The sequence below is a fragment of the Amphibalanus amphitrite genome, unplaced genomic scaffold (genome assembly GCF_019059575.1).
Source record: "Amphibalanus amphitrite isolate SeventyFive unplaced genomic scaffold, NRLGWU_Aamphi_draft 000425F_arrow, whole genome shotgun sequence".
NCBI lineage: Eukaryota > Metazoa > Arthropoda > Thecostraca > Balanomorpha > Balanidae > Amphibalanus > Amphibalanus amphitrite.
Genome location: NW_024881919.1, coordinates 295,666 through 367,478, shown reverse-complemented (window position 1 = coordinate 367,478; position 71,813 = coordinate 295,666). Strand labels below are relative to the sequence as shown.

At 50.6% G+C, this 71,813-nt stretch overlaps 2 protein-coding genes and 1 long non-coding RNA gene across 3 annotated transcripts; all 3 read left to right on the top strand.

Annotated features, from left to right (window-relative positions):
• The first annotated feature begins 13,925 nt into the window (after positions 1–13,925).
• LOC122391187 lies at positions 13,926–41,820 on the top strand. The gene is made up of 5 exons (XM_043384864.1): positions 13,926–14,116; positions 20,643–20,971; positions 26,076–26,335; positions 39,237–39,374; positions 41,573–41,820. Exons 2-5 carry the CDS (start codon positions 20,643–20,645, stop codon positions 41,818–41,820), a joined length of 975 nt encoding a protein of 324 aa, XP_043240799.1. The 5' UTR covers positions 13,926–14,116.
• A 586-nt stretch (positions 41,821–42,406) lies between these two features.
• Positions 42,407–44,057, top strand: LOC122391180. Its single transcript, XR_006258301.1, has 3 exons — positions 42,407–42,456; positions 42,873–43,010; positions 44,005–44,057. It is a non-coding gene; the product is annotated as an uncharacterized LOC122391180 (long non-coding RNA).
• A 4,857-nt stretch (positions 44,058–48,914) lies between these two features.
• Positions 48,915–58,534, top strand: LOC122391179. The gene is made up of 7 exons (XM_043384859.1): positions 48,915–49,014; positions 53,579–53,716; positions 54,128–54,265; positions 55,251–55,388; positions 55,884–56,148; positions 56,675–56,820; positions 57,113–58,534. Exons 4-7 carry the CDS (start codon positions 55,262–55,264, stop codon positions 57,178–57,180), a joined length of 606 nt encoding a protein of 201 aa, XP_043240794.1. The 5' UTR covers positions 48,915–49,014; positions 53,579–53,716; positions 54,128–54,265; positions 55,251–55,261; the 3' UTR covers positions 57,181–58,534.
• The last annotated feature ends 13,279 nt before the right edge of the window (positions 58,535–71,813 follow it).

Below are 71,813 nucleotides of genomic sequence, written 5' to 3'. Positions count from 1 at the left end.
ACCGGTTAGTAGGGTGCCGTGCACAAGTCAGTTGGAGGTACCCCCTCGCAATTTCGCACGTGCAAGGCCCACCCTCTCGCTCGCTCCGTTAGTCGCCCCAAAAGGCGTTATACTGGTAGCTTATAGCTAGTGGCTCCGGTGCTGCCCACCTGTTTGTGAAGTCACCAGACTCGCCAGTTCTGAAGATATCTATACAAATTTCACCAAAAGTTGCAGTAGGTTGTAGGTTTGTAGGTTGCTGGGTGGTAGGTTGGTAGGTGGTAGGTTGTAGGTTATAAGGTAAAGTTGGGTCAAGTTAGATGAGGCATGTTTTGTTCTGTTTAACTATTTGATGACTTTTCTAAGCAAATTTTGTGTAAATATCTCGAGAACTGACAAGTCTGGAGACTTTTTGCACAAACGGGTGACAGCACCTGAGCAGTATCCGTACTTACTACAGGCAAAATACCTGTACAGTGTACTTTGTCAATAGAAATATTCATGGGGATTTTGACAAAAGACACAGCAATTCAAATTACCAATGAGTCATTGCAAATGCTTTTATGGAATCAGAATGACAAACACTTTTTAGTCCACTTTTGTACTGACATAGCCTGAAATAGTTTCATCATCCTTATACTCAAAACCATTCATGTTGCCACCCTGACCTTGGCAGAAGATTGAGTTGTTAATTCATGGTACATAGATACTTTGCATTGCTGCATCAACTATGCCGTAACAGTAACACATGAACACTGACACCAGTTGCAGTGGATTACCCAGTACCCACATCATCAATTAGCAAAAGCTGTGTGAGGCAAGTGATGTAATACTCACATTTCAGTAGTCAGAACTAGCAGTCGTCGCACTCGTTTTTGCAACTTGAACTAAGGAGAGGCGCTATGCCTTCTAACCAAACTGAAACTCAACCACAACCAAGGCCAAACCTTGGGCAGCAGCTTATTGATTGTTTCACTGCGACGCTCTCATCGTTTGGACACATCAAAACATAAATCAAACACTGAAACATATATATCAGAAACAAATGAACACCCAAGCAATCAATGTACAAAAGGGATTTATATATATCAATATCCTGAACCTAATTCAGCCGGCCGAAATGAATGCAGTAGAGTAGTTTCTCTATGGCCTTGGACGATTGTTTTTGTTTACAATTCCTAATGCAAGAATAGCAAATAAATTTTTATCTGATTACCTATTGATTATTGTTTTAAACATCATATTTAATTTTATTATTGATGAATTAAAATATTTAAGTCATTTCATATTAATACTTTGATAATTCACAGAATTAAAATATTTATTAAAGTTCTGTTGGTAGTAAAATGCAATCAAAGCAAGCAGAAAACTACAACTGCCGAAATTTATGCCCTCCGAGCTTTATGAAACCGCTCCCTCAGTGTGGTTGTAGTTTTGAGGGGTGAGAAATGCACCTAGGTGTAAATTACTACCAAACCTTTATGAAATCGGCCGCTGGACGCGGGGCTCATCATCAATGACCAAGGCCACTGGGAGGACAGCGGCTACCAAACCGCAGCTCGTGTAGTCCGGGAGCTGCGGGTGGTGAATGACTTCACCAGGCGCGGTATGGCGCTGATGTAGGACTGGCACTCATGGAAGACAAAGATTAGCGCCAGTTCTTCCTCCATGTCGTTGAAAAGATCACAGAAAACGCTAACCTGACACCCGAAGATCGACTGCAATTGCTAACCAGGCTACACACAAAGTGATCTGGGTGCCCGTTGCCCATGATACCCCTCCCTCCAATGAGGCGCCAATAATCTACTAAAGAGGAGGAACTGGAGTAGTGGAGTACATATACCAGCGTTCTGGCGTGGCCGAAGCTGCATGGAATATCAATAAACAATATGAAAATGACTAAGAAATGCCTAGTTATCATCCGATTATAGCGTAATAGGAAACTCAGAAGCGATTTTAATGATATTGAAATATGCTACCAAAATCTCAATTTTTACCTTGATTCGCGACCTCTAAGCATCAATATTTTCCCATAAAAATTTGCCTCCCTTATTTTTTACGGGAATGGAACCGGAAAACCACCCGCACGCATTAAAAATCAAAAATTGATTTTTAAGTGCCACCCTAGTGTACATGTGGCTCACCACTTACAAACATACATTCAAAACACCAGGCGATTTACTAACACAACGTAGGGGAAGTTGGGGGAACGCCGAAGACTTTTTTTCTGACGCCCGTAGCACGCAAGGTAGACAACATAAGCTATTCTTGTTGGCGTCATTCGAGAGGCCAGTCTTTTGCCTTTCAAACATACCAGGCGCATTTGATGAATTCGCATACCGTTAAGCGCACAAACTAAAAATATCAAAGAAGTGACTTTTTCGGCGTTGCCCCGGACTGCGGGGAAAGCCGAAAATGGGAGAAATGATCTACGGGGAATGCCGACATTGATGTTTTGCCATTTTATCTCAAACTTTATCCAGAATTGATCAAAGCTGACACGCGTTTTAAGAGCTTGAGGACGCGGTGCACACTGGAAGTTATAATTGTGTGATATAATAAGAACATGCCAGGTAAATCATTCCTTATAGGTAACAGGCCGTTGTGTCGGTTGAAAGTGTAATTTGTGTGACTAAAAATACGCGTTGCTATTCTACAGCAGTAAAGTCCACGCAGCGTGCTTTTAACACGTGCGTAATCGCAAGTTTTCGGCATTACCCCAGCCTGCCATACTTTCATTTGCAGGCCCATAACTTTTCAACGTGCTGTATAAATTTCAAATAGGCAGCACACTTATGCAAAGACATGCTAAAGATTACTTGACCGAATTGGCCAGACAAACGGTAGCATAATGAGTAAGAAATGCAGCTTCAAAGGCGCATGTAGTACAAGGGAAACGTACCTTGAAAACGCTCTTGGCGCCCTCACAGTCGAAATATTCCGAATGACGACTCGTAACAAACATGCGATAATTGTAGTCACTTAAGCTTCAGAGCATCACTGACAGGTGGCATCCATGTCTTACGGTTTTCGAAATATCTCGAATTTCGGCTTTGCCCCAACTCCGGCATTGCCCCAACTTCCCCTAACATTGACATAAGTACGAGTATACACACTCACAGCCACACACCACCTTCCAGCACACACACTCACATCACTCATCTGAGCCGGCGGTGGCCGCCCTGTGCACGGGACCGAGCGGGCTTTCCCTATTCCAGTTGGATGCTTCGTGGGTAGTTGGCGGGGTCGGCGTGGTTCTGTCCCCTGCTGGCTGTGTTAGTGGATCCATGATTTATTATCTTGTTAAATTATGTTGCAATTGCTTAGCTTTGGAGAGGCGCCTCGACTTAAGCGTTAGCTTTTGCGCCGATCCGCCATGTAAACGTGTTTGCATTTGTCAATGAGACAATAAAATACTTGTGTGTGTGTGTGTGTGTGTGTGTGTGTGTGTGTCCGTCCCCACAGCCGGGTGCAGCTGTTGGAGGCCGTGTTGGAGGCCAGTGTGACGTCACACCGTCGTGCCGTCCCAGTCCGTGTCAGTGTCGGAGTGACAGTGGTCTATATATATATATTTATATATATATATATATATATATATATATATATATATATATATATATATATATATATATATATATATATATATATATATATATATATATATATATATATATATATATATATATATATATACAGTGTCAGCTGTGTCCAGCTGCTGGTGCTCCGACTGTCAGCTGAACTGACACACTGACACTGCAGCCCCTGACAGTGTCTGACCGGCCACCGGTCAGTGTCAGCTGCCGGCACGGAGAGCGGTCCGGTGACACTCCCAGCTGCAGCCCCTCCCCGTGGCTGGTGCCGCTGCAGTCTTATGCGCGGTTCCCACATACACCGGTAGAGATGGGACGGTGAGAAAACGGAAGAAATCGTTGGTTTGGCGTATTCTGCCCAAAAGTTGAACACAGCCTAGAGTTGGTAGCACCGATGCGAATATGGTAACACAGGGAGACATCGTGAGATATGGGGAAACATCGAAAGCGTCTCTCGCTCTACCCGCGTCCCTCCCCTCTCTCCCGCCGGCGACGCTGGCCCCGCGAGTACCGTCTCTGACACCGCAATCTGCCGACCGCAGACTGCCCGTAGTACTGCGCGCCGTGCGGAGACCGTACGCGCGGCAGTCAGCGGTCGGCAGATTGCGGTGTCCTAGGGTTAATAATAATGAATATGCAATTCTTCCCACAAATGAAACAAAGGTGCAACAACCTGGTCTTCTCACTATGTTGATGTAGGGAAAATGTATATCCGCGCGCTCAGATCGCCTTTCTTCTGAACTGCCAACGTACGAAAACGGACCAAAAGTTCAACAGTGTTCAACTTTTGCCCCACGAGCTGACGGGGCGATATCGTCACCGCGATCGAACACAAACCGGCCCGTGGAAACGCCGCAAACCACCGGTTCCCATATCCACCGTCAGAGATCGATGTCCGTGAAGTTAGCGTCAGCAACAGCAACGAATACAGCGTCGGATTCAGAATCGCTTAAAAAACTAATATTAGGTCAATTGGGGGACGGGGAGCAAGAATATGACCTTTATATGGCCCTAGCTCTTACCCCTTACCCCTTAATCGGCCCTTAAAGGAAGGAGCGCGTCAAAAGTGCCTCAAGGGTTCGTCTGATCGCCGAAATAAGGATCGCAATCGATTGCTCGGGTCAATATCTAGCCGCAGCCTCGGGTTCCAGATGTGTGCAACTTACCCCTTACCCCTTAATCGGCCCTTAAAGGAAGGGGCGCGTCAAAAGTGCCTCAAGGGTTCGTCTGATCGCCAAAATAAGGGTCGCAATCGATTCCTCGGGTCAATATCTAGCCGCAGCCTCGGGTTTCAGATGTGTGCAACTTACCCCTTACCCCTTAATCGGCCCTTAAAGGAAGGGGCGCGTCAAAAGTGCCTCAAGGGTTCGTCTGATCGCCGAAATAAGGGTCGCAATCGATTCCTCGGGTCAATACCTAGCCGCAGCCTTGGGTTCCAGATGTGTGCAACTTACCCCTTACCCCTTAATCGGCCCTTAAAGGAAGAGGCGCGTCAAAAGTGCCTCAAGGGTTCGTCTGATCGCCGAAATAAAGGTCGCAATCGATTCCCCGGGTCAATATCTAGCCGCAGCCTCGGGTTCCAGATGTGTGCAACTTACCCCTTACCCCTTAATCGGCCCTTAAAGGAAGGGGCGCGTCAAAAGTGCCTCAAGGGTTCGTCTGATCGCCGAAATAAGGGTCGCAATCGATTCCCCGGGTCAATATCTAGCCGCAGCCTTGGGTTCCAGATGTGTGCAACTTACCCCTTACCCCTTAATCGGCCCTTAAAGGAAGGGGCGCGTCAAAAGTGCCTCAAGGGTTCGTCTGATCGCCGAAATAAGGGTCGCAATCGATTCCTCGGGTCAATATCTAGCCGCAGCCTCGGGTTCCAGATGTGTGCAACTTACCCCTTACCCCTTAATCGGCCCTTAAAGGAAGGGGCGCGTCAAAAGTGCCTCAAAGGTTCGTCTGATCGCCGAAATAAGGGTCGCAATCGATTCCTCGGGTCAATATCTAGCCGCAGCCTTGGGTTCCAGATGTGTGCAACTTACCCCTTACCCCTTAATCGGCCCTTAAAGGAAGGGGCGCGTCAAAAGTGCCTCAAGGGTTCGTCTGATCGCCAAAATAAGGGTCGCAATCGATTCCTCGGGTCAATATCTAGCCGCAGCCTCGGGTTTCAGATGTGTGCAACTTACCCCTTACCCCTTAATCGGCCCTTAAAGGAAGGGGCGCGTCAAAAGTGCCTCAAGGGTTCGTCTGATCGCCGAAATAAGGGTCGCAATCGATTCCTCGGGTCATTATCTAGCCGCAGCCTCGGGTTCCAGATGTGTGCAACTTACCCCTTACCCCTTAATCGGCCCTTAAAGGAAGGGGCGCGTCAAAAGTGCCTCAAGGGTTCGTCTGATCGCCGAAATAAGGGTCGCAATCGATTCCTCGGGTCAATATCTAGCCGCAGCCTCGGGTTCCAGATGTGTGCAACTTACCCCTTACCCCTTAATCGGCCCTTAAAGGAAGGGGCGCGTCAAAAGTGCCTCAAGGGTTCGTCTGATCGCCGAAATAAGGATCGCAATCGATTCCTCGGGTCAATATCTAGCCGCAGCTTGGGTTCCAGATGTGTGCAACTTACCCCTTACCCCTTAATCGGCCCTTAAAGGAAGGGGCGCGTCAAAAGTGCCTCAAGGGTTCGTCTGATCGCCAAAATAAGGGTCGCAATCGATTCCTCGGGTCAATATCTAGCCGCAGTCTCGGGTTTCAGATGTGTGCAACTTACCCCTTACCCCTTAATCGGCCCTTAAAGGAAGGGGCGCGTCAAAAGTGCCTCAAGGGTTCGTCTGATCGCCGAAATAAGGGTCGCAATCGATTCCTCGGGTCATTATCTAGCCGCAGCCTCGGGTTCCAGATGTGTGCAACTTACCCCTTACCCCTTAATCGGCCCTTAAAGGAAGGGGCGCGTCAAAAGTGCCTCAAGGGTTCGTCTGATCGCAAAAATAAGGGTCGCAATCGATTCCTCGGGTCATTATCCTTTAAGGGCCGATTAAGGGGTAAGGGGTAAGTTGCACACATCTGGAACCCGAGGCTGCGGCTAGATATTGACCCGAGGAATCGATTGCGACCCTTATTTTTGCGATCAGACGAACCCTTGAGGCACTTTTGACGCGCCCCTTCCTTTAAGGGCCGATTAAGGGGTAAGGGGTAAGTTGCACACATCTGGAACCCGAGGCTGCGGCTAGATATTGACCCGAGGAATCGATTGCGACCCTTATTTCGGCGATCAGACGAACCCTTGAGGCACTTTTGACGCGCCCCTTCCTTTAACCCTCGCCCGCACATGCCATTTTCCCATCCTAGAACGCACATGGGGGGGGGGGGTGGTTGCCACCCCCCCCGCGCCATTTCGTTCCTGTTGGAGATAGAGCTTAGCAGTAAAGACCAAAAAGATTCTTTGGGAAGAGACGAATCCAATGATACCCAGTTTTACCTTCTCAGGTCAGTCATTGACCTTCCAGGTCAGGTCAAACTAAAAAATGTTGCTGTTTTGGGTCACCGTTGGATATCAAGTGTGCTGCTTATCAAATACCGATGACGATGCTGTTTTCTGGTGCCAAGCCAGCTAGAACCTCTTTGTCACACTACCCGACCAGAATTTTGCTGCTGAGGTCATTTCAGGTCAAGTTAGGTCAAGGTCAATTATATGTGTTTGTATGTCTGTGTGTGTCTGTGTGTATACTGATGTGTGCACCGATTGTTTTTGGGTCCATATTACATGAAATCATGATCTGAGAAGCTTTTACCAAAAATGCAGTCAAAAAACTTCAAAAAAAGTAAATTCAGCTTGCCGAAAACGCAATTATCTTCGGTGACCTAGGTTGACCTTGACCTTGACCTTGACCCCTGTACATCGTCGAACAACATGTTCCATGATAGGTAGGAGGTAAGAATGGCAAAAAAGGCCGAAATCAGGGTGTCAAAAGCTCATAAGGCCCATGGCAAACGCAAGATGTTGAGAATTGGCCATTTGGGTCATGACATGACCTGAAAAACAAGGTCATATCTCCGAAACCAAAAATCACAGAAACTTGAAATTTTCAGGGGACATCAAGAAAGGATAGAGGAGCAGCTATACGAAAAATCAGCCTTCTAGCTCTAAAAATGTTGAGTGCAGAGCAGAAAGACTACCTGGGGGGGGGTGGCAACCACCCCCCCCATGTGCGGGCGAGGGTTAAGGGCCGATTAAGGGGTAAGGGGTAAGAGCTAGGGCCAAATTAAGGTCATATTCTTGCTCCCCGTCCCCCAATTGACCTGATATGAGTTTTTTAAGCGATTCTGAATCCGACGCTGTATTCGTTGCTGTTGCTGACGCTAACTTCACGGACATCAGAGATCGGACATAATCAGCTGACTGCGCCTCCGCTTTCTCCCGATGTCTCCCGATCTTGTACGTTTTCGTCCGTTACCGTCCGGCTCGACATCTACCGGTCCATGTGGGAACCGCCCATTATTGTGCCGGTGGTCAGCTCCGGCAGAATCCACCACAAACAGCTGCCGTCACTCCTCTGCCGCCGCTCCGACACTCTATTCCGGCAGCCGGGCACCAAACAGCTGCAGTGGCTAGCAGTGCATTCACTCCACATGGACACACGGCTCCGAACGTCTCGCCAGACGGACCCGTCTCGGCCGGAGGGGTCGGTGAGGGGGACGCGGCCGATCGGACAGACGGCCACAGCGAGACGCGCCACGGCCGGCCCGGCCCGGCCGAGGGACTCAGCCCGCCGGAAACGGAACACACCGTGCACGGCTGGACGATAGCCAGACGCTGCACTGGTCAGGCCGGGCCGGCGGCGGCGTGCCATCGGCCTCCCCGTACTGACCACTCACTCACATACAGCAGGCTTAGCGAGCGGTAGATGGACTCACCGGCTACGTCTGATCGTAGTTGACATGACCACTGCATTGCCTGTGGCATAATGATACACAGCGCAGTTGTGGTATGATACTGCAATTTGAAGGACGTCTATGCTTATATAATACTCGATTTGTTGTAATATGGGTTGGGTGGGTCCCAAGAACAATGAAATGCAGCCTCTGAAGATACGCCTTTCCTTAGAAGAGTCATGAATAAATGGCATATCTGTGCATATCAGGGGTGGATAATTAGGGGTTTTGGGGGTGCTGGAGCACGCCCCTGAAATTAAAAGGTTACCACGGAATAATGCTCCAATGGTTGCTTTCATTTCATCTGAGACACAGGCTGCTTTGCGTAAGTCGCGAGGATAGTGATGCTGTTGAAAAGCGTGGTAATATGTGCTTTACTGCGCAATAATTTGACTCTGCCACTCGCCAGGTGCTGGAAATGCACCCCCTGGTATTATGTCAATCCTCCACCTACTTAGATGATGCATACCTATATTTGTATTGCTGTGTGTCTCTCTGTTTTTTTTTTTTCACATAGTTTGTATTCTAGCCTTGTAGCGTAGGGACGGCGTCGGGTCATGAAAGGCCATAAATGGATGTCCATGTACCACACATGTGCGCGGCAGCAGGGACACGCCGGCCCGTATATCGGGCGGCCCGGCTGGACATTTGGAGACGGGCGGGCAGTGGAGAGCAGGGCGGGAGAGAGAGAGGACGGGTCAGTGTGCGCGTTGAGATGTCTGAAGGGTGAATAAATAATGCTCCAATAATTGCTTGCATTTCATCTGAGACACAAGCTGCTTTGCGTAAGTCGTGAGGATAGTTATGTTGTTGGAAAGAGCTTATATGCGCTTAACTGTGCAATAATTTGACTCTGCTTCTCGCCAGGTGCTGGAAAAACACCCCCTGGTATTATTGACAATTCTCCACCTAGATTGTGCATATATTTTTATTGGTGCTATGTCAATACTGAACAGCCGTATACATTTCATGAACGCCAATTTATTAGTTATTTGTCCTTCTTAGCGTCCTCGCAAAGAGCATAGCTATGAGAATATAAATAAAAAGTAACAAATTATTCATGGACTTTTCTCCCCGCCTACCTATCATCAGCGAAAATGAATGATGCGAAAATTAGGTACTCTTTATTGTTGTAGAAAAGTAATTCTTACAAACAAAGAAGTGTGATTTTTTAACACAAACAAACACGTCTTGGTGTCTCAAAACTATACGGACAGATAGGACCAGAAGCCGCCACTGGTCCTGCGGCTACGCTCGGCCGGCGCCACGTCCACTGACCAGGAGGTGGAGCGTCCCGGCCAAGGAGGTAGAAGACGGCGCAGCCCAGGCAGCTGGCCAATCAGCAGAAGACTTCGCGGCACGCGCACCACGCACAGACCAATCAGCAGACGCCTCTGCGGCTCGCGCGTTACGCACAGACCAATCAGCAAAAGACTCCGCGGCAAGCGCACCACGCACAGACCAATCAGCAGACACCACTGCGGCTCGCGCGTTACGCACGGACCAATCAGTAGACGCCTCTGTGGCTCGCGCGTTACGCACAGACCAATCAGCAGCGCCTCCCGCGACTGGCTCCGGCCGGCCGCTGGAAAATGGCCGTAGAAAAGAGGCACACCCGCCGACACCTTAGGGCTGGTCAGTGGCGTTCGGTGGCGTGGTGGCAGCACGGCACGGTGTGGGGCCGGGATGACATGTCGTGGACGATATGGTCTCCGAAACACCCGGGAAATCTGACGTCCCAGCCGTCCCCAGCCGGTACGTCCCCAGCCGTCCCCAGCCGGTACGTCCCCAGCCAGTACGTCCCCAGCCGTCCCCAGCCGGTACGTCCCCAGCCGGTACGTCCCACATTGATACATAGGTAGTTTGAACATTTACTTTTGTGTTCGTTTGGAAATACATTGTTTGGATATGCAAGATGACATGACTCGGTGTAAAATGTCGCGGTCCCTGCAATACACAGTATGCCAGAGCGTTTTTCCTAACGCGAGCGGCCAGGAGGCGGTTGTATGACCCCCTGGCGATTGACTTATATGGCATCTAGAAACACGATATTTAAAGGGTAGGTAGTAGGAACTAGGTGGACCAATAAAAATGTCCCTCCTGTACAACATTGGTAAACCTTGGTGTTAGCGAGGTAATACGTTGGTATTTTTAGGTATTTTCGCAAAGACGGCCGGCGCTCGGAGCGCGGCGGTCGGTCCGCCGCGCCGCGCCGGGCACATATGTGTCATCTGGCCCCTGTCCTGGTTCTCAGGCCCACGTGTTGTGCTACCACGAGGGCTGAGACGGGACGGGGGCCCGACAGTCTTCGACGGGACTCCACCGGTGCGCGACGGCCCGGTGCACGACGTGGCCGACGTGGCCTTACGTACAACGCGGCCAACGTGGCCCTACGAGAACGATTCAGTGAACGGCATTTGTGACCGCCGTATTTTGTGCATTTTAACCCTTCCATTTCATTCAAGAATAGACTTTTACTTATTTATGTATAAAAGCTTTTCATTCCCCCCCCCCCTCCCGCTTAACCCGCGCACCGACGGGGGTCTGCGCCAACTTCGTACCGACGGGGGGGGCGGATGACCGCCCCCCTGAGATCTCGAGAACGGAGCAAGATAGCGACAAGCGGTAAACGGCATCGGATACGCACGGTCAATGTCTACAATTTTTACAATGGTCATTTTCAGGTCAGGTCAAAGATGACGTCACAGGGGTCGAAAAAGTCAAAATGGCGGCGCTTGATATGGAGAGAGTTGTTCTCGAATAACTTTCGAATTAGATTAGTCAAGGTAGGAACAAACTAAGGGCATCATCGTGATCCTCTCGTCAATCCGCATCGAATGATATATATGTTGACCTCGAAAAGGTCAAGGTCAAAGGTTTACCTCAGGTCACGTGACCTCGAGGTCATCATGTTTATCATTCGATGCGTCTTGACGAGCTGAACACCATGAGACCATCCGCGCGGCTGTATCTTGTTCCTGTACGGAGTTATGGGCAAAAAAACCGCTGGTGACATTTTGACATGAAGAGAGGATAGAGGAGCAGCTGTACGAAAAATCAGGCTTCTAGCTCTAACAATGTGGAGTGCAGAGCAGAAAGACTACCTGGGGGGGGGGGTGGAGGGTGGGTACCACCCCCCCATGTGCGGGCGAGGCTTTACCCGCGACCTGGTGGGGAGGGGGCTATTTTTTGCCCCCCTCCAGACTTTTCGATATATCTCCAGAACCGCTGCGCCGATCGTCACGAAACTTCCAGTACCCTCTCGGACATCAATTTTACACATTGTGACAAAAAATTTTTCCAAAGGCTATGATAGGTTGGCCGGAAATGACGTCAGAGTGACGTCATGTTCTGCCGTTTTAGACTCAAAAAAGGGTTTCGCGGGAAGAGCTGTCAGGCCTATAGCTTTGCAAATACAGAAAAATGATAAAGACATAAAAGCTGTAGATTGGACAGAGCTACAAAACTGCTATCTCGGATTTTTGAATTTTTTGGATTTTGACCCCCAAAAATCAAAAAATAGATTTTTCGGATATAATAATCGAAAAATCCAAAAAGTTTTTTGAATTTCGCAAAAACCGGAATATATGTGATAGTCCTTACCGCCTTCCATCCACATACCAAATTTGAGATTGATACCTCTTTTTTTGGCGAAGTTATAGCGAAAAAACTGTTCAAAATTGATGACGTCAAATTTTCAAACTCAATTTTTAGCAATTCTCTAGACCCCGAAGCGCAAAACAAAGACCACCATTAGACTCCCCGTGACGAGCTGCATCGAATCAATACCCATTTTATGCAAAACTATCAACTTTAAAATTTGACCTTTTTTGGCCTGACCTTGACCTGACCTTGACCTGAACCAGACATGTGCATGGATCCGAGTGACGGATCTATGATCTCAGTGGATCTCGAAGCAAATTGTAGGTTCGGATCTATGATCCCACCGAATCCGGCGTGAAAAATTTATCCTGGATCTATGATCTCACAGGATCTGACGATAAACCTAAAGCATGGATCTATGATCTGAGTGGATCCCACCATGAACAACATTTGAAACCAGGTTTCCAAGTGTTTCTATGTCAATAAGTGCCATAAAACTATGGATTATGACGTGTTATCACATAAAAACACTTAATAAGAACGTTTGTGAGTTGCAACGAGTGATCTTTTGGGATTTCTGTGTTGACCAAAAATAAATGAGGATCTATGATCCCACTGGATCTCAAGCAAAAACACTAGACTCGGATCTATGATCCCTACGGATCTCTTGATAAATTAAAGAGCTGGATCTATGATCCCGACGGATCCGAGATCAGGATCCGTGGGATCAGATCCCAGATCCATTTTCTCGGATCCATGCACATGTCTGACCTGAACTTCACCAGAAAGTGACCTAAGCCGTACCTGATAGTCTTATAACCAACACCTTTGAGTTGGAAATGAAAAATTGGCCATAAAACATGTATCACACAACCCTAGTAAAGTTGGGCTCATGTGACCTGACCTGTGACCCTTGGTGACCTGACCTGTGACCTGACCTGGTATTGCCAGTGACCTCTAATAGCAACATATCTACTAGGCAACTGACGCCCTACCGCTGATTCTCGACAAAATGCGTTTTCCTCGGTGTTATAGCGCATTCCCTAGAAGCCCCGTGAACGGTGAAACATTTCATCTTTGACCTGACCTGTGACGTCATCGGTGACTCCGAGGTCAATGAAATTTGGTTTCTCTCAACAAATTTGACAGGCCTTTCGAACGCCGTTTGAATTTTGCGGATCCGTCCAGTAGTTTCGGAGATACGAGGGGGGGAACAAAAAATAGCCCCCCCCCCACCAGGTCGCGTTATAAACAGACCCCACCAGGGCGCGGGTTAATCAATCTCCCCCTCCCCAACCCCTGACCGGGCGAGGGATGAGATGTAGGTCCAACCCCTCCATTTTGTCGAGATATCCACTGAGATCATAGATCTGCCTCTTCCATCCCCGCACATGTCTGCTGCTCACTATGTTTTATACTGCCGAGCTGCACGGGGTGTCCGGAGGGATGGGGGAGTTCCAGACGGCCGGGGAGGGGTGAGGGGGGGGGGCTGCTGCACCGCCATCCGGCCCGTGTTATCACGAATCCATGGTGGCTTTCCGCTGACGTCATCAGTCTGGAACGCCGCGCCGCCGGCTCACTGGACACGCTAGAGTCTCCTCGCTACGGGACAAGGCCCATTGGAACCCGGACATCCAAGTACTTGACGAATGTAGAGAGTTCCCATTTTATTTTGTTGTTGTTGCTGACTAGCCTTTACGAGGCAACTGTGCACTTACATCTCAAGTGTTCTATGAACGCCCCGGGCTCCCCATTAGTTACAGTACGACGCCGGTGACCGGTAGGGGCGCTGCAGTCGCCCAGCGGCCCGAGGTCGGCGCTAACCGGTACCATGACTCAGCGGCGCCCCGCCCCGGGGTAATAACGTACTGCGCAGTTGCAGCGGTCCAGACCGGGACAAAGGCCGTCGGAGGAGCACGAGCTGCACTGCGTCCACCGGCCGGTCAGTGGACAGAGCGGGTGGTCCAACAGTGTGTGGACGGTACTGAGCCCTGTCCACCGGAGCCGACCACGGCGGAGGCGGCGAATATCAGGTGAGCCGGGCCGACCTGCGTGTGTGAGGGGGGGATCTGTGTGTCCCTGTGTCTGTTGTCTGAGTGTGTTTTGTACGTCTGTGTCTATAGTCAGACCATAGGTGTTTATGTAACGGTGTGTATGTGATTCTGTGAGTCTTTGTGTGTCTTCTCTGTGTGCTAGGTACCCGTCTTGATGTGTTTGGATGTCTGTGCTTCATTTGCCTGTATACTGTATGTTGGCGTGTCTGGCCTCTGCTAACATGCATTAACCCGCGCGGGGCTGGGGTCTCCAGCCGAACGCGCGGGGCTGGTGGGGGGTAAATTTCCCCCCCCCCCCTGTTATCTCCCGAACTAATGGTCCGATTTGGAAAATTCGAACGCCAATCGAAAGATCTCATCACGAACAACTAAAAACGTGTACTTAATTTAAAGTTTGAGGTGAAGGTCAAGGTCAGGTCAAGGGTACAAATTGCAAGTTCCTACAGTATCGGCCTTGCACCGTAGTTGCCGAAGAATGGAGTCATGGACTGAGACTGATTGCCCAAAACGTGTTCTTAGGCTACCAAGACAATATTCGTTGCATACAATATCATTCAGAGGTCAAGGTCAAGGTCAGGTCAGGTCAGGTCACCAAAAACAAAATATAGAAAAGGGCATGTGCGACACATGTTTTATGGGTCATTTTACTCATAGAATTTAATAGGCACACTCAATAAGTGATATGGACCACCTCTGGATGAATTTCAGGTCGAGGTCAGGTCAAGGTCAGGTCAAGTGAGGTCAAATTTTGAAGTTGGTTGTTAAGGCCTAAAAAGATGTCTATCAGATGCAGTTTTTCACGGCGAATCGAATGGTGATATTTTTGCTTCCGTACGAGGTCTAGAACTTCAAAAAAAAAATCATTTTTCAAAATTTTTGTGTGTCGTTACGTCATAAAATTTTGAATAACTCCCACATTTTTGAACCGATTCTTCTAAAAATTGGTAAGTATGTGCACATAGACCACTTCTTTGACATATATTCCGGTTTTTACGATACACTCAGAATTTTGGATTTTATAGCTATTTTCCCCAAAAAAGTCAGTTTTTTTTTAAATTGGGTCAAAATCCAAAATTCTCAAAAAACTGAGATAGCCATCTGATAGACAAAGTAGAATTACGTATAACGTTTTGTTACGTCTTGATTCCTTTAAAAATGAAGATGTTAGCGGCGTTTGAAATTTTGCCGTTTTTGAGGTGAAAATGGCGAACATGACGTCACTAAAACGTCAATTTCTCAAAAAGTTTCTGACGAATTTTGCTCAAATTTTCAGGGAACGTGTCAAATTGATGTAAGAAAAGGTACTGAAAGTTTGGCGGCGCTGCGCGCCGCTGTTTTTGAGATATTGCAAAAATTCTCGATGAGGGGTAAAATTTACCCCCCCAGCCCCGCGCGGGTTAACTGGGGGGAGGGCATAAGGGGCGGAACGGGGGGCACCGGGGAACCGTGTTCCCTTGATTTCGGCATTTTAACATAAGCCCTATTGGCTTTGCATGGAAAGAATGGAGCTAAAAGTCAGAAATGCCCCTTTAATTGAAGGTGTTCCGCGCTATTGCAAGGGGGCAAATGTCCCGTAGTAGCTGCCAGTTGCCTCTGCAGTCACGAGATTTTGCCCACCCTGTAGGAGTAAATATGAGGCACTTCAAATATTCTTCAAGCAGTCAAACCTGATGCGAAAATCAATCAATTTCCTGTTTCATTTTCATATTTTGCCGCCCGTGTTTACACTGTTCTTAGTATAATATCGTAGAGAACATCCAGCATCGTATCCACAATCTTGTGATTACCTTTACCTTAGGATACCCAGTGGAAACTTTTTAGCCCGCGCCCTGGTGGGGGGTATTTTTGCCACCTCCCTCTTCTAGTTGTTTCGCATTATCTCTCAAACTAATGCGCCGATCGTCGCGAACATTTCAGTACCCTCTTGTAAATCGATTTACACCTTGTGACCTTTTTCCACAGCCTATGATAGGTTGGCCGTAAATGACGTCAGAGTCACGTCTTGTTCAGGCATTTCCGACCCAAAAGAGGTTTGGTGGGTAGAGCTGTCCAGCCCAAAGTTTTGAAGATAGATACAAATGTTGAAAAAAACAAAAAAGATATAAAACAAGCAGCGCTGCAAAACCACTATCTTCTTTTTTATATATTTGTTTTTATTTTGAACCACAAAATAAAAAAGTGTTTTTTGAAATAATCCCCTGAAATAAAAAACGGATCTTTTTGTTAGCCCGCGCCCCGTTGGCGCGCACAAATTGCTCGTGAAACACATATTTTGCTATTTGAGGTCACTGATACCAGGTCAGGTAACAGAGGTCAGGTCACTGATGATCACAATATGAAGGTGTCGCGTAATACATGTTTAATGGTCCATTTTACATGACAAATGTGCTTATGTCATATGTGGGTAATGCAACCTTTTAGGCCAGTTTTAGGCTACGTTCTGGTGAAGGTCAGGTCAAGTTCAGGTCAAACTAGTTGAAATTTTAAAGTTGATATCTTATAAAAATAAGTATTGATTCCATGCAGCTCGTCACGGGAAGTCTCTTCGCGGTCTTTGTTTTGCGCTACGTGGTCAGAATTGCTAAAAATGTATTTGGGAAATTATGCGTCATCATTTAAGAACAGTTTTTTTCCGCTATAACTTAGCTAAAAAGAGAGGTATGTATCTCAAATTTGGTACGTGGATAGAAGACGATAGGGTCATAATATTTATTTCGTTTTTTATTCGAACTTCGAAAACCTTGTGGAATACTTTTTCCATAAACCTTTTTGGTCGAAAAATGCAGGAAATGACGTCTTTCTGACGTCATTTGTGGCCAGGCTATCATAGCTTTTGGGAATTGTTTGGTCACAATGTGTAAACTGAATGCCCGGAAGACAGTAGCGGTAGTTTTAGACATCGCAGCAACTTTCAAAATAGGCATGTCTTGGGGCCTTCAAGCCCTAGACCCACTTGTGAAAGTGGGACATGCGCATGCTCCGGGGCAGCACAGAGAGGAGGACCGAGAGCGTGTCACACGTCGCTCCTCACGAACTGTCTGTCCATAACTGTCAGCTCTGCCATCGCCCTGTTGACCAACTGGGACGCCATGGTCTCATGTGCCAAGAGTGCTGGCCGCCACGCACGTCACGCTAACCTAAATGACGTGCTACGGCGAGCACTCAGCAGCGCAGGACTTGAGAGTGTGCTGGAGCCCACCGGCCTTGACAGAGGAGATGGCCGACGTCCCGATGGGATTACACTCTTCCCTTTCAGCCGGGGAATGAGCCTCGTATGGGACGCTACCTGCTGCGACACTTACTCATCAACGGCCATCATCAGCTCTGCCTTGAATCCTGGGAGCGCCGCCCGCTGTGCGGAAGAGCGCAAGCGCACCCGATATGCAGCTCTCTGTGAGCGATACGTCTTCGTCCCTTTTGCGGTCGAAACGTCTGTTGTCCTGGGTCTGGCTGCAGCCGGTCTCATGAAGGAGCTTGGCCGTCGGCTGACAGCCCGCACCGGCGACAAGCGCGAAACAGTCTGGCTCTCACAAAGAGTCTCCATCGCCGTGGCCAGAGGTAACGTTGCCTCTGTGCTGGCCACAGCCAGGCCAGCAGTGGGCACCAGACCGGGACCGTCGCCGCCGCCATCGTCCGGACTGACCCCTACCAGGATACCTCAGTCACTCCAGGCACCGGAAGAAGAGCCAGTTGCGGGGCCGCCACTCGACTCAGAGGCTGATCCGCCGACACACCCACCACCACAGACCCCTGCGGACGGCTTTCGTGAGGAGCGACGCGTGACACGCTCTCGGTCCTCCTCTCTGTGCTGCCCGGAAGTGTCCTGAAAAATTGGTGACGATATCTGACAAAACTGGTGTCTGGGCTGTATCAACTGGCGTCCGCGCTGTCTGCACTGCGGCCAGTGGCAGCCCCGCCCTACTGTGGTCACGTGATGTTGTGACCGCCGACCGGGTCAGTTCCCTGGCTGGCCGGGTCAGTTCACAGGCCGGACGGGTCAGTTGGTGCTTGGCAGGCAGCTAACACAGGTCTCTGGTGGGCACGGACTCTACACCCACAATGGCCTCACTGAAGGCCTATGCTGACCTCACAAAGCCCACGATGGCTCATGAGAGCCCTTGAGTAAGCCTCTAAAGGCCCCCTCCGCTCTCAAGAAGCCCATGCCGGTTTTAGTAAGCCTGTACCGGCCTCTGAGAGGTCATGCCGGCATCTAGGGGTCCGTCTCGACCTCAGAGGGCTTAACCCTCGCCGGCCAAGGGGGGGGTGCCGCCCCCCGTAGGTTTTTTTCGCGATAGCTCCGAACACGCTGGCGATAGAGAGCTGAAACTTTGCATACCTGACCTTTGATCCAAGCCGCATCTTTTGACATCAACCGCATTTTTGGGTCAGGTCAGGTCACTGACCTATGACGTCATAAGTGAACCTCTGCACGGTCTTCAGATGTCGCAACTTCGCAACGCCCTCACTGCCAGAGGAGATGTCACAGGGAATAGAAACTTGCAGGATCTAGTATCCATTATTAGTCTCACAACTTGTATATCTCGGATTTTTCCTAAAGGTCATATGAGGTCAGGTCATTTTCGTGACCTCACTATTATAAGTCAATGGGGAAAAATGAAAACTGCTATTCTGGCGCCGGGAACGATCTCCAACTATCTCAAGCACACAGAATCGTGATTTGATGCATTCCTTGCAAGGTTAGATGCGTCATTTTTGCAATGTTGACCTTCCGTGACGTTATTTATGACGTCATCAAGGTCATATTAGTTTTTCGTCAATAACTCCCGATCAAATTGAGCTAGCGAGTCGAGAAAGCCACCAATGGATTCAGGAAGACCTGCCGAATCGAATGATATGCGACATGACCTCTTTCGACCAACTTCGTGACCTGGGGGTGCTGACCTGACCTTGACCTGAGGTCAACACCCTAAGTTGACCTGATCCGAACAAAAAGTATACCATTCGACGCGCCTGAGCGAGGCGAACACGATGCTGCCAAAATCGGCGCTCTGCGGCCGTTTTTTGCGAAGTTATTCACCAAAAACCGAACCGTACCCTGGGGCACTTGACCTGACCTCAGAGGTCACCGGTTGACCTAGGACCTTAAAATTGGGTACCAATCTCTGCGTCTTGTAACGGCGCACACGCTCGTTTTTTCCGCGACGCGCTAGCTCCACCAGGGGCGAAACGGTGAGGGGGGTCGTACCCGCCCCCCCCCCCCCCCTCGGCCGGCGCGTATGTAGAAAACCAATAGGTCCGGCGAGGGTTAAACATGCATAAGGGCTACAGTCTGACCATCGAGGCCATCGAGATGGCCTCTGATGTCCCAGCACCAGCCTTAGAATTCAGAAGACAGAGGGCCCCACGTTAACCTAAGAGGGCCTACATTGTCCTTAGATAGCCCTAAGCTGGCCTGTTCCCAGTGGGCCCCAATCTGGCCTTAGAAGACCCCACGCCGCTGGTCTTAGAGGAACCCACGCTGCCCTTATATTGCCCCACGCTGGTCTAAAAGGGCTACGCACTGGCTTCTTTGGGCCCCACGTCCACATTTGGCCATTTAGGGTCCCAAAGCGGACTCTAAAGGGCCATATTGCTAGCCTCCGGGGGCTCGACTTCGTCTTATGGGCGCCCTACGCTGGCCTCGAAACCTTTGGTAGGAGTTTGTGTAGACAATTGTTTAGACAATTTATCAATTGTGTAGACATGTTTACGGATGCCTTAACTGATTAGGCAGGATTTTGGTATAACTTTTCCTACGGTATATATAATATGTATGTTACGCGTGGTGTAAAGGTCCGCTTATACGGTGTATATTAGGTGGTAGGTATCTGAAATTCTGGAGTCTGGTTTGTCCCCATCTGCCCAGTCGAAATTCCTTAGCCGAGGTCCTGCTGTGTGACTGTATGTGTGACTGTATGTGTGACTGTCTGTGTTACTGTCTGTGTGACTGTCTGTGTGACTATCTGTGTGACTGTCTGTGTGACTGTGTGACTGTCTGTGTGACTGTCTGTGTGACTGTCTGTGTAACTGTCTGTGTGACTGTGTCAGTCACTAGATTTGAACAGGGGCGAGATGTCGTATGAGTTCACTTACCCTATACATCTGGTGTTTCTAAGTGCATCAGGTCAGGAGCTAATCGCCAAAGGTCGAACCGGCCCCTCACCGTCCGCGTTATGAAAACGGTCTGGCCAGGGGTAGACTTTCGAAGTGATAACGTTTTTTTTTTTATCGTCTCTTTTTTTGCGAAAAACTAGTAACGATAGTCAATTTCTATATTGGTTACCTACATAAGACCTGTCTGCCTGACTGCCAAGCTTGCCTGCCTGGTATGCAACAATACGGGTTGCATGACAAAACATGTCGTAATACGTAATGACATGTCGTTTTGTGACGTGATTAGACACGACGCTGCACGACATGTCGTAATGCGTACGACGTAACGCTACGTACTAGGCCACTGATTTATGATGAGTAGAAACGTAAAAACTGTAATTCTGCGTTCCAGATGGAGATGACAGATGTGAGTGAAGACCTGGCCGCCCTTCGCCGGGAGGTGTCCGCCCTTCGTGAAGTGGTGGCTGCCCTTCGTGAAGAGATGTCCGCCCTTCGTGGAGTGGTGGCCCCCCTTCGTGAAAAAGTGACCATTCTAAACGAGGTGGTGGCAAAAGACAATAAGGAGACAAAGAAGCTCAAGGGGGAGTACGCCGCACTTCACGATGCGATGGTCCGCCTGGAGCAGGCAGTGGTCGAAGAGCGGACCACTCGCCAGACCGTGGTGGAGGATCTGCGGCAGGAGGTCCGCCGGCGAGCGGCGCCATCCGGCCGTCCCCAGGGGTGAGACTGGGAGGCAGCAGGGGTTGCTGTGGGGGCTGAGATATTTTGGAGAGCTGTCATGGTGAGAAGTAAACTTTCTTTGTAGAAGGTGTAAGAAATAAACCACCACTAGGTCTGTGAAGGTCGAGTAGCTTGTAATTGTAATTTCCGCCCAATTAAAGAAACATGCCTTGAATTCGTACCATCTTCTGCAAGTTAGCCGTTTAGTCTCGATCGTATTGTTCCAGCTTTCGACAGACGTCGATTACAGGGGTGTCGTTTTCCGAAAATGATTGGTAGGGCCCAAAGGCGGCGGCCGGCCACATGTGGCGGGGCTTAAAAGGTAGGGTACCCCCAAATCTGCCTTTCTCATCGGATTTCGGCCACTTATTTTTTTCGCCCTGGTCATTGACAAGACAAACCAAAATCTTAAAAAAAAAAACATTTTGGAAGTCTAGGTCCTCAACGAGCTCCATGCACAAAACGTGCAGTTAAATAGGCAGTTATAATAGTGTCGGAGGAATGCACGCCATTCTGAAAGAGGCCCACGCCGACTTAAAAGCACGGCTGTGCTGAAAAGGGCCAGGGACGGTTTTGATGGCCCAAGCCGAATGAAAAAGACGGCTACGGGGCCAGGAACGGCTTTGAAGGCCCACGCCAATCGCAGGGTTCGACAACTAACGAGGTCTCGAAACACCACGATAGTTAGAAAGACCTGCTTGCCAAAATAAAAGGATGATGGTACAAGCCGGCATTCAGAAAGTTACATGCCCGACCATGAAGAAGCAGAGAGATACGTCATCGACTTATTAGACAAAAAAGTTCATTTATTCAAATAACCACCGCTAAGACAAACACATTTCGCGCAGCGCTTCGGCCTTCGGGAGAGCCCTCAAAGTCTCCATAATCAATTGGGTTTTGGACCCAGTCCACGTCCAAGACGGCTGCTTTAGTCTCCCTGCAGTCAGCGAAGCTGCCACTGCTAATTTCCTTATGTTGGGGAAGAGGTGGCAACCAGAGGGTGCAGGGTTCGGAAAAAAGTGGATGCGACAACAACTCGAAGCCACATTTCATCACTTAACTTATCGTCACCCCGCGCAAGTACGCAGGTGCGTGGCCGTGGATCAGTTGCACACTTTATGTCAGCTTCCCTATAGCCTCTCCTCGATGTCTATCGAATGGACGCACATCATCAATTGTGCGCCCCTGTTTTAGAAAGTTGACAAGCAGAGCCCCGTCGGCATACCAAAATGTAACCACTATCACTTTGCCGACTAACTTCAACTCGTACCACTCATTTGGTGGCCGTTACTCGGTGTGCACTGTGCTTCCACTTGCGCAACTCGGCACGGTGTCCCTTAGTGTCAACGTGTGACGCCCACAATTCTTTTACGGTGACAAGTCAATGATATCTTCTAGATATTCGATAAGGGGCCAAACACCCCGCTAAGCCTCCTTTCGAGCTTGCCTTTTCTCAGCAGTGTCAGCAAACGGGGGATACATCTTGCAGAGATCTTAAACATAGCATGATAGATTCCAGTGGCGTAGCCAAGTGGGGGGGGGGGGGCACAGGGGGCGCGTGCCCCTCCCATCGGGTCCAGGGGGCCCTTCGGGTCCCTGCGGCGCCAATCGGCCGCTGAGGGTCCACGCTGGCCATATTTCGTCTCAAAGGGACCCCACAGAGCTCGTCAGAGCATCTCATTGGCCCCTAAGTGGCGTATTAAGATCTTCGTAAGCAGGGCTGCGGAGTCGGAGTCGGAGTCGGAGTCGGAGTCGGTCGGAGTCGACAGTTGTGACGGGAGTCGGAGTCGGAGTCGGAGTCGATTTTAGAAACCCGAGCCGGAGTCGGAGTCGGAGTCACCGAAAATCTGTCGACTCCGCAGCCCTGCTAGGTCTGCGGAGTCGGAGTCGGGAGTTGGAGTCGGTCGGAGTCGACAATTCTGCTCGGAGTTGGAGTCGGAGTCGGAGCTGGTTTTTGAAAGCCGGAGTCGGAGTCGGAGTCGGAGTCGTCGAAAATCCATCGACTCCGCAGCCCTGTTCGTAAGTGCCCCACGCCGGCTTCTTAGAGCCCTTGTCACCAGTTAAGGCCCTAAGAGGCCGCCAAGGGCCCCTTACCAGCCTGCCCCTCACGGTCTCTGAGAATCTCTTGCTGGCCTCTGAGGGCCCATTGGTGGCCTTGGCTCTGAGGGCGCATTGGTGGCCTCGGCTCTGAGGGCCTATCGGTGGCCTCTGAGGGCCCTTACCGGCCTATTAGGAGCCGGCTCTACGAGCTGCATGCCCGCCTGTGATGGTCCAACACCAATTCTCTTAGGGCCCCAATAACTGTGAGGAGTGCCTCTGATAGCCCACACCGGCGTTTCTGAGAGCCCACGCCGGCGTTTCTGAGGCCCCTTCTCCCCCAGTTCTGAGGGTCTTCATCAGAGGCTCCTAAGGCCCTACACCAGCGACTGTGACGGCTCCACTGAGTCCACACTGGTGACTCTGAGGGTCCCAGTGGCGTCTGAGAATACTATTCCGGTCTAAAGGGACCCCTCGGCGCTCCTGAAGGCACCACCGACCTCTGAGGTCCCCTTGTCGTCCTATGAAAGGCCCGCACCAGCACTCAGCTCAGCAGCTCTAAGGGTCCCACGCATATCTGTGATGGCCATAAACCAGTGTATCTGAGGGCCCCGAAACGGCGCTTAAGAGGGCCCTCACCGGCGACTGTGCAGGTCCCACTCCGGCGCCTCTGAAAGCCCCACACATATGCATCTGACGGACACCCACCAGTGACTTTTGCGTGGCCCACACCGGCAATTCTGAGGATCCCACCGGAGTCTGAGAGTACCGTGCCGTTCTCTAAGGACCCCACTGAACTTCTGAAGGTGCTGCCGGCCTCTGAAGACCCTTTGCCGGCCTGAGGAGTGAGGACACCTTGCCTTTCCCTAAGAATCCTCTGCCGGCTTGCGAAGGGTTCGCGACAGCAGCTCCTACGGCCCACAGGCCACACACATCTGTGACGAATGTACATATATGCTTATTTGCTTATCTGTTTATTTTGATTTTTTTTACCAAGTAACAAAAGATTGGTAGAGCTCAGCGAACACTGGTAGGGCCCAAATAAACATTGGTAGGGCTCGGGCCCTACCAGGCCTATACAAAACGACGCCCCTGCTGCAATCTGCATAATGTTGGCCATTTCGGGGCATTATATCCCGCACGTATTTACATGTCGTCATCAGCAATCGTGTCACAAAATCTAATCGGTCGTATCAAATCGATTGGATTCGTATGAAATCAACTCTGAACGATTTTATTCAACCGAATAGATTTGACAACATACTATTGCTGACGACGATATGTCGGGGAGAGAGGTCATATTGCGCCATGTTCTTAAATGCGCCACACCTTCCTCCTGTCCAAAATTCGATTCGAATGAATGCTCGAATGTGTGCATTTACTTCACCACCAATAACTCACTCTTATTCCGGTCCACGGGGGCAGGTGAGGTGTCTCAGCTTTCTCACAGACCTTTTTTTGTGATTTCCTCTATTTTCTTACGCGAAACAGTCTATTTCGACCTTTGCTAGTGTCATGGTTTATCTTAGAGATAGTGATTCAACTAATAATCATTGTTAATTGCTCGTTTAATGGTAGTTTTGAAAGTTTATCATCACCGTGGCTTCCTGTCCTTGCCATATTTGAAGCTCATGAAAAATGTGTTCCAACCGTAATTGCGTCCACCCTATTTGCGCCCTATTCTTCAGCCCAGAGAAACAGCATCTTGTGGTTGGGACACATTTCATTGAACACTTTGAATATTAGAGCGCTCACCTTACCATTACCTTAGCCTTCACAGCATAAATGTTTAATGGGCTGACACGTCCAAATAGGCTACTTAGTTAGGTGGCAAACCGTTGTTTTTAATAGGGCGCTTTTACATGAGAGGCATGGGCGCTTTTTGATGGGGTAGTCCGTAAATGCGCCCTTTGCAGGTGTGTCGGAAAACTTTTCTCTTGTTATTTTTTATGGGTGTGATACAAATTAGGAGTTGTAATTTGATGCCAAAATAACTGAGGTACAATTTGAGATATCATCAAGCATGACAGCTGGTCAACTTTAGCCGCAATAGGCCGATATCCTTAACCCTATTAGTGGCAGGCTCCTGGCTACCTCTATTAGTGGCAGGGGGGCTGTTTACGACCCCCCCCCCCCTGATATCTCGAGATCTAACGGGCCGATTTTCAAAATTCAAACGGCATTCGATTTCGCTCCACGTGATCTCATTTCTAAAAAATGAAAAAAATGTCAATAGGGGGGGGAAGGGGGGTAAAAACGGGCAAATTGCAGATACATTTTAGACTGTTTATCACGGCCAGGTTTCTGAACCAATCTTAACGCAACTTTTGCCCATCGATAGAGAATGAACCAGTAATTCACATGGATCCTAAAAATATGCATTTTCAAAAATCATAGGCGGATACAGATCATTGAGATTGGGGGTACACAAAAAGTATAGTAAATAAGGTTTTTGTTGGTACTGTTTCTAAAAAGGGTGGTAATGGTCTTGTTATGTTACAATTTTCTTATGAGAGAACGACTACAATTGTATTGGTCATGCATAGGCGGTGTCAGGGCACCTATGTTGGGAGGTAAAACATGACCCCCCTTTTTGGACGCCTGGATCCACCTATTCTAGCAAAAACGTGTCAAAAGGGGATGCACAATAATTTTTTATATGTTATCACATGATACCTTTCATTCACTGTTCGTAAAACTGGTGCAGCATCGTGATCTTCGCCCAAATGACTCGCTTCACGAATAGGACCCCCCCCCATTCCCAGTGCTCTGGAGCCGCCCCTGGTAAAGTTATGAACTTGAAATTTTCAGGGAATGTGTCCAATTTAGTTTTAGGAAAAGTCAGAAAATTTCAGCATCGTAGCTTCAGCGGTTTCGGAGATATTCCCGAAAAAAAAACTGACGGGTGGATGAAAACAACCCCCCCCCCCCTGCCACTAATAGGGTTAAGGTGGCGCAATATGACCTCTCTCCCCTACCTAAATGCATATCGGATCATCAAAGGAGCCAACTAAAGTTGTGAACTTCTTTTGCATTTTGATTTATGTTCTTTTTCTTGTCTTTTCAGTAAAATTACAAAAGGGTTTCATGACGTCACGGTACAGACGGAGCCGCAGCCACCGGCAGACAGTGATACCACAGTGCTGAGAGAGGCGCTAAGGACCGTGACGACGTTCGACGCTCCGTCAGCCCTTGGCGAGGACCAGCTGACGGCGCTTCTGCAGAGTCTTCCCCGCTTGGAGGAGCTGACCGTCAGGGTGCCGTCCTTCGGAACGGGGCGGTGGCTGCGGCTGCTGCCGACGTCACTGAGGACGCTATACGTTGCCGGTAAGAATATGTTGAGGAAACGCGTACTATTACTTGTGAATGGTGGTAGGTAGTAGGTACTTACATGGTACATAAAGTAACAGTTTCAGTGATATACGTTCAGCGGACATATGTGTGCCATGCTACCTACATGCTACACCAATATTAGCCACTGTATTGTAGATACCTACTTTAGGGGAAGTTGGGGGAACGCCGAATACTTTTTTTCTGACGCCCGTAGCACTCAAGGTAGACAACATAAGCTATTCTTGTTGGCGTCATTCGAGAGGCCAGTCTTTTACCTTTCAAACATACCAGGCGCATTTGATGAATTCGCATACCGTTAAGCGCACAAACTAAAAATATCAAAGAAGTGACTTTTTCGGCGTTGCCCCGGACTGCGGGGAAAGCCGAAAATGGGAGAAATGATCTACGGGGAATGCCGACATTGATGTTTTACCACTTTATCTCAAACTTTATCCAGAATTTATCAAAGCTGACATGCGTTTTAAGAGCTTGAGGACGCTTGGTGCACACTGGAAGTTATAATTGTGTGATATAATAAGAAAATGCCAGGTAAATAATTCCTTATAGGTAACAGGCCGTTGTGTCGGTTGAAAGTGTAATTTGTGTGACTAAAAATTCGCGTTGCTATTCTACAGCAGTAAAGTCCACGTAGCGTGCTTTAACCTTCCAGGCGGTGGGGGGGGGGGCAATTTTTTGCCCCCCCTTTAGTTTTTTCGATATATCTCGAGAACCAATGCGCCGATCGTCACCAAACTTTCAGTACCCTCCCGGGAGCAGCTAGCGCACATGGTGACCAAAAATTTTTCCAAAGGCTGCGATAGGTTGGCCGCTAATGACGTCAGAGTGACGTCATTTTTGCCATTTTCGACCCAAAAAAAGGTTTCGCGAGAAGAGCTGTCAGGCCTACAGCTTTAGAGATACAGAAAAATGTTTTAGACATAAAAGGTGTGGAATTAAAAGAGCTACAAAACTGCTATTTCGGTTTTTCGAATTTTTTGGATTTTGACCCCCAAAAATCAAAAAATAGATTTTTTGAATATAATAGCCAAAAAATCCAAAAAGTTTTTTAAATTTCGAAAAAACCGGAATATATGTGATAGCCCCTACCGCCTTCTATCTACATACCAAATTTGAGATCGATACCTCTTTTTTTGGCCAAGTTATAGCGAAAAAACTGTTCAAAATTGATGACGTCAAATTTTCAAACTCAATTTTTAGCAATTCTAGACCTCGTAGCGCAAAACAAAGACCACCATTAGACTCCCCGTGACGAGCTGCATCGAATCGATACCCATTTTACGCAAAAATATCAACTTTGAAATTTGACCTTTTTTGACCTGACCTTGACCTGACCTCCACCAGAAAGTGACCTAAACCGTACCTGATGGTCTTATAACCAACACCATTGAGTTGGAAATGAAAAACTGGCCATAAAACATGCATCGCATAACCTTAGTAAAGTTGGGCTCATGTGGTGACCCTTGGTGACCTTTGGTGACCTGACCTGTGACCTGACCTGGTATGACCAGTGACCTCTAATAGCAACATATGTACTAGACAACTGGCGCCTTATCGCTGATTTTCGACAAAATGCGTTTTACTCGGTGTTATAGCGCTTTCCCTAGAAGCCCCGTGAACGGTGAAACATTTTATCTTTGACCTGACCTGTGACGTCATCGGTGACCCCGAGGTCAATGAAATTTGGTTTCCCTCGACAAATTTGACAGGGCTATCGAACGCCATTTGAATTGTCCGGATCCGTCCAGTAGTTTCGGAGATACGGGGGGGGGGCAAAAAAGTGCCCCCCCCCCCCACCGCGCGGAAGGTGGCTGGTAGGCCCACCGCCTGCGGGTTAACGTGCGTAATTGCACGTTTTCGGCATTACCCCAGCCAGCCATACTTTCATTTGCAGGCCCATAACTTTTCAACGTGCCGTATAAATTTCAAATAGGCAGCACACTTATGCAAAGACATGCTGAAGATTACTTGACCGAATTGGCCAGACAAACGGTAGCATAATGAGTAAGAAATGCAGCTTCAAAGGCGCATGTAGTACAAGGAACGCGTACCTTGAAAACGCTCTTGGCGCCCTCACAGCCGTGTAGCGTCTGACCCGGCACTCACCCCAACTTTTTCAACCATCGCTCGCCTCACTGACCGTGCTCACGCTGCCGTGCCGCCGCGCCGCTGCCCAGCCGTGGCGCCGCGCCGCCGCCCTAAAGCCGGTTCGTCACGGTGTCACGCATGTCCATCTTGTGAGGATTTAGCGGCGCGCGCTATTCAACTATCTCGTCCGCCCTGTACTTAACAAAGCTTTAGATCTACCGTTTACATACCTGTCCATCATAGTTTAATACCGGGTGAGTCACGTGCAGTGCACCTCCCACCTCCGACGCGGTAGGGACCAATCGCGACTGTGCAACGACGGGCGAGATCCGCCTCTTGCATAAGTGGTGACGTTGCGTTTATGTTAAGCGGCTACGGTATTGCATCAGCAATGTACGCACAAAGAAGTCACAAGGCCAGCAACGTGACTGACTTGTATAAGCTTATGTAAAGTGACTACGGTATTGCATCAGCATTGTGCGCACAAAGGAGTCACGAGGCTAGCCACGTGACCCGCGCGTATAAAAGCTGACTGTCGCGAGGTAGGTTAGTTCAGTTCGGACCGAGGCACTGTACCATCAAGACCTCTGTCCTAGGGCGGCGCAAGATCCACCGGGTCGTCATGTTAGCGTGTCCCCTGCTTGGCTGAATAGAAGAAACAACTGACATCTGAGTTTTCTTCGGAGCCGAGTCTGCTTCACCAACACCAAGAAGCACGAGGGGCGCCACGTTACATTGGTGCCGTGACCCGGATTAAGTGACGTCAACGACTTCGATGTCACTGCCGCCGCCCAGCCCTGAGGTACGTTTTACCATCCCCGTGCTACCAGCACCGCCGAATAACGGGCTTAGAAGACCGAACCTGGGAACTGGATTCAACGATATTGATAACCCCAACGGCCAGTGTCTTTGCTGGGATACGATCATCCAATCGATCTACTTACTACAAGGCCCAGACCTAACATCAGCTAAAGTCTGCGACTATCACAAGCAGTACCTTGCGAGACGCTACCACCTCAGCCAGACCCACGAGTGCCAGTGCCACTACCACCCAGACGTGCACAGGTGCCTCGATTGCGGGTACTGTCACCACTGCGGTTGTGACCTGGTAACAACATCAGCACCCGGCTTCCATCGCTGTTCTTGCACCTACTGCCTGGAGAGGTGTTGCCCACGACATCCATCGCAGCACATCTTCTTGTCGCGAGCAGTGTACCTGACCCACCTGGTCAAAAGCAACCGGCACGCCGCCATCCGCTGCCCTCCAAACACGCCACCCTCACCGAGAATCTACGGATATCGTGCATCCGTCGAGGCCCCTGTAACCCGGCTGGAACTACGTACCAACATCAACCAGCCCCTAAAGCCGCCAGTCAACAACCGCTGGCCCAGCCGCTTCAACTGCGCCACTCTGGTGGAGGAGGACCGTACCGAAACAGGCCTCGGGGCACCGCAACAAGCCCAGCCTGAGGACCATTCAACGACGACCAACGAAGACATCGAGATCAACTCCACTGCAGCCGACATCGGAGACGACTACGACATCGACGACGTCATAGTATCTGACAGCGGCGAGGGTACCACTGTACAGCCGCCAACACCGGTGGCTATAGTCCCACCATTCCCCGAGAGAACCGGCCAGTGAGGGAGACGACGCCGTCGCAAAGCACCGATCGCCACAGAGCAGGTACGTGCCTCACACCAACAGCAACAAAACGTAAAATTCAGTCAGAAATAATTTTGTCAAAGTCAGATATAGAAAAGTTCAAGCAAAATATCAACATGGAACAGGCAACATTCGTAGAGCTTGCACGATCAGTTCAGCGGTTGGGAAACAGTCAAACTATCAGAGATGCATTGGACATCGGAAAAGTCATATTTGATGGATCGAGTGCCGATACTTTCGCAAAATGGTTAGCGATGATGGAAGAAGTGTGTGACGAATTAGAGCATGATGACGTTAGGATCCTAAAAGCCGCATCCCTCACTCTGAAAGGCACCGCTCATGACTTCTTTCGCGATATCAAAAGACAGTGCACGACATGGTCCCAGCTCAAAGACGCTCTTACCGCTCGCTATTCCCACCTTAATCTCGCGCCCCGTTCAAAACAAAGGATTAAGACTGCCGTCCAACAAACAAACGAGACCGTGTCAGACTTTGCCGAAAGGATCAAAAAGCTAGGACAACAGGCCTATTCAGACCGACTGGAGGAGAAAGAGGTAATCGAAACTCTGACCAATGCTTTTATCAACGGACTCCGTGATCGCCGTATCCAAGAAAATGTAGCGAGAAAGATGCCGAAAACTTTAGACGACGCCTTCAAACTAGCCATTCACGAACAACAGGTAAGGGACCATCTCTCCCTCTTCAAAAATCACTCGACGGTACAGGAACCAGAACCCATGGACTGCGACATTGTGTCCAAAGAAACCAGCAGACTCACGGACAGTGACGTTAAACGCATCTCCGACGTCCTCATGGCCCAAATCTCAGCACAGATGAGGCCACCGATACCAACAACAGGTCCACCACCACCGACAGCTAACCAGTTTCAAGTCCAGCCCCAGGTAAGGCAACAGTACCAGCAAACGCCTCCACGTTTCCAGACCCCGCAGCGACCCCGTAACGCCAACAGAAATGTAGCAGGACCTAATGGACGGTCACAACGTCCAGAGTACCGTTGGACCGACGACGACAGACCCATCTGCTATTACTGCGGAATAGCCGGACACACCCAGCGTATGTGTCGCAAAAGGAGGGCTGACAACGAAGCACCCCGTCAGCAGCAGGGAAACTAGCAAAACCTCACCCTCGGGAGACAAAACAGAAAACTCAAGAAACAAAGCAGGAAATTCAAGTACTACAGGTAAGCCCGGATTGCCCCTACATAGACATTCACATAGGTACACACCCATTTAGGACTCTTTTGGACACTGGTGCACAACTCTCCCTGGTAAGCAAAGAATTCCTAGAGTTATGCGACCCAAAACTTATCAAATCTTCCCAAAACGCACCCAATGTCTCTCTTCGATCCGCAACCGGACATGTATTAGAAGCAGCAGAAAGCGTCAAAATCCGTGTTACGTTAGGCAAGGTCAGAATGTATCATGACTTCATCGTGGTCAAAGATTTCAAGCATGATATGATCCTTGGCGTAGACTTTTTGAAAGCCCGCAAAGCTGTCATTGATTTCGAAACTCAAATCCTCAAAATGGGAAAAGTCGTGCAACCGTTGAAGCAAAAACCAGATCCAAGCAAACCAGAAACCAACCTTGTGAGACTGGCGGAGGACGTAGACGTCTTCCCACGTTCAGGGGTACAAGTGAAGTGCTTCATGTCAAAAAGGAAGCAGTCAGACAAAAATTTTGTGGTCTCGCAACTAGTTTCATCACCGTGCTTCGAAAACGAACCAGGTCTTCTGCTCCCCAATGCGTTAGTGAAAGTTTCAAAAAGCAACCATGTCCCATGGGTTATAGTAAATGAAACAGGTAGACAAGTTCATTTCCGAAAAGGGCAAGTGCTAGGAACTGCTACAACAGCCCAGGACCCAGTACCCAACATCTCTACAATATCAGATGAGGAAACCAGGTCGTCACAACCAAAAGAAAGTCCTTCAGACATTCTTTCAACTTTCAATCTGAATCATATTCCGGAGGATCAACGCGAACCTCTCACAGAACTTTTGAAAAGGAACCTAGATGTGTTTGTGCAAAAAGATTCAGAATTAACAACTACTAACGTAACGGAAATGACGATCAACACTCAAAATCACCCACCTTCATATCAAGCCCCACGTAGGCCGCCACTAGCCTACCGAGATATTTTGGAAGACCAAATTCAGGAAATGTTGAAAGCTAACGTAATCAGGCGAAGTAACTCTCCTTGGCTATCACCAGTTATCATGGTCCCCAAGAAAGATGGAACAATGAGACTTTGTGTAGATTTTCGCAAAATCAATGCTATCACAGTGCGACCCGCAGCTAGTATACCGTCAGCAGAGGACATCTTTTATGCACTAGGCAAATCTAAGTTCCGGACGTGTTTGGATATGAAACAAGGTTTTTGGCAGATTCCCATTAAAGAAGAAGACAAAGAAAAGACAGCTTTTGGAACAGCATCAGGCGTATATGAGTTCAACAAGATGCCATTTGGAACTACGGGAGCACCAGCAATCTTTCAAAATTGCATGAATGCTGTACTAGGAGACGTTCGTCATTTTGCCCTAGCGTTTGTTGATGACATCATTGTGTTTAGCGAAACGTTTGAAGAACATATCACGCATCTGCAGGAAGTTCTGAATCGCCTACGAAAGGCCAACCTCAAACTTAAAATCTCAAAATGCGAATTCATTAAAAAGGAACTAAATTACTTAGGTCATGTCATTTCAGATCAAGGCATCTCAGTGGATGCTGAAAAAGTCGCAGTCATGAAAAATCTCAAAGCGCCCGAAAATATCCGCGAAGTTCGCAGTTTTCTTGGAATGGCATCGTACTATCGCAAGTATGTACAAAATTTCAGTAAGATCGCACGACCATTGACATCCCTCACCAAGAAAAACGCTCGTTTCAAGTGGTCGGACGAAGCTCAAAATGCGTTTGAAACATTGAAAGAAGCCTTGCTTCAAGCTCCAGTTCTCGCGTTTCCAGACATCACAAAACCCTTCAAATTATACACCGACGCATCACAGTATGCGATGGGTGCAGTTTTAGTTCAAGAGCAAGAAGGCATGGATCGAGTCATCCAGTACATCTCCCATCAATTTTCAGATCAAAAACAGAAGTGGCCCACTATAGAACGCGAAGCATTCGCTATCATTTATAGCTTGGAAAAATTACGCCCTATTCTGATTGGAACCGACATCACGGTATATACTGATCACAAACCTCTGAAGCATTTGTTCACAAGTGAAATGAAAAATCCGCGCATTCAAAGATGGGCTATCATTCTTGGAGAATATGCTTGTAAAATCGAGTATATTTCTGGTCCGAAAAATGCAGCCGCAGACATGCTTTCTAGACTCCACCATACCCCAGTAGCCGGCGAATTAAACGACAACTGTCACTTAGATTGGCAAGGAGGTCAAGCTGATGTAAATGTGGTAGACAATGCCGCCAGTCATGAAAGTACTGAGATTGCCATTGACAACGAAAAACCTGAACCACTAGACTATCACAATTTTAGTATGGAATCATTGCAAAAAGCTCAAAAGAAAGACAAAGAACTGCAGGATATCCTCGGTCAACTAGAAAATGACGCAGCTAAATCACAAAATACCCAGTACTTTGTTGAAAATGGCTTATTATACCACCTGGAGAAAGGCACAAAAACACGACCCCTCGCTAAAAAGCAGCTTGTCATTCCGTTAATTCTGAGAAAAGCTGTCTTGGAAGGAGCCCACGACGGGTATCTCGGTGGTCATTTAGGCATTGAAAAGACCACAGACAAAGTCTTGAAGTCATACTACTGGCCAAGTGTTTTGAAGGATGTTTTACAGTACGTCCAGTCATGCGAAATTTGTCAACGGAAAAAGCTGGCGAAGGAAAGGCGACCAATGCAGGACATGCCTATGCCTTCAGCACCAATGGAAATTATTGGTATCGATACGTGTGGACCTTTTCCCGTGTCAGAAAAGGGAAACAAATATGTGTGCACGATTGTGGATCATTTCAGTGGATGGCCGGAGGCGTACGCCATCCCAGACAAGTCTGCAAATACCATCGCACGTATCATTTTGGATCAATTCATTCCACGTCATGGATGCCCTCGCCTGGTGATCAGTGATCAAGGTACAGAATATTGCAACGCACTAGTGGATTTAGTTCACAAAGAATTAGGCATTTCTAGGATCCACACTTCTAGCTATCACCCACAGTCAAATGGGAAAACCGAACGCTTTCATCGTTGCATGAATGACATGATTCAAAAACAAATCAGTGAAGATCAGACGAAGTGGGACGAGATATTACAACCATGTTTAGGAGCGTATCGTATGAGCAAAAATGAATCAACCAAATTCTCGCCGTATTTCATTATGTATGGCCGTGACCCTGTACTACCTGTTGACACACTCCTTCAGCCTCGTCACCGCTATACTGGAGAGGAGTACGTGCCAGCCATGTTTGAACGTTTACACAACGCGTACACAGATGTGGCTAGCAACATCCAACAGGCTAGGGAGCACAACAAGTCACTCATCGCCAGCTCAGCCACCCCCTCTAACTTTAAACCCGGTGACCTGGTATTCTATTTTGACCCCTCGATACCACCAGGTGACTCGTCTAAACTATCACTACCATGGAAAAATCACTACCGTGTCATCTCCAAATTGGGAATTGAAAATTATTGTATTAAGAACATGATCACGGGCAAAACCAAAATAGTGCACTCAGAAAATTTGAGGATCAGGGATTCCAACGATGTATGGGACAGGTCTTATCAGTCAATCAGACGCCCTGTTCAGTTAAGTAGTATGCCGGAGGAACAGCCAGTTCGACAACAACCTCTCCGCGCTGCTCGCCTTCCCTACAGCGATCGAGATTGGTTTGCAAGTTACGAGCCAACACCGGTTGAACTCCCGGACACACCCCTCGTCACCAATCCACAAGTGGAAACCCAAATGGACGAAGAGAATGCAGAGCAACAAGGTCCGCTACCACCTTCGACGATAACCGCCAGTCCCGCTGTTAACTCGCCATACTTACCGGAGAATGGTGAGCACGGTAAACTGACACCATCGTTAGAGAGGAGTACACAGGAGGAACGACAGCCGCAGCATGGATATGCTCTACGATCACGGGGCCCGGTCACTGACCCCGTCGATACTCAGCCTCCTCCAGAAGGTTTTAGTTATGCAACTTCTCGGTACGTACCAAAGAGACAACGTGACCCATCGACCGAGCGGACCCCTGACAAAAGACCACGAGTCCAGTTTGATTTGGATTGCGTGTCCACCGAGACACCAAACCCCAGTGTTGCCATGATCCAACAACCAGTTGTGAAAGAGGACAAATCTTATGATCTGTTCCGAAATTGGCACTCGATGGTATCAAATATGTTGCTATTTATATTTTGTATAGAACTCATGTTTCCCAGCTTTGGCTGATGATGCATTCTCTATCGTTGCAGGCGTAACCATGTGGCAACCCGCGATGATCGCACTCCTAGGTTGGCTCACGACAGTAAGTGTGGTAACAACCACCACCACCCCGAACGACCCCGGTCATTTGTTCATACCAGTAGGAAAAACGTATCCGAGCTACAGCTCTTGGGCAATAACAATTTCGATTAACATCGCACCATTCAAAAGGCATGCGGAAGACCTTCACTCCACGCAAACGAACCTAGACAAATTGGTCAAAGTAGTCACAGAGGTAGCAAATAGAGAACACCAATCAGTAGATAATTCTACCCAACGTGTAATGTTTCTCATGTATGTAAATCACCTACATGATGCCCTAACAGAACTCCATAGTGAAACAGCAGGACTGAAACGAACATTCCTTGACATCCTTCATCCGTTGAACACACCCGATAATCCTGAAATAGGCAATGAGCCATTAAGTAGAGCAAAACGCGGTCTGATTGATGGATTAGGAAATGCCTTTAATTACCTGTTTGGCACAGCCACCGAAAGTGAAATTAAACACCTGTCTAATAATGTGATCCTCTTAAACCAGAAGAATTTGGCGATGGCACATCAGTTTAACGGTACCCTACAAGTTCTGAACTCCACGAGAATAGCAGTAAAAGAAAATCGTTTAGCTCTCCAGTCACTTACTAGTGCAGTTCGCAACCTCAACGCAGCCTATGCGGACACAATATCTGCAATCCAGAATGACACTGACGATGTCCGACTGTCATTCAAGCTTTTTGAACTTACCAACAGCATTATCAGCGCAACCCAGGCTGTCCAATATTTGTACGCAGAGCTAAGCTCTTTGACCCATCAATTTGCCTTGGCTCAGGTAGGGATCCTTCACAAAAACCTCATCCCCAAACGGGACCTCCAAAAACTCCTACGTCGGATAGCTAAGAAACTCCCCTCCAACTTTGAACTACCATACCCAGTTGATCAGCCCAGCGAATTTATTCGCATCGCTAAGACCAAACTTGTCGAAGATGGAGATACCTATCATGTCCTCTTTTACATCCCACTCCTACATACCCGCCATGCATTCGATGTATACCGTTTCTTCCCATACAACGTGCCCATGCACGAGCACAACGTGTCCCTGTCATACTATCCTGATGAACCCCGTTACCTCTTGATGTCGGAGGACCGACAACACTACATACAACCCGAAGCGTCCGAAATAGAAACATGTATACTTGCCAAACAACCCTTTTGCTCCCTACACGAACCAGCGTACTCCACAGCTGGCTCGGTCTCCTGTGTCGTGTCTCTCTTCCGAAAAGACAGACGACAATCCCAACGCTACTGCTCTCCTCGCATCCTCCCGGCCAACGATTCTCCCAAAGCATATTATCTTAACACTGGCAAATGGCTCATTGTTTCGCGTCCACCGCTACGCCTCACCATTATGTGCTCTACCTCGACTACCCCGTTCAGTCGCACTTTATCCCTCACTCGTGCCATCGATATTCTAACCCTCGAACCGGAATGCGCTGCTTCGAGCGACTCCTTTTACCTTCCGCCCTACTATGCTAGCGAAGCACACCTTGAACTCCCCCAGTTCACGCCAGAGTCCGTGTTCGACAACACCTCGCTGCCCATCTGGCGCTCTCACTGGTCTGCCACGCTTGCCAACATCACGCATTACAATCTTTCGTCGCTCCCTCCTTTGCATATTCATGGCATGCGTGCCGACTCATACTTCAACACGATCGAAGCCCAACCACTGGAGCAGGTCACGATTGATTCCCCATCAGCTTTCTCACGTTCCATGCTCATGATGATCATCATTGGGGTGCTCTCGTTTTGTTGTCTAGCATTTTGCGTTAAGCATTGTTGCACCTCACGGGGTACCTACTTTCCCCGCCGCACATTCCGAACTGTCCCGCAAGAGCCCCCGGAGCCAACCTTCGAGCTGCAGGAATCGCCGCCAATGGTTTCGTCCGTACAGAGTGACTCTGTTCCTGTTGAGCAGCTTGAGCTTGAGCATTCAGTTAACCAGGATGCAGCGCCGCAACGAGGTGCCGCTCCAAGTTCACCGTTGACCCGAGTCGCGTTCGTGCCACCGGGCACCGGACCGACCACTGTTTTGTCGCCTCTGGTGTGAGGTACATCTACCGCTCTTCCATCGCTGCTTTCCGACATGGCTCAGCCCTCCAGCCATGGTCAAGGTGCCTCGGCCTTCGCCGTGTGCACGTGGTCTAGCCCAGTTGCGCTAGATGCGGGTAGGTTAAGTTTTAGATTATAGTTTTGCGCTAGATACCGTGATAGCGTTTCGCGTGTGTTTTGTTCATGTACTCTCTCAATGTAGTTACCCTCGCGTTAGATTAAGTTTCCTGGCGTCTGTTTTATGCAACACTCGATGTATTCTACTATATATTATCCTAGCGTTAGATTAAGTTTACTGGTGTCTGTTTTATGCTAATCCTGTGCCCTTCAGGCTCCGGTTTCGACGCAATTTTCGCGTAAATTGCTTTGTTTATAAGGGGGGGAGGTATTGTAGCGTCTGACCCGGCACTCACCCCAACTTTTTCAACCATCGCTCGCCTCACTGACCGTGCTCACGCTGCCGTGCCGCCGCGCCGCTGCCCAGCCGTGGCGCCGCGCCGCCGCCCTAAAGCCGGTTCGTCACGGTGTCACGCATGTCCATCTTGTGAGGATTTAGCGGCGCGCGCTATTCAACTATCTCGTCCGCCCTGTACTTAACAAAGCTTTAGATCTACCGTTTACATACCTGTCCATCATAGTTTAATACCGGGTGAGTCACGTGCAGTGCACCTCCCACCTCCGACGCGGTAGGGACCAATCGCGACTGTGCAACGACGGGCGAGATCCGCCTCTTGCATAAGTGGTGACGTTGCGTTTATGTTAAGCGGCTACGGTATTGCATCAGCAATGTACGCACAAAGAAGTCACAAGGCCAGCAACGTGACTGACTTGTATAAGCTTATGTAAAGTGACTACGGTATTGCATCAGCATTGTGCGCACAAAGGAGTCACGAGGCTAGCCACGTGACCCGCGCGTATAAAAGCTGACTGTCGCGAGGTAGGTTAGTTCAGTTCGGACCGAGGCACTGTACCATCAAGACCTCTGTCCTAGGGCGGCGCAAGATCCACCGGGTCGTCATGTTAGCGTGTCCCCTGCTTGGCTGAATAGAAGAAACAACTGACATCTGAGTTTTCTTCGGAGCCGAGTCTGCTTCACCAACACCAAGAAGCACGAGGGGCGCCACGTTACAGCCGAAGTATTCCGAATGACGACTCGTAACAAACATGCGATAATTGTAGTCACTTAAGCTTCAGAGCATCACTGACAGGTGGCATCCATGTCTTACGGTTTTCGAAATATCTCGAATTTCGGCTTTGCCCCAACTCCGGCATTGCCCCAACTTCCCCTATACTCTTGCAAACGAATATGACCTGTATGTACTGAACCTGTATGACCTGTATGTACTGAACTGTATTAATCAACTGATGCATGTATAAGCGTAGTGCATGCATTGTGCACTATGTTCAATTACTGTCCAACAGTGAGGCTCGAACCTGGCTTTGTCAGTGTCGTCTGTGTCAGGGTTTGACACCACAGTGTCAGCCGCCTCCCGACCCGGCAGCAGCTCCGTCCGACTGCAGTCAGCTGACACAGCTCTGTCTGACAGGGCCGGAGGTGACGAAGCCGAGGTGGCCGGGATGGTACGGGAATGGTCTGTCGGTATCTCTCCAGGGGGTGGCTGCCGACACCATCAGTCACCTGGCTACGGAGCTGGGGTCACGGATTACCCTACTAGTCACGGATGGTGAGCATCGGTTGAAGTTACTCATATATGAATGGCTAGGAAGGGATAAACCAACAGTAGCTGTTCCGGCGCTCAGCGTTCGCTGGCTGTGACGTCACGGCCACCCCGGCGGCCCGCGGCCCGGCTGACCTCCAGTGACCTTGAGACGCGCCGCCGGCCGCGTCAGCTGATTGTCAGCGGTGCGCGGCGACCCTAAACGCTGCCGGACTGGTCAGGTGCAGGTCACGCTGCCGGGCGCTCCTGAACGGGGCAGGGGGCGACACGGGGACACGAAGAACGGAGAAACAGGCCGGCGGCACCGTTCCTTGCTTGTGATTTTTGCTCTAGCCTCTAAGGTACTGTCTATTTTTTTTCTAGCAAATGTTTATAAATAACGTGGGGAAGCAGTTTATCCCCGACACTCTGAAGCCTAAATCAAACCAGGAATAACTGGATACAACACAGATTACATGTACTGTAGGTAATGCTGCCTCCCTCATCCTAAGGTAAGACGGAAGCCATAAGTCATGGTATTTGGTAAGCCGTAGAATGACAAGTCGTGTGGTGAATGGTGCTGGTCAATAATTTGGGCCTGCCATGGACGTAATATTTACGCTACAAAATTTATAACGATACAAAGTTGAAATAATTAGCTACACATAATAGCTGAACAAAATACTTAACCCGCGCCCCACTGGGGTCTGTGTATAACACGCCCTACTGGGGGGGGGGGCTATTCATAGCCCGAAACTACTAGCCCGATTCATTCCGAAACTACTGGGCCGATCGTCAAAATTCAAACGGCGTCTGATAGCCCCGGAAAAACTGTCGAGTGAAACCTAATTTCATTGACCTCGAGGTCACCGATGACGTCACAGGTCAGGTCAAAGTAAAAATTATTAGCACTTTGGCTTGTTCACATTTTGGGCTCTGGCCGCCGTCTTACATACAAGTCAGATCAGGCTCATTTTTTGTTTCCACACTCGTGAACAGATGCTCTAGATACCTTGAGGGTACCAAACTTGTACTTTGATTTTCAGGTCAGGGTCAGGTCATCACAGGTCACGAAAATATTATATCATGCGTCGGTCACGTGACACATGTTTTATGGTCCATTTAGGCCATAGATTTCGAATTTGATGTCGTGTGTGTCATTCAAGGTCATTTTGAGTCGAAATTAGCTTAGGTCAGATCACTTTCAGGTCAAAAAAGGTCAAATTTTGAAGTTGAAATTTTTCAACAAAAAAGGTGTCTATTGGATGCAGTTTGAGCTCAGAAACACGATGGTGCCATTTATATTGGTGTACGATGCCAAATACGTACTGAAAAATTGATTTAAAAAATTAATAATTGTAAATATTTTGCAATAATGCGTATAACTTGGCCATTTTTGAAGATATTTAGCTAAAACTTGCTAGAGTTAGTCATAATCATGCGTTCTGTCACATATATTCTGTTTTTTTTTTCTCGAAAAGTCAAAAACTTTTTGAAAAAAAAAATATAAAAATATAAATTTTGAATAAAATTATATAAAATTTTCGAAATTTTCAAAATTTTGAAAATCCTAGATAGCAGTTTGATAGCGCGGTCAATTCTGAGTCCTTTCATGCAAAGAAATTGGATCTAGCTTAAAAACTGAGCTCTTGGGAGCGATTGCCGTGGTTCAATGTTTTGCGTCGAAATCGGACGAACATGACGTCACTCTGACGTCATTTCCGGCCGACCTATGGTAGCTACGAAGTTCAAATTTTGACACAAGGTGTCAAATTGATGCAGCCTAAGGTACTGAAAGTTTGGCGTCGATTCGTCAAGCGGTTTGGAAGTTATTGCAGAAAAACGGGAGGGGGGGCTATAAATAGCCCCCCCCCCAGTGGGGCGCGGGTTAAGTGAAAAGGATTCAAAAGCTGTCAGATTGATCAATTGACATCATGAAAATATGTCTTATTTCGGAATATAATCTACTAATTTAATTGCGATTTTTATTTTATATGTCAAAGACCCATTATCATTTTATTTGTTGAATATTCTGTTATGGAAAGTCGCCGTAATTTATGAAATTCACATCGTTTTGATAAAGTAGGTACATATTCACTCAGACACGGAATTATCACAGCATTGTAGCCACAAACAGTTTTCACTTTGTGTTTTCTACACCTGTAGGTAAGTGTACTATAATTGAGCTAGACTAATGCCTGACATTGGTTCAATCACCTTTCCAGCACAAATGACTACTATTCCAAGTCAACTTTGTGGTGCCATCATCAGGGTGGACCCAAACACTGTGATCCTTCCGGCCGGAGTCAGTGACAGCGAGCTGACGGAGCTGCGGAGCTCACGGGAGACTGTGAAACGCCTGTCAGTCTCCGCCGCCGACCTCCCGCGACTGAGGGGGCAGCTGCCGGAGGGCCTCCAGCGCCTCAATATCAGAGGTGAGATACCACGGATCATACATGTAATGCCGGTATAATGGACAATGCATATAGATAAACAAATGGACAGGGAGACGGCAAATGGACGAACCGATCAAATTCAGCCAACATCTTACAGCCTTGTTTGAGTTATATGGTATTGTTACAGTGATGCAATGCATGCATTTGCATATAATGTGAGCATCAAGTGCATGCATGAAATATTATTGTAGCAATTATGGTAATTTGAAATGGTTTCATTGCAACCACTGCGAACCATATACCTATTTATGTAGTCTACCAACCTGATCCGTTACTATACCATGACTGGCTGCCCAGTGCCCAAGCCAATGTGCCTTGCAAAAATCGTAATACTTATGTTGCTCATATTTTCATATTTACGTATGTATGCTGTTGCTAAAAATATCGTTGTGCAGCCGCTCGGCTGTGTCAGTGCTGGCTGTGTCAGTGTCTGACACTCTGGTGTCAGTGGTGCAGCGGGGAGCTGGCGGCAGCTCTGTCCGACTGCAGTCAGCTGACACAGCTCTGTCCGACAGGGCCGGAGGTGACGGAGCCGAGGTGGCCGGAATGGCACGAGGATGATGATCTGTCAGTGTCGCTCCAGGGGGTGGCTGCCGACACCATCAGTCACCTGGCTGACCTGGGACGGACGGTCACAGTACGGGAGATATACGGTGAGCAGCGGCAGCACGGACAGGCCGCTGATATACGGGCTCAGCGAATGGCGGCCACCGAGTAACGGTGTGCCATTGTCGGACCTCATGGAGACATGTGCAATACATAGCTAATGTGCTTTGTGAAATAATGAAGCCAATTGAGCTCCAAAATGGAGGACTGTTCACTCAGTGACATATTCGTTCAGAGTTAGTTGATCATACTCATAACAATCGTGTTGCACTGTTCAATGAAGTTCAATGCATTTGCTGAACTGATTGCATATATCATATAATAGCACTGTTTTACCATTGTCTACTGTGTCCATAAAACCATGTGAATTAGGTATTAGGTGTTTTTTTTTTCGTTTTGTCATATATCGACATGTATTACAGCTAACTGATCCTGTCTGTATGTGTGTCTGTGTGTTTTCCAGATTGTACTGATCACACGGCCGGCAGCCTGGAGCCCCTCACCAGGTGCCCTGAGCTGCGATGCCTATCAGTCACCGCCACCGACCTTCCGCGACTGAGGGGGCAGCTGCCGGAGGGCCTCAGACTCCTCAATGTCAGAGGTGAGATAGCTCAGATCACACATGTAATGCCGGTATATGCAAATGAACAGGGGAGACGGCAAATGGACGAACTGGTCAGCCTCAACTAGCAAGTTTCATCGTTAATCGTGTATATTACTCGTCTCGTATTGTGGTGAGAGGGGGAAGGGGTTCAATGCACGCCCTTCGATAGTGTCCATGCTTGTGGCATATGCGTGGAATATTAGTGTAACGTACCGGGTGATTTAAAAGTTGAGGTACTAGCGATAGTTGCATTGTCACAAGCAGCAAATTTCCGAACAAACGTATTGAGTATTAGTGCGAATTCGGCATCCGGAAAATCAGGGATAATTTTCCGGGATCAACGGGATCATTCGGTGTTTTAGGCTGACACCGTGCACAACGCACATGCCAATGAGTAAAAGAGCCATTACTGAAGCAAAAGCAATATAAAAATATGACTTATTGCATCGATAGTCCTTGCAATACCAAATTATTACCGGTCATCCCGGATAATTATCCCTCATTTTCCGGATGTCGAACGCACGCCTGATCGACAACTGACACTGACTGACTATATAGATATCTCGCTGACGACGAGTCTGAGCAGACTGACGAGACTGACTGGCCGCGGCCCTGGCGCGGCGGTTAAACAGAGTATAGACTATAGGTGTCGCCACGATCGAAGGCGGCCAGCACGGGAATGTTGTTACGATTAGAGAGCAAGTATTTCAATGGGGAATGATTAACTATTAGATAGGTATAGTGCAACCAATGAGAGTAGCATAAGTAGTTTCATATACTACTGTATTACGCATATACTTATCGCATATACGTATTATGTTCATATTCACATTCTACATATGACTGCTGCTGCTAAAAAATTGTTGTGCGGCCGCTCGTCTGTTTCAATGCTGACTATGTGAGTGTCTGACACTCTGGTGTCAGTGGTGCAGCGGGGAGCTGGCGGCAGCTCTGTCCGACTGCAGTCCGCTGACACAGCTCTGTCCGACAGGGCCGGAGGTGACGGAGCCGAGGTGGCCGGAATGGGACGAGGATGATGGTCTGTCAGTGTCGCTCCAGGGGGTGGCTGCCGACACCATCAGTCACCTGGCTGACCTGGGACGGACGGTCACAGTACTGGAGATATACGGTGAGCAGCGGCAGCACGGACAGGCCGCTGATATACGAGCTCAGCGAATGGCGGCCACCGAGTAACGGTGTGCCGTTGTCGGACCTCATGGAGACAGGTGTGATACATAGCCAATGTGCTTTGCGAAATAATGAAGCCAATCGAGCTCCAAAATGGAGGACTGTTCACTCAGTGACATATTCGTTCAGAGTTAGTTGATCATACTCATAACAATTGTGTTACACTGTTCAATGAAGTTCAATGCATTTGCTTAACACGCGCAGTGGAAGGGTTGCGAGTACTACGCCCAGTGGAAGGGGGGGGCGGATGTCGCCCCCCCTAAGATCTCAGCTCCCACCGGAGCTAGAAAGACGAAATTTGGAGGGTAGGTGGGGGCCATGGGGAACTCTGTTGTGTGTGAATTTCATGACCCTAGGTCAATATCTTCAAGGTCAAATGAGGTCAAATGTGGTCAAATCTGCCATATTAGCGACTTTTTTGCGTTTACACGCCGATAACTCAAAAAGTTACCGGCCGATTTTCTTTTTTCTTTCACTATACGAAAGAACAAACATTTGTGAGTATGTATGATGAATTTCTAGATAATCCAACAATAAATATGGCAGTTGGAAGCCTGCTAAGGGTAAGATGTCGCCGGCTGAAGCGGGATCGGCCGACGCGGGAAACGCGGCAATCACAATTTTGTGTTTACACACTCATAACTCAAATTGTTACCGGCCGATTTTCAAAATTCTTTGACCATATGATTGCCTGTACATTTCTCAGTCTTCTCACCGAATTTGACGCGAATCTAATATAATCAGCGGTAAGGAGCGCGATGTAAAGACGGAACCGTCCCGCCCCGGCACAGTCTACAATTCAGGCGGCGCGTAACGGCTAGCGCCGGCCGCCGCGGCGGCAGGATGTTTGACTTTACACCGCTATTACTAGAAAAGTTGTGAACCGATTTTCTTATTTCTTGCACGAGAAGATCCGCAATTCAATTCTGGACAGGTAGCCAAAATTTCACATTAATATTATGTTTGCGGCGCGAGTTATTGGTGAAAAACAGGAGGGGTGGGCGAAATCCGCCCCCCCCCTTCCACTGCGCGTGTTAACATTGCATATATCATATAATAGCACTGTTTTACCATTGTCTACTGTGTCCATAAAACCATGTGAATTATTAGTCCCATAGCTCAGTTGGTAGAGCGCTGGACTCCCGGTAGTGAGAGCCCGGGTTCGAGTCGCTCCGGCGCTCGATATTTGAAACTCCTGACGGTGATGGTCTGTGGTTGGTGGGAGCAGCCGCAGCCAGTTGAAGTCAGTTGAGTGGGACAGGCCGTGTCCGGCTTTGAAGGGCACGCTAAACTTTGGCATCTAAATTCTCCCGTTACCCGAAATTGCGCGATCGGACGGTAGGGGATGGGTTCTACGCAACAAGCTCTGCTTAGCGTGGGCTCCGGCTCCGTCAATCCGTCCATTCAAACATTCGAGCTAAATTTATAAAAAAAATTAGGTGTTTTTTCGTTTTATCATATATCGACATGTATTACAGCTAACTGTTCCTGTCTGTATGTGTGTCTGTGTGTTTTCCAGATTGTACTGATCACACGGCCGGCAGCCTGGAGCCCCTCACCAGGTGCCCTGAGCTGCGATGCCTATCAGTCACCGCCGCCGACCTCCCGCGACTGAGGGGGCAGCTGCCGGAGGGCCTCAGACTCCTCAATGTCAGAGGTGATATACCTCAGATCACACATTTAATACCGGTATATGCAAATGAACAGGGGAGATGGCAAATGGACGAACTGATCAGCCTCAACTAGCAAGTTTCATCGTTAATCGTGTATATTACTCGTATTGTGGTGAGAGGGGGAAGGGGTTCAATGCATGCCTTCGATAGTGTTCATGCTTGTGGCATATGCGTGGAATATTAGTGTAACGTCACGGGGTGATTTAAAAGTTGAGGTGTACTAGCGATAGTTGCATTGTCACAAGCAGCAAATTTCCGAACAAAAGTAATTAGTCGGGATCGACAACTGACACTGACTGACAGGGGCGGATCCAAGGGGGGGGGGGTCACATGGGTCATGGCCCCCCCCCTTGAGGCCCGGGGGCCCAAAGACCTGCCAGGGGCACCACCGGCCTATCAGGGGTATCACAGTCCTGACAGGGGCACCACAGGACCGCCAGGGGCACCACAGGCCTAGCAGGGACACCACGGGCCTGGTGCCCCTGGGCCCTGACAGGACTGTAACGCCCCTGACAAGCCTGAAGTGTCCCCGGCAGGCACGTGGTGCCCCTGACAGGCCTGAGGCGCCCCTGCAAGGCCGGTGGTGCCCCTGGCAGGCCTGTGGTGTCCATGGCAGGCCTGTGGTGCCCTTGCTAGGCCTCTGGTGCCCCTGACAGGCTTGTAATGCCCCTGGAAGGACTGTGGTGCCCCTGGCAGGCCTCTGGTGCCCCTGACAGGCTTGCGGTGCCCTTGGAAGGACTGTGGTGTCCCTGGGCCCTGACAAGCCTGAGGTGCCCCTGACAGGCCTGTGGTGCCCTTGTTAGGCCTGTGGTGCCCCTGGCAGGCCTCTGGTGCCCCTGGCAGGTCTGTGGTGCCCCTGGCAGGTCTGTGGCGCCCCTGGCAGACCTGTGTTGACTGGTGCCCCTGCTAGGTCGCTGGTGCCCCTCACAGACCTGTGGTGCCCCTGGGTCTTGACAAGCCTGAGATGCCTGGCTATGACAGGCTCGTGGTGCCCCTGATAGAACAGTGGTGCCCTTGCTAGGCCTGTAGTGCCCCTGGCAGACCTCTGGTGCCCCTGCTACCCCTGCGCCCGGAGAGGACTATGGTGCCCCTGAAAAGCCTGAAGTGCCTCTCGACAGGCCCGTGGTGCCCCTGACAGGCCCAAGTTACCCCTGCGAGGTCGGTGGTGCTCCTGACAGGCCTCTGGTGCCCCTGGCAGGTCTGTGGTGCCCCCCTGGCAGGCCTGTGTTGACTGGTGCCCCTGCTAGGCCGCTGGTGCCCCTCACAGGCCTGCGGTGCCCCTGGAAGGACTGTGGTGCCCCTGCCCCTAGGGGTGCTCATGGGCCCAACAGGCCCGTTGTGCCCCTGACAGGCCTGTCGTGTATACTTGCTAGACCTGTGGTGCCCCTGCTTCCTGGCAGGCCTGTGGTGCCCCTGCTTCCTGGCGGGCCTGTGGCGCCCCTACAAGGCCGTAGGTGCCCCTGACAGGTTTGTGGTGTCCCTGGAAGGACTTTGGTGCCCCTGACAAGCCTGAAGTGTCAAGGACAGACCCTTTAGACGCCAGGGTCAAGTTCGTCGGGCTGACAACGATTCGCTTACCTGATAACGTTCCTGGTAAGTACTCACTACTCAGCGTCCACAACATATATACACATAAAACATTCATATATACTTGCTTACAATTGGTAAATGTGGTTGTGGGTAATAGTTAAGATACCTACTGACTAAAAATAAAAAAAAATAAAAAACTGAAAATGGGGGCACCACCAAAATTAAGTGGACGAAATCCGTTGAGTTTTTAATTTTGGGTATAGGTAGGGGCACCACTTCGATTCATGACCCTCCCCTTGGAGTTTTCCTGGATCCGCCCCTGCTGACTGACTATATAGAGAGCTCGCTGACGACAAGTCTGAGCAGACTGACGAGACTGACTGGCCGCGGCCCTGGCGCGGCGGTTATACAGAGTATAGGTAGCGCCACGATCGAAGGCGGCCAGCAGGGAATGCATGGGCATTGTTACAATTAGTGAGCACTTGCGCAGTTATTTCCAGTGAGGGATGATTATAGACATAGTGCAACCAATAAGAGCAGTATAAGTAGTTTCATAGACTACTGTATTATGCATATACTTATCGCATATACATATTATGTTCATATTCACATTCTACATATGACTGCTGCTGCTAACAAATTGCTGTGCGGGCGCTCGGCTGTGTCAGTGCTGGCTGTGTCAGTGTCTGACACTCTGGTGTCAGTGGTGCAGCGGGGAGCTGGCGGCAGCTCTGTCCGACTGCAGTCAGCTGACACAGCTGTGTCCGACAGGGCCGGAGGTGATGGAGCCGAGGTGGCCGGGAGAGTCCCCGTGGGGCGGTCTGTCAGTGTCGCTCCAGGGGGTGGCTGCCGACACCATCAGTCACCTGGCTAACCTGGGACGGACGGTCAACCGACTGGAGATATACGGTGAGCAGCGGCAGCACGGACAGGCCGTTGATATACGAGCTCAGCGAATGGCAGACACCGAGTAACGGTGTGCCGTTGTCGGATCTCATTGAGACAGGTGCGATACATAGCCAATGTGCCTTGTGAAATAATCGAAGCCAACTGAGCTCAAAAATGGAGGAAGACTGTACAATCAGTGACATATTCGTTCATAGTTAGTTGAACTACATATTTCGATTCTAATACAATGTGCAATGCACTTCAATGCATTGGCTGAACTGATTGCATATCCATAGATAACATGAACATTCATGCTATCATGTTCATTTATTCATGTTATCACATTCATTCATGTTTATATGGCATATCATATAGTACCACTGTTATACCATGGCTTACGGTGTCCATAAAACCGCATGCGAATTCATAGCTGTTTCGTTTTTTTTTTTCATATATCGCCATGTATTGCAGTCCGCTGATCCTGTCTGTATACGTGTCTGTGTGTTTTCCAGACTGTCCTGATCTCACGGCCGGCAGCCTGGAGCCCCTCACCAGGTGCCCTGTGCTGTACAGTCTCACCCTGTCCGGCGGCGTCCCTGACGCCGTGAGCCTGGAGCCCCTCACCAGGTGCCGTGGGCTGCGACACCTATCAGTCACCGCCGCCGACCTCCCGCTACTGAGGGGACAGCTGCCGGAGGGTCTCTGGTGCCTCAATGTCAGAGGTGAGATATAACGCAGGTCACACATGTAATGCTGGTACATGCAAATGGTCAGCGAAGACGGCATATGGACGAACCAATTAGCATCAACTAGCAAGTTTCATCGTTAATCGTGTATATTACTCGCATTGTGGTGAGAGGGGGAAGGGGTTCAATGCATGCCTTCGATAGTGTTCAACCTTGTGGCATATGCGTGGAATATTAGTGTAACGTCACGGGGTGATTTAAAAGTTGAGGTACTAGCGATAGTTGCATTGTCACAAGCAGCAAATTTCCGACCAAACGTATTGAGTATTAACCCTCGCCCTGGCAGGGGGGGGGGTCGATGCGACCCCCCCCCCTAAGGTTTTTCGAAGATAGCGTAAAAACGGCGGCGCGCAGCGCCGCCAAATTTGGCACAGCCTATGGGGCAACCTTTTTACATATGACCTGAAAATTTCAGGTCCGGGTGACCTTGGGTCAGGTCACTAGGTCAGAAAAACCGGTACAAGGTCATGGTCAAATTTCAATTTTCTTTTTGCACCTGTCCAACTCACAGTTTTCGACTGATTTCCTTCAAACTTTCAGGATGTGCTAAGTTCACCAAGTTGTATAACATATAGTCCGGTTTTTTTGAGGTCACTGACCTGAGGTCAGTTAGAGGTCATTACGTCGTAATGTTAAGCCTATGGGAAAATACTAAATTCGGAAAATACTGGAAATATCCGCTTCGTTTTATCACTTTTGTGCTTTAAAACCACGGTACTTAACAGCAGGTCACTTGGTGCTTCTTTGTTTGGTGTACTTATCCATGGGTCAGGTCAAATGAGGTCAACTGAGGTCAAATGACGTTTTTGCCAATAACTTGGCACATAATGACGCTACAGCTTCAAAAATGGTATCATTGTGTTCCTTGCGATCAGACGAATCAAATGATATGCGATATGATGCAATTTGGTTAACTTGAACTTAATTTATTAATTTAAGTTTACTTAAAATTTAAGAAAAACTTTAAGTACACTTAAGCAAGCTAAAAAGTATATCATTCGACGCGCCTTGACGTGCTGAGTTCACTGGTGCTTTTCTTTTTGCTCTATCTTAATTAGATAAAAAGTTATAAGCGAAAAACTTTTGACCTGTTTTTAGCGAAATTTTTACATTTATACCCCCCAAAACCCCCCTAAATATTGACCTAGAGCAACCAAATTTGCACAGGGGCGAGAACTCCGGGGGGCCCACCTACCTACCAAATTTGGTGTTTCTAGGTGCCATAGGAGCCAATCGCGAGGGGGGGGGGGTCGCATCGACCCCCCCCCTGCCAGGCCGTGTTATGAAAAATGCCCTGCCAGGGCGAGGGCTAATCGACAACTGACACACTGGTGGATCCAGGCTTGCGTTTTGGGGGGGGGGGCCAACTCATGCAGGAGTCAAACCTAGGGTACCCCCAAATCCTGTTTTCTCATCGGATTTAGGCCACTTATTTTTCGTCACAGCCCTGACACTATGAATTTTTTTTTAACTAAAAAGAAAAATATATAAATGGTAGCCCACCCGACCCATGCCTTTATATTACTTTGTAAACACTTACCATTGTTTTATCGACCAGTTAAAGGGACCCTCCCACCTTAACATTAGATTTGAGCTGAGATAGCCAAAATGGGGTCCCTGGCTCACAATTACCGGTTTCGGCACGCACTCACAACATCGAGAAATGCCTTAAATCGGAAATATTGAATTTCAAAATTGCAGCATTTTGATTCAGAGGGGCTAATGCTTTTGGATACCCCTCTGAATGTGTGACGTCAGCGGAGATCTAATGATTTTTTAATATTTTACTAAAACGTTTGGTAGCATGCGGTGGTATAGGCTGCTTTGCGCGCAACAAATGCCGCACTTTCAAATAAAGTCGCTAGGAACAGCAGCGGATATCCCAAAAAGTAAACAAAAATAAAAGTCTAATCTCTTGAAAACCGGTGAATATTTTTCGATAAAATTTGGTAGATATTCGTTTTCGCCCTTTCTGAACCTAGCGACATCACTTTCATGCCAATTCATTAACTTTTTTGAAGGTGGGAGGGTCTCTTTAACCCGCTTCGAGTCAGTGCTTGGGTCCCTTTGCGGGCCGGAGGTGGTAAAACAGCCCTGTCTAACTCGGCTCCTGGGCCACGCCCTGATTGAACTATGTTTCATTATCGTTTGGGGGAGGGGGAAAACGGGCCACTTTAGGCCTCTGGGAAGGGGGCATGGCCCTAAATGCCCCCTCCCTGGATCCGCCAGTGTAAGAAGAGACCATTGGAGCTGCAGTTGGGTACCTCAGACATCAGGGTACGCCCTCAGATGTATGTATAGGACTCGCATGGAGACCTCTTATGCTATAGTGTACTGAAAGGACCCAAAGGAGCCTGTCTATATGGGCTCCCGGAGATAGACGTGGGCCCTCAGGAGCCCGCCAGAGCCCCAATGAGGGATAAGTGAGGGATACCAAGTGCCTGCAATTGCATATTGCATAAGCCATAACGCCTTTACAAATCAATATATTATGCATCAGTGGCAGATCCAAGGGGGGCCACATGGGTCATGACCCCCTTGGTGCCCGGGGGCACCACAGGCCTGTCAGGGGCACCACCGGCCTAGTAGGGGCACCACCAGCCCGCCAGGGGCACCACAGACCTAGCAAGGGCACCACGGGCCTGTGAGGGGCCCCACAGGCTTGTCAGGGGCACCCCAGGTCTGTCAGGGGCACCAGAGACCTGCCAGGGGCGCCGCCGGCCTCGCAGGGGCACCATGGGCCTGCCAGGGACACCAGAGGCCTAGCAGGGGTACCACAGGCCTTACAGGGGCACCACCGGCCTTGCAGGGGCACCTTGGGCCTGTCAGGGGCACCACAGTCCTGTCAGGGCCTAGGGGCACCAGCGGCCTAGCAGGGGCACCACAGGCCTGCCAGGGGCACCACCGGTCTAGCAGGGGCACCATGGGCCTGTCAGGGGCCCCACCGACCTCGCAGGGGGCACCACCGGCCTCGCAGGCATCACGGCATCACGCAGGGGCACCTTGGGCCTGTCGGGGGCATCACGGGCCTGTTGGGGGCACTTTAGGCTTGTCAGGGGCACCACAGTCCTGTCAGGTCCCAGGGGCATCAGCAGCCTAGCAGGGGCACCCTAGGCCCGCCAGAGGTACAGCCCACCGCTAAAGTAATGTAGGGTTTTACCAAACTCAACGGTTGGCTTTGACTGGCGATTGTTTAATGCGAAGTGATTGAAAAGAAGATGTCAATAGCTAAAATTGCAGCTGCAAGGGTGACGATACATATAAGCTACATTCAAAGTTTCATTGTAGTCTGGCTAATCGTTCCTAAGCTTCAGAAGCAGAACATACCCATGACTGAAACCCCACATTACTTCTGCTGTGGACTGTACCACAGGCCTGCCAGCGTCCAGGGGCACCACAGGCCTAGCAAGGGCACCACGGGCCTGTCAGGGGCACCTCAGGCTCCCGTGCCCCCCCCCCCCTTCTCCCCCCCAGATCCGCCAGTGATGCCACACCACGCGAAACACCGCCAACTACCAGCTGCCGCGCCATAAACACGTGCCAACAACAGTCTTTTTTTTAAGGTCGACTCCGCTCGCGCAACTTTTGACTGACCCTCACTGCTACTATATTGCTTCCATATTATGCTGTGGAAAGCTTTACTTCACCAAGTGGCTAAAAACCTCCATCAAGGTATATTTTCTTAGCAATTTTTCTGGCGTTTTGGGGGGGGCCAAACAGGCCACTTTAGGCCTTTGGGGGGGGGGGGCCATGGCCCCCGTGGCCCCCCCCCCCCCTGGATCCGCCAGTGAACTGACACTGACTGACTATATAGAGAGAGCTCGCTGACGACGAGTCTGAGCAGACTGACGAGACTGACTGGCCGCGGCCCTGGCGCGGCGGTTATACAGAGTATAGGTGGCGCCACGATCGAGGGCGGCCAGCACGGGAATGCAGGCATTGCTGCAAAGTGCAATTAGTAACTAGTAAGCAGTTATTCCAATGAGGAATGATTATAGACATAGTGCAACCAATGAGAGTAGTATAAGTAGTTTCATAGACTATTGTGTTACTTACGCTATTGTATTACTTATTATTACGCATATACTTATCGCATATAATAGGTACAGTCCACAGCAGAAGTAATGTGCTGTTTCAGTCATGGGTATGTTCTGCTTCTGAAGCTTAGGATTGATTAACCTGACTACAATGAAACTTTGAATGTAGCTTATATGTATCGTCACCCTTGCAGCTGCAACTTCAGCTATTGACATCTTCTTTTCGATCACTCCGCATTAAACAATCGCCAGTCAAAGCCAACCGTTGAGATTGGTAAAACCCTACATTACTTTAGCGGTGGGCTGTACTTATTATGTTTTCACATTCCACATACCTAGGTACTTATGACTGCTGAGTGCTGGTGCCAAAAATTGCTGTGCGGCCGCTCGGCTGTGTCAGTGCTGGCTGTGTCAGTGTCTGACACTCTGGTGTCAGTGGTGCAGCGGAGAGCTGGCGGCAGCTCTGTCCGACTGCAGTCAGCTGACACAGCTGTGTCCGACAGGGCCGGAGGTGACCGAGCCGAGGTGGCCGAGACGGTCCCCGTGGGGCGGTCTGTCAGTGTCGCTTCAGGGGGTGGCTGCCGACACCATCAGTCACCTGGCTGACCTGGGACGGACGGTCACAGGACTGGAGATATACGGTGAGCAGCGGCAGCACGGACAGGCCGCTGATATACCAGCTCAGCGAATGGCGGACACCGAGTAACGGTGTGCCGGTGTCGCACCTCGTGGAGACAGGTGTGATACATAGCCAATGTGCTTTGCGATAAAATGAAGCTAAATGAGCTCCAAACAAAATAGAGGAGGACTGTTCACTCAGTGACATATTCGTTCAGAGTTAGTTGATCATACTCATAACAATTGTGTTGCACTGTTCAATGAAGTTCAATGCATTTGCTTAACATTGCATATCATATAATAGCACTGTTTTACCATTGTCTACTGTGTCCATGAAACCATGTGAATTATTAGGTGTTGTTTCGTTTTGTCATATATCGACATGTATTACAGCCAACTGATCCTGTCTGTATGTGTGTCTGCGTGTTTTCCAGATTGTACTGATCACACGACCGGCAGCCTGGAGCCCCTCACCAGGTGCCGTGGGCTGCAGGAGCTATCAGTCACCGCCGCCGACCTCCCGCGACTGAGGGGGCAGCTGCCGGAGGGCCTCAGACTCCTCAATGTCATAGGTGATATACCTCAGATCACACATGTAATGCCGGTATATGCAAATGAACAGGGGAGACGGCAAATGGACGAACTGATCAGCCTCAACTAGCAAGTTTCATCGTTAATCGTGTATATTACTCGTCTCGTATTGTGGTGAGAGGGGGAAGGGGTTCAATGCATCCCCTTCGATAGTGTCCATGCTTGTGGCATATGCGTGGAATATTAGTGTAACGTCACGGGGTGATTTAAAAGTTGAGGTACTAGCGATAGTTGCATTGTTACAAGCAGCAAATTTCCGAACAAACGTATTGAGTATTAGTGCGAATTCGGCATCCGGAAAATCAGGGATAATTTTCCGGGATCAACGGGATCATTCGGTGTTTTAGGCTGACACCGTGCACAACGCACATGCCAATGAGTAAAAGAGCCATTACTGAAGCAAAAGCAATATAAAAATATGACTTATTGCATCGATAGTCCTTGCAATACCAAATTATTACCGGTGATCCCGGATAATTATCCCTCATTTTCCGGATGTCGAACGCACGCCTGATCGACAACTGACACTGACTGACTACACAGAGAGCTCGCTGACGACGAGTCTGAGCAGACTGACGGGACTGACTGGCCGCGGCCCTGGCGCGGCGGTTATACAGAGTATAGGTGGCGCCACGATCGAAGGCGGCCAGCACGGGAATGCAGGCATTGCTACAATTAGTGAGCACGTATTCCAATGAGGAATGATTATAGACATAGTGCAACCAATGAGAGTAGTAGAAGTTGTTTCATAGGCTACTGTATTACGCATATACTTTTCGCATATACGTATTATGTTCATATTCACATTCTACATATGACTGCTGCTGCTAAAAAATTGTTGTGCGGCCGCTCGTCTGTTTCAATGCTGACTGTGTCAGTGTCTGACACTCTGGTGTCAGTGGTGCAGCAGGGAGCTGGCGGCAGCTCTGTCCGACTGCAGTCAGCTGACACAGCTCTGTCCGACAGGGCCGGAGGTGATGGAGCCGAGCTGGCCGGGACGGTACGGGAATGATGGTCTGTCAGTATCGCTCCAGGGGGTGGCTGCCGACACCATCAGTCACCTGGCTGACCTGGGACGGACGGTCAAACGACTGGAGATATACGGTGAGCAGCGGCAGCACGGACAGACCGCTGATATATGTACGAGATCAGCGAATGGCGGACACCGAGTAACGGTGTGCCGTTGTCGGACCTCATGGAGACAGGTGTGATACATAGCCAATGTGCTTTGTGAAATAATGAAGCAGACTGAGCTCAAAAATGGAGGAGGACTGTTCAATCAGTGGCATATTCGCTCATAGTTAGTTGAACATACATATTGCTATTGCAATGCAATGTTCAATGCACTTCAATGCATTGGCTGAACTGATCGCATATCCATAGATAGCATGAACATTCATGTTATCATGTTCATTCATTCATGTTATCACATTCATTAATCATTCATGTTTATATGGCATATCATACAGTACCACTGTTATACCATGGCTTACGGTGTCCATAAAAACATGCGAATTCATAGCTATTTCGTTTTTCCATATATCGACATGTATTCCAGTCGGCTGATCATGTCTGTATGTGTGTCTGTGTGTTTTCCAGACTCTCCTGATCTCACGACCGGCAGCCTGGAGCCCCTCACCAGGTGCCCTGAGCTGCGGCGTCTCACCCTGTCCGGCGGCGTCCCTGACACCGTGAGCCTGGAGCCCCTCACCAGGTGCCGTGAGCTGTGGGTTCTCACCCTGTCCGGCGGCGTCCCTGACGCCGTGCTGGACAGTCTCAGCGGCTGCCCCTGGCTGTGGGAGCTTAGACTGGGGGACCTCCAGCGGCCGGCAGAGACGGCCTTCACAGCAGCAGCGGTCACCAGGTCAGTCAGCAGACACTGGCGAGGGGTGTCCTGTCAGACACTGACACTTTGACACACTGACACTTCATACACTGACACACTGACACACTGACACACGGACACTGACACAGTGACACTGGCACAATGATAGTGACACACTGACACTGACACACTGACTCTGATACATTGACACAGTGACACACTGACACTGACACACTGACACACTGACACTGACACACTGACACTGACACACTGACACTGACACACTGACACTGACACACTAAACTGGCACACTAATACTGACACACTGACACTGACACACTGACACACTGACACTGACACACTGACACTGACACACTGACACTGAGACACTGACACTGACACACTGACAGTGACATACTGACAGTGACATACTGACACTGACACACTGACACACTGACACTGATGTGGCACATTAACACTGACACACTGACACTGACTCGCACGTCCGGCCGGCTGGTGCCGCTGTGTTTGTGTGTGACGGCTCTGCTGCTCTGCTCTGTTACAGACTGGTGAAGTCGTGTCGGCAGCTGCGTGAGCTGGGCCTTCACTGCACGGCAGACACCGGCCGGGCCGTGCTGACCGCCCTGAAGGAGGCGGACCTGGGCCGGTACAGTGATGGCCGGCCCCGTACCATCTGTCTCAGTGTCCCCGGTAGGTGAGAGGGCGCCGCGCGCCGCGCCTCTGACCAGTCAGTCCCTCACAACAGACGCTGCACGGCGCCACCGGCCTCTCAGACACACACACTCGACCACCGCCGCAGGCCACGTCACGGACGGTGACGTGACGCGTCAAGGCCACCACGGCCGACGGTGACGTCACGTCAGCCGTCTGTCCTGTGTGTGACGTCACTGTCCGGCGGTGTGTGGACATGGCTGTACCGCTGTCTGTGTGTCTGTCTGTGTGTGAGGTGTCCACCTCAGACGTGTCTCTGCTCTGTCCACAGAGGAGCTGTACGATCAGCTGAAGAGCCAGCAAGGCGATGGGGTCAGAGTGTGTCAGTGGAAGTATTGATGCGCTGCACTACCGACCGTGCAGTGATGAGCTGACTGCAGAGAGGCCGAGCCAGTCGGCCGGGGCCGCCAGCTGACTGCTGCCGTGTGTGCTGCACCAGCCGGCACTGAGAGCGGCGCCGGTCAGCCGGCACACGGCCCCCGTGTCCGCTCTAGTGTAGTGATTTAGTTGTAGTAGAAGTAGTGTAGATGTAGTAGAAGCACACGAGTGTGATGTAGTGGGTAACTACCCGGCGGGTATTGTGGGTAATTGATTGGACGGATATGATCTTGTTGGTAATTACCGGGCGGGTATTGTGGGTAATGGGACAGTGAAAAGTGATGTAGTGGGTAATTACCAGGCGGGTATTGTGGGTAATTGGACAGTGAAAAGTGATGTGCTGGAGAGACTACCAATCGTGACATTACGCTATTCTGCATGTAGAACACACGTCTCTGACCGTCCGACTCGGTTCACCGCGCCTGGTCCCGGCGGCACGGCCGGCCTCGGTCACGTGACCGTCCCCCGGTGGAGTAGGACGGCTCGGTCACGTGACCGCTCCCCCGGGTCTGGCTGTACCTCGGCTCGGCGGTGCTGAGCGCCGTGCTGAGCGTGTTGTGACACGTCCCACACGGACAGCTCTACTCGACTACTGGCTAGCTGCCGTCCGAGCTGGCAGTATACACGCGGTGCCAGTTCAGACGGCGGCCGGCCGCGCCGCGCCCGCCCGCTCCGGTCCCGGCCGGCGGCCGTCACCCGGCCCGGGGCGGGGACCGGTCCGTCAGCTGACCATTGGTCAGTCAGCTGATTGGTCAGTCAGCTGATTGGTCTGTCAGCTGATTGGTCAGTCAGCTGACCATTGGTCCGTCAGATTGGCCAGTCAGATGTCTACTATATACACGAGAGGAGACGCTTCAGCTGTACCATCTGTAGCCTGGGGCAATTAGCTACCGGGCGAGTATTGTGGGTAATTGGATGAAGTGATGCGATGTAGTGGGTAATTACCGGTCAGGTAATGTGGATGATGTAACCCTGGGTATGATATAGCCGGCTATCCAACGGTCGGATATAGTCAGCTGGATGCTACTGAATTGTGTAGAGCTCTGACGGCACCGGTCATAACGAGTGTCCTCGCGTCTGTCCGACTCGGTTCACGGAAGCACGCCGTCACGGCCCGGGTGTGCGCCGCCATGTTTTGTGTCCTCTGCTTCGTACAGGGGGGTAATTGGGCTACCGACCGATTGGGAGTCGGAGTCGGAGTCCGTGTCGATCAAGCTGCCTTGACTCCGACTCCGGAACGGCTTTTTAGATTTTAGTTATCACTTGGCCATGCTACTGGTTATCGGCTGCGCTTTGACTAATACATTTTACACATGTCCACTGTCCAGTCTTTGTCCTGGAAAACAGCTACCTTCGGAGTTTACCTCATCATTTGTGCTAATGTCCTGATGACCTGAGTACAGTTTGGCTCCACCAGAGGGTGTTTCTGCGCCGCTGTGCCGCCGCTGCTGTGACCTGCCGAGCTGCGGTCCCGGCTCCAGAGCACACCGTCGGCCGTCGAGGCCTGGTCCTTCTGTTCCGTGCACACCATCAACAGGTGTCGTATATATCTATAATACAGGCCCAGCGTGGGAGTTCACCGTTAACCGGCGGCCACACACTGACTGGCTGGATCGCCACTCGCCGTATTTCACCGCCTTCCCCGGTGCCGGGCGGACGATAACCTGTATACGACACACCGTTTTACCCGCCGTCATTTGGGATCAGGTCTGAGAGCCGCCTCTGGTAAATCAGCTGCCGTAGCGAGCCATTTGGCTGGATCCAGGATCCCATCGGATCCAAGATCAGGATAACTACGTGGGATCAGATCACACATATACCTTTTTCTGAGATTCCTGCACATTGCACATGTGTTTTGGCCACTCTGACTGGTGTCATGTAAGTAGTTTTCTGTTGCAGTTCTGTGTGTGTTGTATGGCCTGCACCCGTCCCCCTCACAACTGCAGTGTTCGGTGCTGGTCTGTGACCCACAGCTGACACCGGGCCTCCCACCGCCGGCGGATGAGCCGGCCGGCCCGTGCCCGGCCCGCCATTCCAGCCGCCACGGCCGGCCGGCGGCACTTGTCCAACACCGGCTGGACACACTACCGACTCGGAGACACACACGGCTCGGGAGACACCCGTGGCGTGTTCTGGGACCATACACGGACACTGCAGTGGCGACTGGGCAGAGGTGCGGACCGGACGTACCGCCCGCCCCTCCGACTGGGCAGAGGTGCGGACCGGACGTACCGCCCGCCCCTCCGACTGGACAGAGGTGCGGACCGGACGTACCGCCCGCCCCTCCGACTGGTCAGAGGTGCGGACCGGACGTACCGCCCGCCCCTCCGACTGGGCAGAGGTGCGGACCGGACGTACCGCCCGCCCCTCCGACTGGGCAGAGGTGCGGACCGGACGTACCGCCCGCCCCTCCGACTGGGCAGAGGTGCGGACCGGACGTACCGCCCGCCCCTCCGACTGGGCAGAGGAGCGGACCGGACGTACCGCCCGCCCCTCCGACTGGGCAGAGGTGCGGACCGGACGTACCGCCCGCCCCTCCGACTGGTCAGAGGTGCGGACCGGCTCGGACGCCCGGCCCGCCCCTCGGCGCGGCTGCCCGGCTCGCTGCTCGCTGCACGGTCCGGTCGGTCTGAGACTCTGTCGGAGCTCTACTGGTGACCGTCCGGCGCGCCGCCGCCGCCGCCACCGCCGCCGCCGGCCAGGTCACGGCCCAGGTGGGGCGCGGCGGGGCGGTGCGTCACCAGACGCGTGTCCACGGGCCGCCACTGGGTAGCTGGGGGGGCGGCGCGCCGCGGCACCTCAGCGCCGGCCCCGTGGGTCACTGAGCGGCGCCGACGGCCGCCACAAGAGCTGCCGGCTGGCTGTCGGCCGGCGGTAGCAGAGGGCAGCGGGAACAACCGTCGGCCCGGCGGGTCACCGACGGTCCCATCACCCACCGGGGACTGGTGGTGGGAGTCGCCCACCGGTCCCATCACCCACCGGGGACTGGTGGTGGGAGTCGTCCATCGGTCCCATCACCCACCGGGGAGTCGTGGTGGGAGTCGCCCACCGGCCTCTGAGGGCGGGACCAGTGGGACTGTCTCTGCCGACTGTCCCTACACCATGGGTGGGACCGGTGGGACTGTCTCTGTCGACTGTCCCTACCCCATGAGTGGGACCGGTGGGACTGTCTCTGCCGACTGTCCCCACCCCATGAGTGGGACCGGTGGGACTGTCTCTGCCGACTGTCCCTACCCCATGAGTGGGACCGGTGGGACTGTCTCTGCCGACTGTTCCTACCCCATGAGTGGGACCGGTGGGACGGTCTCTGCCGACTGTCCCTACCCCATGAGTGGGACCGGTGGGACTGTCTCTGCCGACTGTCCCTACCCCATGAGTGGGACCGGTGGGACTGTCTCTGCCGACTGTCCCTACCCCATGAGTGGGACCGGTGGGACTGTCTCTGCCGACTGTCCCTACCCCATGAGTGGGACCGGTGGGACTGTCTCTGCCGACTATCCCTACCCCAGGAGTGGGACCGGTGGGACTGTCTCTGCCGACTATCCCTACCCCAGGAGTGGGACCGGTGGGACTGTCTCTGCCGACTGTCCCTACCCCATGAGTGGGACCGGTGGGACTGTCTCTGCTGACTGCACCTACCCCATGAGTGGGACCGGTGGGACTGTCTGTGCCGACTGTCCCTACCCCAGGAGTGGGACCGGTGGGACTGTCTCTGACGACTGTCCCTACCCCATGAGTGGGAGTGGTGGGACTGTCTCTGCCGACTGTCCCTACCCCAGGAGTGGGACCGGTGGGACTGTCTCTGCCGACTGTCCCTACCCCATGAGTGGGACCGGCGGGACTGTCTCTGCCGGCTGTCCCTACCCCATGAGTGGGACCGGTGGGACTGTCCCTGCCGACTGTCCCTACCCCATGAGTGGGACCGGTGGGACTGTCTCTGCCGACTGTCCCTACCCCATGAGTGGGACCGGCGGGACTGTCTCTGCCGACTGTCCCTACCCCATGAGTGGGACCGGTAGGACTGTCTCTGCCGACTGTCCCTACCACATGAGTGGGACCGGTGGGACTGTCTCTGCCGACTGTCCCTACCCCATGAGTGGGACCGGTAGGACTGTCTCTGCCGACTGTCCCTACCCCATGAGTGGGACCGGTGGGACTGTCTCTGCCGACCGTCCCTACCCCATGAGTGGGACCGGTGGGACTGTCTCTGCCGACTGTCCCTACCCTATATGTGAGTGTCCGTTTCTGCGGCGGCCGCTGAGCCCCCAACCCTGTCCTTCTCCTCTCCCCAGTCCGCTGTGCAGGGTCGCTCGAGGTCACGTGGTCAACTGGGCTGTCTTCTCCAATGCACCTTGTATTCGTCGATCGACCTTACACACCACCGTGCAGTCTCATGACTACGACCCGACTCCCCTCCGTGCCGTCCGACGCGCCGGCATGGCCCCACAACTGGGACAAACGGCCGCCGGGGACGCTCCTATGTCCGATGTTCGTCTCCGTCCACACCGGAGAGGACAGGGCAGCCGGCGGCCGGCCGACGCTGCCCGCGGCGCCGAGGTGACAGCCTCAGACCTCGCTGCTCCCAGTACGCTACACTGGTCAGGTCGGGCCGGCGGCGGCGTGCCATCGGCCGCCGGCCAGCCGGCCTCCCCGTACTGACCACTCACTCCCATACAACACACACCCCTGTTTATCGAGAAACTTACAGAACATACGCTCTGAACTATGTAATCAGCAGTCAGGAACGAATAACGATGGTCTTCCATAACTCAACAGTCTCAAATGTCCCGCCCGCCCCCCTGATCATCCACCGGTGCCGTCCCAGTGGTCGGTCGGGGCTCGACCGGTGGTCGGTCGGCAGACAGACCGACCGGTCACCGCCAGGTCACGGCCGGCCCACTGACAAGCACGCCGTGCCGCCGCCGGGAACACGATTACTCTCAAATCCGACATTTTTGCGCCCCCATGCAACACGATGCGCTCAAATCCGACAGCGCTATGAATCGACTGTCGGGGCGAAATTGCACATGGAGATTGCGCTGTTTCTGGACATTTGATAAAAACGTGATTTTATCGAAAACCAATGCCAAAGTATACGTGAAAATGGCATAAAACGGGTAAATGAGGTAGGCCGATTCATTATGTATGACTTTGATTCGACAATTAAGTAAGCTTTCTGCAAAATGCGCTGTTTTGTAAATGACTGCTGAATTGCTCCACAACTCGACTTTTGGATGTAATTTTGCGCCAAGATCCGACCCTTTCGAATCAGTGCTTAGTGGTCGTGAAAAATTTCATTTGACTTGTATTTCTTTAAAAATGAACGTATAAAGGAATGTTAAAACAGAAATGTACAGTTTTTTGCGCTCTTTAATGTGATGTGCGTTTATAACCAATTGGTATTATGTAAAATCCATTATTTGCAAAAATAAATTTCCAGGAACGACTTGGCCTTCACGGTCAAGTGAGATCTATAGTAAGTACCTAGGCATTCATCACGAAATCATGACTTTTCAATTTCTTAAAAACTGATCCAAACAAAAATCGAAGTGTTGGAACTTGTTAATTGCAGTGCAAGGATCACGATTATGGTATTTTTATCTTTGGCCGTTCGATATTTTCGCCAATATCTTTGATTTTAAATATTTCACAAGTCAACGACGAGCGCAATATTCAATTTTTGCGCCAGGGCAGAACACCAGCATGTCAATTGCAGGCGCATTGCGCTATTTTTTGACGACTGGCTGGCGGATCTGGGCGCACTGGACATAATGCGCTTCAAATCAACTCCCGATGAAGGGAAAACTTCAATTTGGCAACACCAGCATGTCAATTCCAGGCGCATTGCGCTATTTTTTGACAACTGGCTTGCGGATTTGGGCGCACTGGACATAATGCCAGGGGCGGTCGCAGACTTGGCGTTTGGGGGGGGGGGGCAACTTGGAAAAGGGGCCCCTGCACTGACCTGGGGGACCCGGTGCTAGCTTAAAGGGGCCCACGGGCGTAGTGCATGGGGGCAGAAATCTAGCCATGGGCGGTGAAGGGGGGGGGGTAGGGACCGGCATCCGAGCGGAGGCCCATTGCCAGCTTTGAGGGTGTACCATGTCGAAAAGGTAAGTTCATTTTGAAGCATAGGTGTAATGTCAATAATTCACGCAACTGTGAATTGACTACCGGCTACCGCAAAAAGTAAAACCGGCTAACTTAACCATTTTCGAAGATATCGTGCTAAAACTTTTGACAGTGGGTCATCGGTATGTGTTCAATCACATGAGTTCCGTTTCTTATTTTTTACTTGAGCACAAATGTAAGTTATGAAGACCATCACAGTAGCAAATGCATCGAAAGATGGATAGTAGTGGGCAAAATATCCTTAATTTGTCGTGCTGCATCGAAAGTAGTGTTGATGAGAAAAGGGGTTTTTATTCCAGATTATCGTGGGTGCAGAATACATTGTCTGCACCCACTGGAGAATTATTGTTGGTGCAACTGCACCCACTGCACCCATGGCTCCTACACTTATAGGCCCATGGATAACGCTTCGGCGATACCTATCGCATAGAGGCTGCAATGTGGCCCTTAGAGTACAGTGTCAGACCCCCAGAGGCCGGATTTGGACCCAAGGGTCAGCGAAGGGCCTCAAAGGCCCCAGAGGCTGATGTGGGCCCTCAGAGGCAAGTGCGTGACGCCCAAAGGAAAGTCTTGGGCCCCCATAGAACATAATAGGGCCATCAGTTGCTGGTGTAGAGACCTCATAGGCCAGTTGGGGGCATATAGAGGCCAGTTTTGGGCACCTCAGAGGCTAGTGTGGGGCCTCAGATGTCGGTGTGAGGCCCTTAAAGACCGGTATGGGTCCTCAGAAGCCGGCATCGATCCTTCAGAAGCCAGTACGGGGCCCTCAGAGGCACATAAGGGTCAGTTTGGGTCCCAGAGACAGAAATGGGACCATCAGAGGCCGGTGTGGAGCCTTTAGAGGCCGGTTTGGGCCCTTAGAGGCCAGTTTAGGGCCATCAGACACCAGTACAGGGCCTGCAAAGGGCAGTTTGAGACCATCAGAGAACCGACTTGGGCACTCAGATGCTAAGGTGGGTCCTTACAGGCCAGCATGGGGCCCTCAGAGGTTAGCGTGGGGCCCTAAAAGACCGGCATGGGTCGGCGTTGGACCCCAGAGGCAGCCTCAAAGGCCAAAGATGGGCCCTCAAAGGTGATGCGGGCCCTTAGAGGCCGGCATCGGGTCTTCATAATCCAGTGCAGGGCCCATAGAGGCTAATATGTGTCCTTACAAGCCAGCATAGGACCCTCAGAGGTCAGTGTGGGGCCCTAAAAGACCGGCATGGGCTGGCGTTGGACCCCAGAGGCCAGCGGAGGGCCCTTAAAGGCCAAGATGGGTCCTCAGAGGCCGATGCGGGCCCTTGGAGGCTGGTATTGGGTCTTCAGAATCCAGTGCGGGGGCCTCAGAGGCTAATGTGGGTCCTTACAGGCTAGCATGGGCCCTTAGAGGTCAGTGTGGGGCCCTAAAAGACCGGCCTAGGCCGGCGTTGGACCCCAGAGACCAGCGGAGGGCCCTCAAAGACCAAGAGAAGCCCTCAGAGGTCGATCCGGGCTCTTAGTGGCCGACATCGGGTCTTCAGAATCCAGTGCGGGGCCCTCAGAGGCAATTAAAGGCTAGTCTTGAGACATAAATGAGGCCACCAGAGCCTGTGTAAGGAAAACAGCCGCCGGTTGGGCCCCTGAGACCGGTTTAAGGGCCCTCAAAGGCCAGTGGAGGGCCCTCAGAGGTCACCGTGGGTCCTCAGAGGTCAATGTGGGCGCTTGACCGCCACTGAAGGGCCCTCAGAGGTCAGTGTAGGAACCTCAAAGACCGGTATGGGATCTGCTAATATGTAGCTGGCGTGGGTTTCTCGAGCCTCGTGACAATCGAATACGGGCCAGGGCCCCATACGCCCATGGGGGCCCATCGGTTGTTTGGGGGGGGGGCAAATGATATGATGGCCCCCTGATTTGCCTTTGGGAGGGCATGGCCCTGATGCCCCCCCCCCCTGCGACCGCCACTGCACCAGTCTGAGGCTGTTGACAAAGCTGACATCTGGCGAGCAGGCTGAAAACCAAAACTTTAGTCCAGACAAAGCGCGCCCTTGAAGAAGTGCGCCTAAAGCGGTCAAAAGGTGTCGTCTGCCGGCGCAATCGTTGAATTTAGAGTGCGCTCACGTCACGTATAATGGCTGAATGCCAAATCGTTTCCAGACAAAAATATTCGATCTTTTGAGTTGTTTCTTGTTGGACATGAGATTTAGAATATTTATAGAGGTTGTGTCAAAGCGGTGAATGGCAAAAACGGTTCTAAGCACCTTAAAAGCCTTTGTAGATTCAGTACTTTTTAAGCGCACCATGTTGTGTATCGGCGCAGTGAAAAGTCACGTGACCCGACCTGGTCACGTGACTGCGCTTAAAACCGAAATCGTGATCAGGGTAGGGGCCGTGGCCGTGCTCCGGCCGTGCCCTGACCGGGCTCACCGGCTCTGACCCACCGGCCTCAGAGATCTGACACCAACTACCGGCTGGACGAGCCGCCGAGCGGCCTGCCGACCGACCGCTCCCGTATGGCAGCGGGCCGCCGCCAGCTGCACCACCAGACACCGACAACAAGCACCGACACACTGTCACAGCACATCCAGCAGCCGGCTTGTCTCGCTGTCAACCACGTGCACTCGCCTGTCCATCAACGCACTCACAAAATCAACTAATTATCCTCGCCTGCCCATCAATGCACTCACAAAAATCAACTTATCATCCTCTCCTGTCCAACGCACTTACAAAATCACCCGGTCACCCGTCGTCAAATACACACAAAATAATACCGAGCTCACAACCGTTCCCGTATTTATTGGAAAATCCCACCACAGCAGTCACCCCCGTTGCCGTCGTGTGGCCTTTCCGTTGCCGTGCGGGACGATTGTCGGCACCCGTCGCTGCTGTGGCCAGCGGGCGGCTCCAGCACAGCGACGAGCGTTACTGGCTGCAGCCGGTGTGTCCGTGCCCACAGCCGGGTGCAGCTGTTGGAGGCCGTGTTGGAGGCCAGTGTGACGTCACACCGTCGTGCCGTCCCAGTCCGTGTCAGTGTCCGAGTGACAGTGGTATATAATACTGAACGAGGCCGGTGTAAATAAATTTTTTAAGACCGAGGTCCTAACTGAATTTTTGAACGAGGCCGAAGGCCGAGTTCAAAAATCAGGAAGGACTGAGGTCTTGACAATTTATCACCGGCCGAGTTTGGTATGTATTTTACTGTATGCCAAGTGCCAACGATAAAACAATTGTCTAGACCGAAGCTCTTAGCGGTTTTTTGAACGAGGCCATCCCAAAATGTTGACTTGGTAATGCATTTTTGACCGTGGTCACTTTGCTTACACCAGTTATTACCACACCCCTCAGGCTAATGTATTTGAATAGGCCAGGCATACAGTCAGGGGGGGTCCGTCCCTTTACCGGGCCATAGGAGGAAAATTGCTACCAAATGCTGCCAATGTGACGTCACTGGGATGGTCGAAAGCTGATTGGCCGCTGAGATTCAGGCGATGCTGTCAATTCTGGCGCACCGGCGCAGTGTTTTCCAGCCGTTGCGTGTATTGTTATACGGAGTTTGAATATTGTTTCTTTGATAATAATATCACTTTTTATGCGTTTGAAGATCGGAAAAGCATGCACATAAGTGGCATTCACACACTTGTCGTCTCAGAGATCATGAAGAATGACCAGCTTCAGCAGTTCAGCTCAGGTATTCAATTAATTCAACTGTATAAGCATGAGTATCATAGGCAGATCAGCCCCGTTTCAGTTCAACTCGGTTTAACCTTTTTTTGTCATTTTTGGCTTTCAAAGGGAGCATGATAAACTCATATTAAGTTGTAAAATGACTTAGCATTTAATGAGAAGGAGAATGGAGATGGAATAGTTGTAAATTGTTTCAGAAGTGGCTAGCTTCTATAAATATTAATGCTTTGTGAAAATAACAACTTATTTGTCAAATCAAATAGTATCAAATAACAAATCAATCTATGCTTACCTCCCAGACTGGAAAAAAATTCACACACTGTCAGATGCGTCAGGGCCCAGGGGCTTTCGGGTCTCAAAATTCAGCGCAAGTGATTTCTCACCAAAATTTTGGCACATCTTTTGTGCAAAGTTGAAGCTCATTGTTACTTCTTTTCAATATTAGTTGTTGCCAGATTTTATAATCTGTATCTAAACTTTCAAATTTTGGATGGAAATTTTGAATTTAAAAGGATTTCTGACATGCTTATTGCTGAAAATCCCATTCTTGTTTATGTAAATGTTATGTAATTGACATTTGCTAACTAAACAAGCTCATCCTTGGACAGGTATGTAGTAAAGAGCAAGTAGCATACGAATATATTCAAGTAGCAATTACATATAAATACGCGGACCGGTTTCGTCTATGAAAGACTTCTTCAGCGCTTTTTTCAAAAACGTATAACAAGAAAACTAGCACAGTGACAATCGTTTGAAATAAAATCGGATTCAGTTAGAAAATAATAAGCATTGCTGAGAAGGGCACCTACTACCTAAAAACACTCACAATCTATCATCATATTTCGGTGAATATGCTCCTACACCAAACATCAACGTTCGATACATCAGTAAATGCCTAAAAGTTAAACATGTTTGACGGTGTACAGAAATCTATTTCAATTTTGGTTTTTATTTATTTGGTTTTTATTTATTTGGTCTCTCTCTCTCTCTCTCTCTCTCTCTCTCTCTCTCTCTCTCTCTCTCTCTCTCTCTCTCTCTCTCTCTCTCTCTCTCTCATTTTCAGCTTTTTGTAAAATCTTTGATGCTAAAAGTTGCTGCCGATTTTGCCCATTTTATGAACCCACCCTTCGTGTTAATCGTTTCGCTAGTGCTTATAAATGCCGCTTCGGCTGCTTTTCTAATACATTTTGAACTGCAGGAAGCTATTGCTTTTGCTCTCTCCCACTGAAAGCCCGATTACTGAAAGCCCGATTTCAGATGTTTGACCTGACCTTGACCCGACCTGTGACCTCACAATTCAACTTTCAAGTACTCATTTGAAGCGCTTTGTCGCGTTATTTCGTTTGTCGCCTCGTGCTTTTCGCTGCGCCTATTGATTTTCGAGTTATCGGCTGGGGGCGTTTAACGCCCCCCCCCCCCCCCAGCAAACGGCGGTTTGCGAAATACCCAAGCAACTGCCGGTGTTCGTGCTTTCTTGTTACTCCGGAGGACCAACACCAGAGATAGACTAAGGTGTATTTGCGACGTGGAAATATGGAGGTAAGACGAGAAGAATCGCTGCAAGGTGAGCTGCGGCCGCTGACGGGTCGGTGCGGCCGCTGTCGGTGCCCGCCTTGCAGGAGCGTTCGAATAACACTGCCGGCCCTGTCACTGGGCCGGGATTAAAAACACTGGGTCGATGTGAGCAAAAACGCATGGCTGGAGCCGGGCCGCCGCCTTTCACGTGACGCAACGCCGAGTGGGCGGTGGCCGACCGCAACAGCCGTCGTAGAGAAAACAAGTTGACAGCGAAAGCACACGCAAAAAGAGGGGAGGTGAAATACACGAATTGATCGCTAACATAGCCGGCCCGATTTATATATTAGGTAGAAAGTACTGATAGGATAAATCAATCGCAGCGATCAAAACGGCACTACATGATCAAGCGCACTACTGTGACATGACACGAATCACTTGCCCTCCAATGGGCACAGGCGAACTACAGGGCGCGTGTATACGCCCGTTGCAGTTTTCACTTCTGCCACGCGCACCTTGCCGTCACGGCCGGGAAACGTTTGCATGACACGGGCCAGTGGCCAGCGTCCGCGCGGCAGATTGTCGTCGGTGACGAGCACCAGGTCTCCGATCTGAAGATTTTCTTGGCTTTCGGACCACCGGTTTCGGGTGCTGAGGGACGGCAGGTACTCCTTTTTCCAGCGCTGCCAGAAGTGGTCGACCAGTCGCTGTGCGTGTCGCCAGCGCCGGCGGCTGCTGAGGTCCCCGTCGGTGAATACTCCGGGAGGGAGCTGTGGGCAGGCCCGACCGATGAGGAAGTGATTTGGTGTCAGTGCTTCCAAATCGGCTGGATCGGTGCTGACGTGTGTGAGAGGACGGCCGTTCATGATGGCCTCCACCTCGGTGAGCACGGTCAGCAGCATCTCGTCATCGACGGACCGATGTCCCAGGATGACCGCTAGCGTTCTTTTGCTTGAGCGGATGAGTCGTTCCCATGCCCCACCGAAGTGAGGTGAGCCGGGTGGGTTGAACGACCACTCGATGTCTTCCTGTGACAGGTCGTCAGCGATTTTCGCTTGGTTCCACTGCCGCAGGCATTGTTTCAGCTCTCGTTCGCCGCTTCGAAAATTTGTACCGCTATCTGAGTACATGTGCTTCGGTCGGCCTCGTCTCGCAATCATGCGTCGAACTGCCATGATAAATGAGTCGGTGTCGAGCGAATACGACACTTCAAAATGCACGGCGCGAGTAACCATGCAGGTGAAGATGCAGCCATATCGCTTTTCGGTTTTTCGGTGCTTTCGCACTGTGATCGGTCCGAAGTAATCTACTCCAACGTGCGAGAAGCAGGGAGTAGAAGCGTCTAGTCTGGCCTGAGGCAGATCTGCCATGAGCTGCGGTCTGGCTGCAGCGGCTCGCCTTCTGCAGACCATGCACGGGTGTGTGTAGCGTTTTACTGCAGCTCGACCTCGCAGGATCCAGTACTTCTGTCGAAGGTGGGCGAGAACGTGCTCAGGTCCTGCATGCGCTAGTCTTCTGTGCTTGTCGGTGACGATGAGACGAGTGACGTCGTGTTTGGCTGGCAGGATGAGCTGATATTTTGCGGCGTACATCAGTTCAGAGCGGTCCAGGCGGCCCCCGACACGCAGCAGCCCGTTGCCATCGATGAACGGCGTCAGTGGTAACAGACGGCTACTTTTGGAGAGCTTCGAGCCTCGCTGTAGAGCTTCAATCTCCGCGCTGAACTCCTCTCGTTGAGCCTTCTTGATGAGCACACGCTCAGCTTCTTGGAGCTCGGCCGCTGACAGCGGTCCACGACGTCTGGTGCCTGCGTCTTGCCGGCAGTTTGCGCCAAATCGTCGAATCCACGCGGTGATTCGCAGAGCTCGCAGCCATGCGGATTGTCTTTCGAGATAGTCGAGGTCGCTGTTGTCGTTCTCGACAGCACAGACCATCTGCTGGCTGTCTTCTCTGTCTTCTTCCGTGATTCTGGTCTGCGTTGAGGCGTCCACTGGCCATACATCTGGTGGCTGCAGGAGGAAGCTGGGTCCTTTGAGCCAGGCACCTTGACTCAGCTCCTTCATGTGGCAACTCCGACTGCAGATATCTGCAGGATTCAGTGGTCCAGGAACGTGTCGCCACTGCTCTGCCTCCGAAGCGTCTTGGATTTCAGCGACTCTGTTGGCCACAAACGTGTGGTATCGCCTACTCTCACTTCGGAGCCACTGCAGAACTGTGGTCGAATCAGACCAGAGCACGGTTGAATCGATCTTGATATCGTGTTCTCGCTTGATAGTTTCGGCTATTCGCACGCCCATGACGGCGGCTTGTAGCTCGAGTCGAGGGATGCTTAGTTGTCGGAGAGGAGCTACTCTGGTTTTCGCGAACACGAATGAACAGCTGAAGCGGCCGTCCTTCGCCTCGATGCGAAAGTAAGCACAGGCTCCGTACGCCAGCTCGGAGGCATCGCAGAAGATGTGTAGCTGGCAGTCTACCACTTGTTCGGCGGCTGGACGGTAGCATCTCTTCAGTGTGAAGGTTGCGAGCTCTTTGAGCTCATCCAGCCAGGTCTCCCACGACTGCAGCACGTCTGGGTCCGTGATCGGCTCGTCCCACTCATAGCCGATGCTCCAGATCCTTTGCAGGATATATTTGGCGCGCACGGTGAAAGGCGCGAGCATGCCCAGCGGGTCGAAAATAGTTGAGACGGTACTGAGGATGGCTCGTTTGGTGCGTTGACCATCCATGACAGAGGATTTGAAGCGGAATTCGTCAGCGTTGACGTCCCAGAACACTCCAAGTGCCTTGCTCCAGTCTGACTTGTCGAGATCGAGATCGCGTGACGTCTCACTGATGTCTTCTGGCGGTATCTTTCGAAGCACGTCACTTGACGAGCTGCTCCACTTCGTGAGTTTGAAGCCCCCGTCTCTCAAGAGCGCTGTTAGCGACGTTCGCATGCTATCAGCTTCTTCTTCTGTCTCCAGCGAGTCGAGGTAATCGTCGACGTAGAAGCGAGTCTTCACTGCCATCGCCGTCTCGGGGTGCTTGACTTCGCCATCGGTTGCACACCTTCGCAGCACGTACGTAGCCGCGCAAGGTGATGACCTTGCACCGAACACCAGCAACTGCATTTGATACGTGGTGGGTGGCTGAGTGAGGTCCATATCTCTCCAGAGAAATCGCAGGGCTGGCTGATCTTCTGCTCTCACTCGGATCTGATGAAACATCATCTTGACATCGGCAGAGATAGGAATGGGTCGCTGTCTGAATCGCATGATGATTCCCACCAGTGAGTTGAGGTTGTCAGGACCAACTAGCAGATTGTCGTT

Coding starts and splice junctions, on each gene's coding strand:
- LOC122391187 (XM_043384864.1), top strand. CDS start 20,643: ATGGAGATGACAGATGTGAGTGAAGACCTGGCCGCCCTTCGCCGGGAG. Junction 26,336..39,236: donor GAGGACGCTATACGTTGCCG/GTAAGAATATGT, acceptor TCTGTCTGACAG/GGCCGGAGGTGACGAAGCCG. Junction 39,375..41,572: donor TACCCTACTAGTCACGGATG/GTGAGCATCGGT, acceptor TCACCTTTCCAG/CACAAATGACTACTATTCCA.
- LOC122391179 (XM_043384859.1), top strand. CDS start 55,262: ATGGAGCCGAGCTGGCCGGGACGGTACGGGAATGATGGTCTGTCAGTA. Junction 55,389..55,883: donor CAAACGACTGGAGATATACG/GTGAGCAGCGGC, acceptor TGTGTTTTCCAG/ACTCTCCTGATCTCACGACC. Junction 56,821..57,112: donor CATCTGTCTCAGTGTCCCCG/GTAGGTGAGAGG, acceptor CTCTGTCCACAG/AGGAGCTGTACGATCAGCTG.